Source organism: Dendrobates tinctorius, unplaced genomic scaffold, assembly GCF_039654945.1.
Source record: "Dendrobates tinctorius isolate UK_male_01 unplaced genomic scaffold, ASM3965494v1 ptg000029l, whole genome shotgun sequence".
Classification (NCBI taxonomy): Eukaryota; Metazoa; Chordata; class Amphibia; order Anura; family Dendrobatidae; genus Dendrobates; species Dendrobates tinctorius.
Genome location: NW_027361697.1, coordinates 3,430,608 through 3,502,696, shown reverse-complemented (window position 1 = coordinate 3,502,696; position 72,089 = coordinate 3,430,608). Strand labels below are relative to the sequence as shown.

At 45.2% G+C, this 72,089-nt stretch overlaps 1 protein-coding gene across 1 annotated transcript; it reads left to right on the top strand.

Annotated features, from left to right (window-relative positions):
- The first annotated feature begins 34,471 nt into the window (after window positions 1-34,471).
- Window positions 34,472-65,539, top strand: LOC141085757 (histo-blood group ABO system transferase 1-like). The gene is made up of 4 exons (XM_073571300.1): window positions 34,472-34,706; window positions 61,261-61,392; window positions 62,524-62,652; window positions 64,518-65,539. The coding sequence occupies exons 1-4, from the start codon at window positions 34,639-34,641 to the stop codon at window positions 65,200-65,202; spliced, it is 1,014 nt and encodes a 337-aa protein (XP_073427401.1). The 5' UTR covers window positions 34,472-34,638; the 3' UTR covers window positions 65,203-65,539.
- Window positions 65,540-72,089: the final 6,550 nt, after the last annotated feature.

Below are 72,089 nucleotides of genomic sequence, written 5' to 3'. Positions count from 1 at the left end.
GATGGTACAACACGATTCTGCGTTGATTACAGACGACTAAATGATGCCACCAAGAGTGATGCTTATCCCATGCCCAGGATTGATGATCTATTGGATCGTCTGGCCAGTGCCCAATTTTTGACCACATTAGACTTGAGCAAGGGGTACTGGCAAATACCCCTAACGGAGGACGCTCGGGAGCGCTCAGCCTTCATTACTCCATTTGGGCTTTATGAGTTCCTGGGAATGCCCTTTGGGATGAAAACTGCCCCCGCTACTTTCCAGAGACTGGTGGATCGACTGTTACAACAATGTCAGGACTTTGCCTGTGCTTACTTAGACGACATTGCCATTTTTAGCACAACCTGGGAGGAACATCTTAAACACTTGGGCATAGTGCTGGACTGTATCCTTACTGCAGGACTGACCATTCGCCCTGATAAGTGCCAAATAGGGATGGCTGAGGTGCAGTACCTCGGGCATAGAGTAGGGGGTGGGACACTAAGGCCTGAGCCTGCCAAGGTGGAAGCCATTAGCAACTGGTGTAGACCCCAGACTAAAAAGCAGGTACTTGCATTTTTAGGAACTGCTGGTTACTATCGCAAATTTGTTTCTAATTTCAGCACCTTGGCCAAGCCCCTAACCGACCTGACCCGCAAGAACATGCCTAGGAATGTGACGTGGACGACGGCATGCGAGGATGCCTTTTCAGCGTTAAAGACTGCCCTCATCACTGCTCCTGTCTTGGCTGCCCCGGATTATAAATGCAGGTTCCTAGTGCAGACAGATGCATCCACCTTTGGGATTGGGGCAGTACTTAGCCAAGTGAACGCCGCCGGAGAAGAACATCCTGTTGCTTTTGCCAGTCGGAAACTACTGGATGGGGACGTTGCCTATGCCACTATTGAAAAGGAGTGCCTTGCCATCGTATGGACTCTAAAAAAATTGCAGCCTTACTTGTATGGCAGAGACTTTACAATTGTTACAGACCACAACCCCCTCACATGGCTGAATCGCGTATCAGGGGACAATGGAAGATTGCTGTGGTGGAGCTTGTCCTTACCACCCTACAGCTTCTCCATCCAATACAAGCGGGGAAGCCAACACCAGAACGCCGATGGACTGTCTCGACAAGAAGAACCATAGTCTCCCCAGGCCGACCTACCCCTGCCACTGTACAAGGAGTTATAAACGATTGAGCAATGTGGACTAAAGCGAGCAGGCCAGAGGTCTGTGTAGACTTCATGGCGTGCTCACTTATTATGGGGGGGAGAGGTTGTGATGGTGTGATATGTTATGTGGATATCATTTTTTGTATATTCCTATTTTTTTAACAATTCCAGTTATTTTCATAGTGTTTTTCTTATTACATTGTAAGTCTACAGCCTCACTGTATCTGTCTGTTGATGACCCCCTGTAGTGCATTAATCCCTAAGGCCCTTTGTTCTCCTCTGGGAGACCTGGAAACCGCCCCAACTTGTTTGACTACCTGTTATGATTGAGTCACCGTAGGAGGCAAAAACAAATGCTAGCTAAGTCCAGAAAACCAGAGAAGTTGGCAACTATCAGATTGCAGACCCCTGAACCTATCAACACAACTAGCAGTAGCCGTGGGGGGTTCCTACGATGACCTAGACCCCTCGATCACAGCCGGAGAGATACATAGGCCAAAAGAAGGAAAGGGGAAATCTAACTGCCCCAGAGCAGACCCCAAAGCAATAGGCAGCCACCCACATATAATGACGGTGAAGCAAGATGAAAACACTTACACAGACAGAAAGACAGGCTGAGCAAAGACGGGGCCCAAAAACTACCTAGATAGGAACGGATAGGAAGGCTGCTGTCTGCAATCTGCCAAAACCCTATCAGAGACAAAAGCCAACAAGCTGATATAAAAAATGGCCCTGAAGCAACTAAGCTTCAAAAACTAAATCAGCACTCAGGTACTTTCAGAAGACAGAGCTCACGGAACACTGCACACTCCAGCAGGGAGTGGCAGAATCCAAAAAGCAAGAAATACAAAAACAAATCATAAATGCAAAAAGGAAAAACAGAAAACTTAGCTTTAGGAGAGCAGGAATCAGACTGGTGTCCAAGAGTCCACAGAGAAATCACCCGCAGGGCAGAAAGGGCGTAGGCTGCCTTAAATCCAGTCAGAGACTCCACTCAGCCAATCGTCTTCATTAGTCCCAGGTGCCTGATAATCAGGCTCACTACCTTCCTTCACTAGAATAGGGAGTTCACCAGGCCTCAGTGACGGAGGGGAAAATGAACTCACAACAGTACCCCCCCCTTGAGGAGGGGTCACCGAACCCTCAACAACGCTACCAGGGCGATCAGGGTGAGCCCGATGAAAGGCACGCACCAATCTTTTGGCATGAATATCAGAGGCAGAGACCCAGGAATTATCCTCCTGACCATAACCCTTCCACTTAACCAAATACTGGAGTCTCCGTCTAGCAAGACGGGAATCCAGAATTTTCTCTACCTCATATTCCAAGTTACCTTCAACCAATACAGGGTCCGGAGGTGCCACCTCAGGCACAACTGGCTCAACAAACCTCTTCAACAAGGACTTGTGGAACACATTATGGATCTTAAATGTGACAGGAAGAGCCAAACGAAAAGAGACCGGATTAATAATCTCCAAAATCTTGTAAGGTCCAATAAATCTAGGCTTAAACTTAGGAGAAGCCACCTTCATAGCAATATTCTTTGATGATAACCACACCATATCACCAATCTTAAACTGGGGACCAATGGTCCTATGTCGATTGGAAAACCGCTGGGCCTTTTCCTGGGAGAGAGATAACTTATCCACCACTTGGTCCCAGATCTGGTGCATTCTCTCCACCACAGTGTCAACACCTGGGCAGGCAGAGGGCTCCACCTGCCCTGAAGAAAATCAAGGATGAAACCCAAAGTTACAAAAAAAAAGGTGACATCAAAGTGGCAGAACTAGCTCTATTATTTAAAGCAAATTCGGCCAAGGGCAAAAATGAAACCCAATCATCCTGATCAGCGGAAATAAAACATCTCAAATACGACTCCAAGGTCTGGTTTGTTCTCTCTGTCTGCCCATTGGTCTGAGGGTGAAAAGCAGAGGAGAAGGACAACTGAATTCCCAACTTGGAACAGAACATCCTCCAAAATTTAGACACAAATTGAACTCCTCTGTCAGATACAATGTTCTCAGGAATCCCGTGCAAGCGAACCACCTGTTGCAAAAACAGGGGCACCAACTCAGAGGAAGATGGCAACTTAGGGAGTGGTACAAGATGAACCATCTTAGAGAACCTATCACAAATCACCCAAATAACAGTCATTCTTTGAGAGACCGGCATATCAGAGATGAAATCCATTGAAATATGGGTCCATGGCCTCCTGGGGACCGGCAAAGGCATCAACAACCCACTAGAGCGAGAACAAGATTTAGACCGGGAGCAAGTCCCACAGGACTGCACAAAATTCCTGACATCATGAGACAAGGTGGGCCACCAAAAAGAGCGACTCACCAGATCTCTAGTACCAAAAATACCCGGATGACCAGCCAATGCAGAGCAATGAACTTCAGACATCACTCTCTTCTTCCACTGGTCAGGAACATACAACTTTCCACTGGGGCAACGCTCAGGTTTGTCCTCCTGGAACTCTTGCAGAGCAAGTCTCAAATCGGGCGAGATGGCAGAAAGAACTACCCCTTCGCCTAAGATGGTAGCAGGCTTGGTCACTACAGGAGAATCAGCAAAGAAACTCCTAGAGAGGGCGTCTGCCTTGACATTCTTAGTTCCAGGAAGGAAAGAGACCACAAAATCAAAACGTGTAAAAAACAAGGCCCACCTAGCCTGTCTAGGGTTCAAGCGTTTAGCCGACTCTAGGTAAATCAAATTTTTGTGGTCAGTGAGGACCACAACTTGATGTTTGGCTCCCTCCAACCAATGTCTCCACTCCTCAAATGCCCATTTCATGGCCAACAGTTCCCGATTCCCCACATCATAGTTACGTTCAGATGAAGAGAACTTTCGGGAAAAGAAAGCACAGGGATTCATTTAAATGTTACCGGATCCTTTTGGGACAACACTGCTCCTGCACCAATCTCAGAAGCATCCACCTCTACCTGAAACGGGAGTGAGACATCAGGTTGCCGCAGAATCGGGGCGGAGGTAAATCTACGCTTCAGCTCCTGAAAGGAAGCAACCGCCTCCGGAGACCAATTCAACACATCCGCACCCTTCCTGGTCAGGTCAGTCAATGGTTTGGCAATACTAGAAAATTTTGCTATAAATTTCCGATAAAAATTAGCAAAACCCAAAAACTTCTGGAGGGCCTTCAAAGAAGTGGGCTGAACCCAATCATAAATGGCCTGTACCTTGGCCGGGTCCATTTCAATAGTTGATGGAGACAAAATAAATCCCAAAAAAGAAATCCTCTGTACTCCAAAAAGGCATTTTGATCCTTTGACATACAGAGAATTCTCTCTCAAGATCCGGAACACAGTCCGAATATGTTCCACATGAGCATCCCAATCCTTGGAGAAGATCAAAATATCGTCCAGATAGATAATCAAAAATTTATCGACAAAGTCTTGGAAAATATCGTTCATGAAGCACTGGAAGACAGAAGGGGCATTAGTGAGCCCAAAAGGCATCACCAGGTACTCAAAATGTCCCTCCGGAGTATTAAACGCTGTCTTCCATTCATCCCCCTGCTTAATGCGGCTAAGATTATACGCCCCCCTGAGGTCAAGCTTGGTAAACCAGCAAGCACCTCTGACTCTAGAGAATAGATCCGAAATCAGGGGTAACGAATACTGATATTTAATAGTAATTTTATTGAGGGCACGATAATCAATACACGGCCTTAAAGAACCATCCTTCTTGGCCACAAAAAAAAAGCCGGCACCTAAGGGTGAAGAGGATGGTCTAATATGACCCTTCTCCAACGCCTCCTTAATATAGGACCGCATAGCCTCGTGCTCGGGTACAGATAAATTGAAGAGCCGACCCTTAGGAAATTTACACCCCGGGCTTAGTTCAATAGCACAGTCATAACTCCTATGAGGAGGCAAGGACGCAGACTCATTCTCACTAAATACATCATAGTAGTCCGCCAAATAGTCAGGAACCTCATGCGACTGAGGAGAGGTGGAAAAAACCAGAGCCTCACTAAAGGTACACCGGCAACCCCAACTCACCACAGACACAGACTTCCAATCCAAAACTGGATTATGAATCTGCAACCAGGGAAACCCCAGAACAACGGCATCATGCAGACCATGCAACACCAAAAATCTGCAATTTTCTTGGTGGTCTGGGGCGACCCGCATGACCAACTGGGTCCAAAACTGAGGTTTATTTTTAGCCAGAGGGGTAGCATCAATCCCCCTCAAAGGGATAGGCGTCTGCAGAGGTGTCAACGGAAATCCACAACGTTTAGCAAAATCCAAGTCCATTAGGTTTAGCGCTGCTCCCGAATCCACAAAAGCCTTGGCGGAAAATGTGGACAGGGAACAGATCAGAGTAATCGCCAAAAGAAACTTAGGCTGAACCCCACCAACAGAAAACGTGTGTGCAAAGCGTTTCTCACGTTTAGGACAAACAGAAATAATATGTGAGGCATCTCCACAGAAAAAACACAGCTTATTGCGACTTCTGAATTCCTGACGTTGCGCCTTAGACAAAACTCTATCACATTGCATAGGTTCAGACGTCTGTTCAACCGGTGGCAACACCTCTCGTGTAATCCTGCGTTCACGTAAACGCCGATCAACCTGAATGGCTAAAGACATAGAATCGTCCAGACCAGAGGGAACAGGAAATCCCACCATAGTATCTTTTACGGCTTCTGACAAACCCTTCCAAAAGAGAGCAGCCAAGGCACTATCATTCCAGGTAGTAAGGACCGCCCACTTTCGGAACTTTTGACAGTACAACTCTGCAGATTCTCGACCCTGGTTCAATGCTAACAGGGTCTTTTCAGCCTGATCAATAGCATTAGGTTCGTCATACAGCAACCCTAAGGCTTGAAAAAATGCATTCACATTAGTCAGAATAGGGTCATCTGGTTTCAAAGAAAACGCCCAATCCTGGGGATCGCCGCGCAGCAAAGAGATGACAATTTTAACCTGCTGCGCGGGGCTCCCTGACGAGTTAGGCTTCAAAGCAAAAAATAATTTACAATTATTTTTGAAACTCAAAAATTTAGATCGATCCCCAAAAAATACATCAGGTGTGGGGATCTTTGGTTCAACAGCATGTGAACGAGCAAGATAGGCGGAAATTCCTCACACTTCAGCAGCGAGCTGCTCCACACGATCAGACACTTGCTTTATCTCCATTGAGAGAAAAAAAAAATTCCCCCTACGGCCTCAGAGATATAGAGGAAAGAATATACACACACCTTTGTTTTTTTTTTTTTTTTAAACACAATTCTTTCCTGCTATTGAGTACCCCAGGATCTGCGGTTGGGCGGGTGATTCTGTTATGATTGAGTCACCGTAGGAGGCAAAAACATAAATGCTAGCTAAGTCCAGAAAACCAGAGAAGTTGGCAACTATCAGATTGCAGACCCCTGAACCTATCAACACAACTAGCAGTAGCCGTGGGGGGTTCCTACGATGACCTAGACCCCTCGATCACAGCCGGAGAGAAACATAGGCCAAAAGAAGGAAAGGGGAAATCTAACTGCCCCAGAGCAGACCCCAAAGCAATAGGCAGCCCCCCACATATAATGACGGTGAAGCAAGATGAAAACACTTACACAGACAGAAAGACAGGCTGAGCAAAGACGGGGCCCAAAAACTACCTAGATAGGAACGGATAGGAAGGCTGCTGTCTACAATCTGCCAAAACCCTATCAGAGACAAAAGCCAACAAGCTGATATAAAAAATGGCCCTGAAGCAACTAAGCTTCAAAAACTAAATCAGCACTCAGGTACTTTCAGAAGACAGAGCTCACGGAACACTGCACACTCCAGCAGGGAGTGGCAGAATCCAAAAAGCAAGAAAAACAAAAACAAATCATAAATGCAAAAAGGAAAAGCAGAAAACTTAGCTTTAGGAGAGCAGGAATTAGACTGGTGTCCAAGAGTCCACAGAGAAATCACCCGCAGGGCAGAAAGGGCGTAGGCTGCCTTAAATCCAGTCAGAGACTCCACTCAGCCAATCGTCTTCATTAGTCCCAGGTGCCTGATAATCAGGCTCACTACCTTCCTTCACTAGAATAGGGAGTTCACCAGGCCTCAGTGACGGAGGGGAAAATGAACTCACAACACTACTCCTGGACAAGGAAGGGGGTGGGGGATGAACAGCAGCTGAACAAGTCAGTTCCGGTGTGGACAGGATCGTGTACAGACAGCACTTCAGAGAGAGAAGGACCCATTTTATCCTCTGGTGCTAGAGTTTTGGAATCTCGTTTCCCTGGACATTTTATCCTGATACTGGACTGCATTCTTATTCTGGACTATCTTATCCTTTGTGTGGTGGACTGTTCACTCTTCGCTTGCTCTGTTGATTGTGTGATACCATACCAGAGAAGGACCCCGTGACACGCGCATTACAGAAAATAACCCCTGAGGATGATGTTGAGGCCTTCCTGACGGTATTTGAAAGGGTGGCTGAGAGGGAAAAACTTCAACCAGAGCAGTAGGCAGAGGTAATGGCCCCATATCTGACGGGTGAGCCCCAGAAGGCATACTATGACTTGATCAGATGCCAAGGCGTATCCCAAACTAAAAGCGGAGATTCTCGCACATTTGGGGGTGACAATGACTATCAGGGCACAGCGAGTTCACCGCTGGGCCTATCACTGTGACAAACCGCCTCGCTCCCAAATGTTCGATTTGTTGCACCTGGTCCAGAAATGGCTGCAGCCAGAGTCTTCTATGCCTGCGCAGATGTTAGAGCGAGTGGTGATGGATCGATTTGTGCATTCCCTGCCGAGACCCCTACAGACTTGGGCTGCCCAGGGTGAATCCTAGAATGCAGATGAACTGGTCGGGCTGGTCGAGAGATACCAGGGGATGGAAGGCTCCTTGGGGAAGCAGCCCATTCCATATTGCGGGTCCCAGCAGGGGGCGGAGTCCCAAAAAGGTGTGAAGTGTCCAAGGTCAAAAGGGGCGGGGGAGGCGGTGCCCAAGGTCCCCACGGGTGATATTATTTGTTGGAGATGCCATGGGCCAGGACATATAGCTGCCTGTTGTCCCCAGACCACCGAGCAGATGGACTGCAGCATGGGACGCCGTAGTTCGTACTATGCATATCCAGCCTGCAGTGTGAACTCTCCACCTAACGAGGGGCCTCAAGCTTGTCCTGTGAAGGTGAACGGTCGAGCAGTAATGGCGCTGCTGGACTCCGGGAGCTTGGTGACCCTTGTAAAGGCCACTTTTCCTCTCAACCTACTCCCAGGTAAAAAGGTCGGCGTTCGGTGCATACATGGTGATGCAAAGGACTACCCTATGGCCAGGGTGAACATTGAAACGGCGCATGGCACCGAGTCCCATGAAGTTGTTGTCGTTCGGGACTTGTTGCATCCTATAATTATAGGCCGGGATTTCTGTCTGTTTTGGGAGCTGTGGGGTAAGGGTTCTGAGATCGCTAGCAAGACCAGGGAACCAATGAACCCTAATAAGGTATCACCACCACCAGAAGCAGATGGGTTTCCTTTTTGTGTCCTTGTGGGGGATGAGGAGGAAGGGTCCCCTGTATCTGACATTCCGGAGTTAGGGGTGGCCGGTGAGAATTTTGGGACTTCCCAACATAGGGACCCAACGCTGAGGGAAGCCTTCAACAATGTCACCGTCATTAATGGGGTTGCACAAGAGCCGGGGGCGGACACAAGGTTTCCCTATTTTATGATGAGTGGGGAGTTGTTATACCAGGTCACGAAAATAAGGGAGGAGTTGGTAGAGCAGTTAATAGTACCAGACCCGTATAGACGGAAAGTGTTGGACACATCTTGGGGGGACACCTGGGGGTGGAAAAAACGCAGGAACGGGTTGTGCAGAGGTTCTATTGGCCTGGTTGTCACCGCCGGGAAATAGTAAACTATTGCAGGTCCTGCCCTACATGTCAGTTAACTGCCCCCACCTCTCATTTCTGGAGCCCCCTTGTGCCATTAACCATTATTGAGGTACCATTTGAGAGAATTGCCATGGACTTGGTCGGTCCCTTAGTTAAATCAGCCTGGGGTAGTATATATTAGTCATCCTGGACTATGCCACACGCTATCCTGAGGCAATTCCCCTGAGAAATTCCTCCGCGAAGAGTATAGCGCGAAAGCTGGTCCATGTGTTTTCCCGGACGGGTTTGCCAAAGGAGATCCTGACTGACCAGGGAACACCTTGTATGAGCAAAGTGATGAGGAAGTTGTGCAAGGTTCTGCAAATCTCCCAGCTGAGGACTTCAGTGTATCATCTGCAGTCAGATAGCCTTGTTGAAAGATTTAACAAGACACTGAAGAGCATGCTAAGTAAAGCCATAGAGAAAGACGGTAGAGACTGGGATTGTCTCTTACCGTATCTACTGTTTTCTATCCGTGTCAACCATCAAGAAGCTATATGAAGCCCCAATACATGTGAGCAACAAACTGTTAATATTAAAAAATATCAACGTTTATTAGTTACCTTTAAAAATACTAATAGCAAAAATACAGTACAGGAACAACAAATGAATGACAGATAGGCTCCACAGTATTAATAACAATTGCTGCATGGCACGTGGCATGGTGATAGTCCACTAATTCATGTACCCAAAAAGGTTAAAATCCTGCTCATCAACTAAATACCCAGTGCACCTCTTTTGTGTAATCACACTTCTCAATGATGCCACATGGGGATTCGAAGGCAGGCAAACCAGCACCTCAGACCCTCTACACATACAATCTAATCCAACAATGATTCTCCACAGGAGATATACAACTGGAGAAGTTGGCAAGGGAAAATGCGCCCTATAAATGAAATACAAACAATTGGGAGTCACCATGGACACCTTACCTGGATCCCTGCAGCGTGAGACAATGAAGCTGGAGCCCTGTCACCCGACCCCGACGTGCACGTTTCGCCCTGCTTCCTGCCCCCCGAGGAATCACCAGCAGCAGGATAGGGCGTCGGCTGTCTTATATCCAGTCTGATACTCCAGAGATCCAATCGCTATCCTTCTCATCAGGTGGCAGATCACTACCACTTAAACCAACCTCACTACCTCCTGTCACCACCAGAGGGAGAACGGAAGGAGAACTCTCAACTGGAGGAGCAGAAAATGAGCTCATAACAGGTAGCGTTCTGTGGCCGTACACTGTGCGCTCTTTTAGCCGAGCTCTGTGAGCACAAACAGGCTCCGGCGTTAATGTTCAGCGGTAGTGCGGCTCTGTGAAGCAACAGAGTCCGCCCCCGTACACACCGGGTGACGATAACCCGCATGTGTTTTTATAGTATACCGCCATATAGCATCCGCCATTACTGAGCAGCAGGTTACGGTGGACCCCGGGCTGCGAACGCACCTTATTACCATCTTTATTATTTGGTGCGTTCCGCCAGCCCTAACATTATCCTTGCGCCAGGGTCTGGCTAGTAATGGTGGATGAACAGCGACTGCTGCAGTACATCCGGCAGCTGCAGAGCAGGTTGACGGCCCTCGAGCGTTCAGCCTCAGCTGCGGATGTTACTGCTGTCGCTGTTCAGGCAGCCACAGATGCTGTCTCTCGTGTGACCACAGCCATCCCTGCCCCGACTTTGTCCCGCCTCCCGCTGCCCAAGAAGTTCTCGGGTGATAGTGCTTCTTGTAGGGGTTTTGTAAGCCAGTGCTCTATACAGCTGGAGCTGCTGGCCGCACGATTCCCCTCTGAGCGGGCTAAAGTGGGATTTATTATTTCCCCCTTGTCGGGCATGGCTCTGGAGTGGGCCACACCGCTGTTGGAGCGTGGTGATCATGTGGTGCAGAGTGTCTCGCGGTTCTTGGACACTCTGAAGCAGGTCTTCCTGGGACCACGAGTCACCCATGACACTGCGCTCTGGCTGCTGGCATTGTCACAGGGCTCGTCCATGGTCACCCACTTTGCCATCCAGTTCCGGAAGCTGGCCACAGAGTTAGAGTGGCCAGATAAGGTCCTCATTCCGGCATTCTGGAGAGGTTTGGCTGGCCATGTGAAGGACGCTCTGGCCACCAGGGAGTTTCCCGCTACACTGGAGGAGCTTATCACTGTCTCCACCCGTATTGATCTTCGCTTCGCTGAGCGAAGGTTGGAGCGGGCCCAGTGTAGGCAGAGGTTTAAGTTGGCACCTAGTTTTGCTAAACCTCTGGAATCTTCCGATCGGGCGTCCGAGCGTCAGGGGGCTTCCCGTGAGGGATCCAGGCCCCGGTTCGCTCGAGCTCCTGTGAGCTGTCAAGTTTGCTGGCAGTCCGGTCACCTTGCCAACCGGTGCCCACAGCAGTTGGGAGAACGCTAGTGGTCGTAGGAGGCGGCGCACTAGAATCAGTGGCGTTTTCCTCCAAGTTATCCTTTAAGGGGACACTTGAGTTTGATTCTTCCACTCTGGTGGTGGAGGTTTGCGTGGATTACGGGGCAGAGGGCAATTTTATGTCGTCAGCCTTTGCTCAATGGCACTCTATACCCTGGTTATGATGTCTACTCCAGTCACCATCAGAGTGGTGAACGGCGCCACTCTACCCTCACAGATAACCCACCAGACTGCCCCCTTGTTACTCTCAGTGGCTCCATCTCATCAGGAGATAATATCCCTCCTTGTCATGCCCGAGGGTATTGACCAGGTACTTCTAGGGGTCCCCTGGTTGCGGTACCAGTCCCCCATATAGAGTGGTCCTCAGGGAGGATTATTGGGTGGAGTAAATCATGTGAGGGTAGATGTCTGAGGGAGTGCGTTCAGGTTGCCTCCACCGAGGTTCCCGCAGATCTCTCCTCGCTCCCCAAACACTATCGACAGTATGCAGATGTGTTCTCCAAAAAGGCGGCGGAGACCCTTCCACCGCATCGCCCCTATGACTGTCCTATTGACCTTTTGCCTGGTGCTGAGCCTCCCCGGGGTCGAGTCTATCCCCTATCTCTGCCGGAGACAGAGGCCATGTCTCAATACATCAGGGAGAATCTAGCAAGAGGATTCATTAGGAAGTCAGTGTCACCAGCGGGGGTGGGATTCTTCTTCGTCCAGAAGAAGAGCGGGGAACTACGTCCTTGAATTGATTACAGGGGTCTTAACGCCATCACCGTTAAGAATAAGTATCCTCTGCCCCTGATATCAGAGCTGTTTGATAGGCTACGGGGAGCGAGGGTGTTTTCTAAACTTGATCTGTGGTGGGCTTACAACCTGATTCGCATCTGTGATGGAGACGAATGGAAGACGGCATTTAACACCAGGGATGGGCACTATGAATACCTGGTGATGCCCTTCGGCCTCTGTAATGCCCCGGCCGTCTTCCAAGACTTTGTGAACGATATCTTCCGGGATATGCTTACCACCTCGGTTGTAGTCTATCTGGATGATATTCTCATCTACTCTCCAGATATTGACTCCCACCGGAGAGATGTTTGCAAAGTTTTCGATCGCCTGCGGGCAAACTCCCTCTATGCCAAGTTGGAGAAGTGTGTTTGAGCAGGAGTCCTTGCCTTTCCTGGGCTATATCATCTCCGCCCGGGGATTGGCCATGGATCCTGCCAAGCTACAGGCAGTGATGGATTGGCAGGAACCTCATTCTCTCAAAGCGGTGCAGCGCTTTATGGGGTTCATAAAGTACTATCGCCAATTCATCCCCCACTTCTCAATCCCAAGTTATGGTCGGAACCGGTCTCCAAGGCCTTCTCCTCCATTAAGTCCCATTTCGCTAGCGCTCCCATTCTACATCGCCCCAATGTAGATAAGCCCTTCATTCTTGAAGTGGATGCCTCTTCCATCGGTGCTGGAGCGGTCCTTTTTCAGAAGGACACGCAAGGTCGAAAGCACCCATGCTTCTTTTTCTCCAAGACCTTCAGAGGAATTATGCCATCAGGGACAGGGAGTTGCTAGCGATGAAGTTGGCCTTCTCAGAGTGGACACACCTCCTGGAGGGGGCTCGCCACCCTTTCCAGGTGTTCACCGACCAGAAAAACTTGGTGTATTTGCAAACAGCCCAGCGGCTAAATTCTCACCAGGCCAGATGGTCTTTGTTCTTTTCCCGGTTCCACTTTACCCTCCATTTTCTCTCCGGGGAGAAGAACGTCCGGGCCGATGCTCTCTCCCGCTCCATGGTGTCATCGGAGGAAGAGGAGGAGGAGGCTCGGCTGATCGTCCCATCCGAGAGCCTGAGGACTGTGGCTCCGGTTGCCCTTGAGTCAGTACCTCTGGGCAAGACATTTGTCCCTGCCCCTCTGCAACCGGAGGTCCTTTCTTGGGCTCATTCGTCCAGGGTGGGTGGACATTTTGGGACAAAACGGACCTCTGAGCTTCTGGCGAGGATGTACTGGTGACCGCATATGGCCCGTGACGTCAGGGACTATATTCAGGCGTGCGTCTCTTGCGCCCAGAATAGGTCCTCTCGGCAGCGGCCCACTGGGCTTCGTTATCCTCTGCCGGTAGTGGACAGGCCCTGGGAGATGGTCGGTATGGACTTTGTGGTGGGGCTACCCAAGTCCAGTGGCAGCACGGTCATTTGGGTTGTCACCGACCATTTCTCCAAGATGGTGCACCTGGTACCTTTCTCTCGGTTACCTTCTGCGCGGGGCCTGGCAGTGTTGTTCATTAAGCACGTTTTCCGCCTACATGGCATGCCGGACAAGATTGTCAGTGACCGGGGTCCTCATTTTGCGTCCCGGTTTTGGAGAGAGCTTTGTTCCCTGCTCTGCATAGAGCTGAATCTCTCCTCGGCCTATCATCCCGAGACGGACGGGTTGGTAGAGAGAGCCAACCAGACCCTGATCACATATCTTCGACATTTTGTCTCGGCCAGGCAGGATGACTGGGCATCCTTGCTGCCGTGGGCAGAGTTCGCTTTGAACAATGCTGTGGCCGACTCCACCTTCCAGACCCCATTCCTCCTAAATTACGGCCAGAATCCGCGCGTCCCTGTGCCCATGGCCGTGTCATCCACCGACTCCAGGGTGGCAGACTGGGCGGTGGAGGCACGTGCCATTTGGGATCGCACCCAGGATGCTGTCCGGGCTTCCAAGGAGAGAATGAGGACCTCCGCTGACGCACACCGGTGCCCTGCTCCGACTTTTGCCCCTGGCGACTTGGTGTTGCTCTCCGCCCGAAACATCAGGCTGCAGGTAGAGTCCGCTAAGTTCACACCGCGCTACATTGGCCCCTTCAAGGTCCTCAAGCAGATCAGCTCTGTGGTCTACCGTCTGGCCCTTCCACCACACTTGGCTATCTCTGATACATTCCACGTATCCCTCCTTAAGCCTGTTCACTTGTCCCGGTTCTCCGAGTCATCTGCCGGGACATCAGACTTGTCTTCGGACGAGTTTGAGGTCAATGCCATTGTGGGATGCAAGGTGATGTGGGGCAAAAAGTTTTATTTGGTGGATTGGAAGGGTCATGGTCCAGAGGCTCGGACCTGGGAGCCAGTGGAGAACTTCCACGCTCCGCTCCTCATTGCGGCGTTTGAGCGTAGCGAGGCTCAGAGGGGAGGGGGCCCTAGGAGGGGGGGTAATGTTAGGTGTCGGGTTCCTGCCACTGCACAGCAGGAATCCAGAACCTTGCACCCAGCGGTCTCCCATTCTTCTTCAGCCGCAGTGGAGCCTGCTCAGCAGATTCATCGGTCCCGGTGCTCTGCCCAGGCCAACTCCGTGGGTTTGCTTGCTGCTGCCACCTCTGGCACAGCTATGACAATGCAGGCTGCTCAGCAGCGAGATTTTCCAGGGACTAAGTCCTCATGTAGGGCCACTGAGCATGCCCGTGGAGTGATCTCCCATTGGAGATCGAGGATCACGTGCTCAGGTCCTGCTCGTGTTCGGATTGGCCCATCCGAGAAGCCAGGAGGGTCCCGGACGCCTGTGGCTATAAAAGGTTCTCATGGCCGCTCGCCCATGCGCTAGGATAGACTGTATTTACAGACTATAAGGTGTGAGAGATGTATGCACGTATGAATGTATCTGGTGACTGACTCATTATGAAACCCCTACCCTTGGTATGCATGTGTTGTGCAGCCTAGCCTGCTAGCTTCCAGGCTTAGGTGTAGGTTGCTCAGAGTTTGAGTCAGACATTGGTCCTCACCAGTGATCCAGCACGCCTCAGTGCACGTGCTCCACACTCCACTGCCAGCGTCTTTAGTGGCGCTCGTGGCAGCGACGCCGCACTCTCAGTGGGCCTAGAGGGACTCCAACCCCGTGTCCTTGGGTATCCCAAAAAAAATGGAAGAATACGGCGCATCACACGACAAGTAAATGCAAATAGATTTTATTAATGCCCATATGGCATAAAAACAAGAGAAGAGACAGACAGGTGTGAACACCACACCAGTGATGCATCAATCCATAAAAGGTAGCATAATAGAAAATTGGTACATGTATACAATGTAGCACATCAACAATAACGACACATAAGCGCATGTGCGCTAAAAAAGGCTACAAAGCAAGCAAAGAGGATAAAGTGCTATGTGCATATCTATGGTTAAGTAAACCTGTGCTGAATGAGGTATTGGAATGATCATGAGCCTAATAATGAAGCTGAGTAGACATAATATTGTAATATACCATGTGGAAATGTGTATATAGGCGCATACAGGAAATGCTGCCTATTATATCAGTGCCCATAATTCAACCAAACTGTATCACTCAGAAGGTATCCGAGGATTCCAAATAAAATTTATGATAATAACTCTAAGGTTAGCACATGAAAAATAACAGCCTGGATAAATAGCACAATATCCGCAAAACATGCAAACACCAGATAAATGTAAACAATTATCAGCAAAGTACTGGATGCATACCTGGGGGTGAAAGGGCAACCCCGACGCGCGTTTCGTGTCAGCTTCCTCGGGGGTTATAGGAAAGTGGAGGATAGATGGCCATTAAATAGTCTGTAACCGGCCCCCTCATAATGTAGGTGTGGCGGCGGCTCCGGCGCTCGTGCCGCGGACCGGAAGCCATGGAGTCAGCGTCTCACGTCACAGGAACCCGTCCAACAGCGACGCGTCAGCTGAGGGGCGGGACCCGCGGCGCTGGTGTGACGCGTGTCCATGACAACAGGCAAACGGCCGAGCATCCAGAGTCGCACCCCGCAAAGAGCGATTATGGCTAAAGAGCTAAATTATGATATATTACCGTTTTATATTATGCTCACTAATTCAGATAAAGCATATATAAGTACATCTAACATACATCCAAAATGGAGGATCCACGTTAGTGATTCGGACAATGCATGCATCTAATCCGTCACATTAAGGCTGTATCATGAAAGATTTATGAGTATAGACATATATATCATTTGATCAACAATAGTGATGGAACGATGTATGTAAAACCGGGTTACCAGATCAATACCATCACCATTGTATCCCCTCAGGATCAACTATCGCTCATTTCATATATATAGAGATCTACATCGTATATATATAGCATAATAGAAAAAATAAAAAAATAATAAAAAATAACATATTCAAAAATTCTTTTTGAAGAAAGGCATATCAATATAGAGTGTACAAGGGCAAATTCAACATCTATATATATTTTTTGAGAGGTGATAAAAGGGATAATAGCCATTTCTCACTAAATATAACCCGCAAATAGCGGGCATATCAATATAGAGTACAAGAGCAAATTCAACATCTATATATATTTTTTAAATATATTTTTTAAGAGGTGATAAAAGGGATAATAGCCATTTCTCACTAAATATAACCCGCTAATAGCAGTACCCATGAGGCAATGGGGAAAGATAAGACATATACAAATATATACAATTCAATACATAATTGAAGAAACAGTATACAATGTACGGTATGTGTTATAGATGAATCTTCTTCAATATAATGTTGTATGTGAGGCATAATAGGTCGCTTTATCCTGATACCCGGAGGCCGGAGACAACAAAGAAGACTAGGCCAAAGAGATCTGAATAAGAAGAAATAGAAAATTAAAATCAGACACCAAACATAACTATAAAAACGGAGCAAAACTTAAGACCTCATTGAGGCCTTTGGGTCGTACACAGTCCACCCTCATTATCCACTTGGCTTCTAACTGGGAGAGATTTTTCTTCCTATCACCCCCCCGTCCGTCCATGAAAACACGATCGATGCCCTTAATTCGCAGAAGTTTCGCATCACACGCATGTACGCCCTTGAATTGCCGAGGTATCGGTTTCAGAGTAGACATGTCCGCAACATCACCAGCCTTGATGATGTCCCGGACATGTTCACGTACTCGAATACGGAGCTGGCGCGAGGTTAAGCCAATATAGACCAGTCCACAGGGACAGGATGCATGATAAATCACACCCTTGGTGCCGCAGGTAATATATTGTGTAATTTGGAATTCTCTCGAACCATCGCCAGAGAGAAAAGATGAGCAACGCTCCAGGTTGGCACATGCTGCACAATCTCTACAAGGAAAAACCCCCCACTTTGGACCCCTTGTACCAAAGCTGTCAGGAATTGGTTTCCTGTAACAGCTATGTACAAGAAGGTCCATGAGGTTTTTGGCCCATCTGTAAGTGATAGATGGATAATCTTTCATATACTTAGCCAAGGTAGAATCATGGGTAAGTATGGGCCAAAATTTCTCCAAAGACTTTCTCATCTGCGCATGTTGCTCATTGAAGGTAGAAATAAATCTCACCTGTGTAGAGCCAGGTCTTTCCTTCTTAGAATATAAAAGATCTTTACATGTCATGCGTGATGCCTTCCGCAGGCCATGTTGGATCACACGTCCCGAGTACCCACGTTCCTCAAAGCGTAGCGCCAAATCTTGTGCATGTGTTGAGAAAGATGCTTCATCGGAACACACCCTTTTGGTGCGTAAAAATTGTCCCACCGGAATGCTATCCTTCAAAGCTCTGGGATGTGCTGAGGAAGCATGCAAAAGAGAGTTTACTGCTGTATCCTTCCTATATACCTCGGTATGCAACATCCCTTTCCCATCCTTGGAGATACGTACATCCAAAAAGTGCTCCACACTCCTCTGCCAGCGTCTTTAGCGGCGCTCGTGGCAGTGACGCCGCACGCTCAGTGGACCTAGAGGGACTCCAACCCCGTGTCCTTGGGGTAGCTGTTATGAATGGGTCACCGAGGAGGAACAACAAAAAGCTAAGTCCCAGAAAACCAGAGAGGTTGGTCACTATGCAGATTGCAGATCCCTGATCTTAACCACAAAGCTAACAGTAGCAGTGGAGCGTTCCTACGTTGTTCCTAGATGCCTCATCACTGCCGGAGGACTACATAAACCTAAAGCAAGAAAGGGAAAACTAACTGCTCCAGAGCAGACCCCAAAGGAAAAGACAGCCCCCACACATGTATTGACGATGAAGCAAGATGAAAACACATACACAGGCAGGAAAATAGGCTGAGCAAACAATGGGGCCTGACTAACTAGAAAGGACAGGAAAGGAAAGCCACTGTCTGCAATCTGCCAAAAAACCCTACCAAAAATAATGTCCAACACGTCTGATAGCAAAATTAACCCTGAAGTCACTAGACTTCTCCCACTATATCAGCACTCTGAAATATTCTGAAACAGAGCAAAAAGAGGCCAATCTAATAAGGGACAAAAAGGCAAATTGGCAAATACAGATAAATAGGAGTGGAAGTTCAGCATAGCCCCAGCAGGGACAAGCTGACCACACAAGAAACTGAATTGACCTACAAGCACAAGTGTAAACATTAGCAAAAAACAAACTTAACTTAAGAAGACTGGAAGAGAGCTGAAGTCCAAGACCTGAGAAGCAGACTGAATCACCAGCAGCAGGATAGGGCGTCGGCTGTCTTATATCCAGTCTGATACTCCAGAGATCCAATTGTTATCCTTCTCATCAGGTGGCAGATCACTACCACTTAAACCAACCTCACTACCTCCTGTCACCACCAGAGGGAGAACGGAAGGAGAACTCTCAACTGGAGGAGCAGAAAATGAGCTCATAACAGTACCCCCCCTTGAGGAGGGGTCACCGAACCCTCATCCATGCCACCAGGCCGATCAGGATGGGCCCGGTGAAAAGCACGAACCAATTTATTGGCATGAATATCAGAGGCAGAGACCGAAGAATTATCCTCCTGGCCATAACCCTTCCATTTGACCAAATACTGGAGTCTCTGTCGAACCAAACGAGAATCCAATATTTTCTCTACCTCATATTCCACATTGCCTTTAACCAATACAGGGTCAGGAGATGCCGCCACAGGAACTACTGGCTCAACAAACCTCTTCAACAGTGACTTGTGAAATATGTTATGGATTTTGAACGTAATTGGAAGAGCCAATCGAAAAGAAACAGGATTAAGAATCTCCAAAATCTTATAAGGTCCAATAAATCTGGGCTTAAATTTTGGAGAGGCAACCTTCATAGGAATATTCTTAGACGACAACCAAACCATATCACCCACTTTAAACCGGGGACCATTGGTCCTATGCCGGTTGGAAAAACGCTGGGCCTTTTCCTGAGAGAGTGACAACTTATCCAACACTTGGTCCCATATCTGCTGCATTCTCACAACCACAGAGTCCACACCTGGGCAGGACGAAGATTTCACTTGCCCTGAAGAGAATCGAGGATGAAACCCAAAATTACAGAAAATGGTGACATCAAAGTGGCAGAACTAGCTCTATTGTTCAGCGCAAATTCGGCCAAGGGCAAAAATGAGACCCAATCATCTTGATCAGCAGATATAAAACATCTTAAATAAGACTCCAGGGTCTGGTTTGTTCTCTCAGTCTGCCCTGTTGTGAGTTCATTTTCCCCTTCACTACTGAGACCCGAGGAACTCCCTCTTCTGGTGAAGAAAGGTAGTGAGCCTGATTGTCAAACATCTGGGGCTGATGATGATGACTGGCTGAGTGGAGTTAATGACTGGATATAAGGCTGCCGACGCCCTTCTGGCCTGCGGGTGATTTCTCTGTGGACTTCTAGGAAACCAGTCTGATTCCTGCTCATCTAAAGCTAAGATTTCTGCTTTGCCTTTTTGCATTAGTGTTTTGTTTTCCTTGCTTTTCTGGATTCTGCCATTCCCTGCTGGGGTGAGCTGAATCTCCTTTTGCCTGTTGCTCTGTCTTCAGAATATTCCTGAGTACTGACATAGCCTTTTTTGAAGCCTGGCATCTTCAGGGCCTTTTTTACTGTCAGGTTGTTGGCTCTTATTTTCATAGGGTTTTTCACGGATTGCAGACAGCAGCCTTCCTGTCCTTTCCTATCTAAGCTAGCTTGGGCCCCATCTTTGCTCAGTCTATCTTTCTGTCTGTGTTTTGTTCTTTCTTCTTGCTTCACCGTCATTATATGTGGGGGGCTGTCTTTTGCTTTGGGGTCTGCTCTGGGGCAGTTTAGATTTCCCTTTCTGTCTTTAGGCTATGTAGTCCTCCGGCTGTGATCGAGGGGCCTAGGGCATCGTAGGAGCCCCCCACGGCTACTGCTAGTTGTGTTGATAGGTTCAGGGGTCTGCAATCCGATAGCTGCCAACTTCTCTGGTTTTCTGGACTTAGCTAGCATTTCTATTTTTGCCTCTACGGTGACTCAATCATAACACTGCCCATTGGTCTGGGGATGAAACGCGGAGGAGAAGGATAACTGAATTCCCAGATTGGAACAAAAGGCTTTCCAGAATCTGGAAACAAACTGGACCCCTCTATCGGACACAATGTTCTCAGGAATCCCGTGTAACCGAACCACCTGTTGTAAAAACAAGGGTACCAACTCAGCGGAAGATGGCAACTTTGGGAGTGGTACAAGATGGACCATCTTCGAAAATCTATCACAAATCACCCAGATAACAGTCATTCTCTGAGAGACAGGATGATCAGAAATAAAATCCATTGAGATATGGGTCCATGGCCTCTTGGGCACCGGCAGGGGCATCAGCAACCCACTAGAACGAGAACAGAGTTTAGACCGAGAACAAGTCCCACAGGACTGTACAAAATTCCTGACATCACGAGATAAGGCAGGCCACCAAAACGACCGACTCACCAAATCTCTGGTACCAAAAATACCCGGATGACCAGCCAGTGCAGAGCAATGGACTTCAGACATCACTCTCTTTCTCCACTGGACAGGAACATACAATCTTCCCATAGGGCAACACTCAGGTTTATCCTCCTGAAATTCCTCCAGGGTGCGTCTCAAATCGGGCGAAATCGCAGAAAGAACTAGCCCTCACCTAGGATAGTAGTAGGCTCGGTCACATTAAGAGAATCAGCAAAGAAACTCCTAGAAAGGGCGTCTGCCTTAACATTCTTAGTGCCCGGAAGAAAAGAGACCACAAAATTAAAACGCGTGAAAAACAAGGCCCATCTAGCCTGTCTAGGATTCAAGCGTTTGACCGACTCCAGATAAATCAGATTCTTGTGATCGGTGAGGACCACAAATTGATGTCTAGCTCCCTCCAACCAATGTCTCCTCTCCTCAAATGCCCTTTTCATGGCCAACAATTCCCGATTCCCCACGTCATAGTTGCGTTCAGATGGGGAAAACTTTTGAGAAAAGAAGGCACAGGGATTCATCTTAGAAGTCACAGGGTCTTTTTGGGACAAAACAGCTCCTGCACCAATCTCAGAAGCGTCTACCTCCACTTGAAATGGAAGTGAGACATCAGGTTGCCGTAAAACTGGAGTTGAAGTAAATCTCTGCTTAAGCTCCTGAAATGCTGAGACAGCCTCAGGAGACCAATTCAGCACATCAGCTCCCTTCTTGGTCAGATCAGTCAGTGGTTTGACAATACTAGAAAAATTACCTATAAATTTACGATAGAAATTAGAAAAACCCCAAAACTTCTGGAGAGCCTTCAAAGAAGTAGGCTGAACCCAATAATAACTGGCCTGTACCTTGGCCGGGTCCATTTCAATAGTCAATGGAGACAAGATAAATCCCAAAAATGAAATCCTCTGTACACCAAAGAGGCACTTCGATCCCTTAACAAACAGGGAATTCTCCCTCAAAATCCGGAACACAGTCCGGATATGTTCCACATGGGAATCCCAATCACTAGAAAAGATCAAAATATCATCCAGATAGATGATCAAAAACTTATCCACAAAGTCTCGGAAAATATCATTCATAAAGGACTGGAAGACAGAAGGGGCACTAGAGGACCAAAAAGGCATCACCAGGTACTCAAAATGTCCCTCTGGAGTATTAAACGCCGTCTTCCATTCATCCCCGTGCTTGATGCGAATAAGATTATACGCTCCCCTGAGGTCAAGCTTAGTAAACCAGCAGGCACTCTTAACTCTGGAGAACAAATCAGACATCAGAAGTAACGGGTACTGATATTTAACAGTCATCTTGTTAAGGGAACAATAATCAATACACGGTCTTAATGAACCATCTTTCTTGGCCACAAAAAAACCCCCAGCACCTAAAGGTGACGAGGATGGTCTAATATGACCCTTCTCCAACGACTCCTTAATATAGGATCACATAGCATCATGTTCAGGTACAGATAAGTTGAAAAGCCGACCCATGGGAAATTTACACCCAGGCATCAAGTCAATTGCACAGTCATAACTCCTATGAGGAGGCAAAGACGCAGACTTACTCTCACTAAATACATCAGAGAAATCAGCCAGATAATCAGGAACATCATGAGACTGAGGAGAGGTGGAGAAAACAGGAGTGTCCCTAAGAACACACTGACAACCCCAACTCACCACAGAGACAGATTTCCAATCCAAAACTGGGTTATGAGTCTGCAACCGGGGGAACCCCAGAACAATAGTATCGTGCAAATTATGCAGCACCAAAAATTTACAATTTTCTTGGTGGTCTGGGGCAACTCGCATTATCACCTGGGTCCAAAACTGAGGTTTATTCTCCGCCAAAGGAGTGGCATCAATACCCCTCAAAGGAATAGGCGTCTGCAGAGGCATCATGGACAAACCACAATGTTTAGCAAAGTCCAAATCCATCAGATTCAGAGCTGCTCCTGAATCCACAAAAGCCTTAGTGGAAAATGTGGACAAGGAGCAGATCAGAGTAATTGCCAAAAGGAACTTAGGTTGTATACTGCCCACAGCAAATGTGTGTGCAAAACGTTTCTCTCCTTTAGGGCAGACAGAAATAGTATGAGAGGCATCTCCACAGAAAAAACACAGCTTATTACGCCTTCTAAACTCCCGACGTTGCGCCCTAGACAAAACCCCATCACATTGCATAGGTTCAGACATTTGTTCAAAAGGTCGCAGCGCCTCCCGTGTAGTTTTACGTTCACGTAAACGCCGATCAACTTGAATGGCTAATGACATAGAGCCATCCAGACCAGAAGGAACAGGAAATCCCACCATAACATCTTTTACGGTCTCTGACAAACCTTTCCGAAAGAGAGCCGCCAATGCACTATCATTCCATGTAGTACGGACCGCCCACTTTCGGAATTTTTGACAGTACAACTCTGCAGGATCCTGACCCTGGTCTAATGCCAACAGGGTTCTCTCAGCTTGATCAACAGAATTAGGTTCATCATACAACAACCCCAAGGCTTGAAAAAATGCATCCACATTAGTCAAAATAGGATTTTCAGGTGTCAGAGGAAAAGCCCAATCCTGGGGATCGCAGTGCAGCAAGGAGATGACAATTATAACCTGCTGCACAGAGCTCCCCGATGAATTAGGCTTCAAGGCAAGAAATAATTTACAATTCTTAAAATTCAGAAATTTAGACCGATCCCCAGAAAACACATCAGGAGTAGGAATCTTAGGTTCAGCAGCATGTGACTGAATGAGGTAGGTGGAAATTCCCTGCACTTCAGCAGCAAGTTGCTCCACACGATCAGACAATTGCTTAATCTGCATTAGAAAAAAAAAATCCTCCTACGGCCCCAGAAAAAAGAGGAAAAAATATTAAAAAAAAAAAAAATTCTGACACTTTTTTTTTCTTTTCCTTTTCCCTTAAACAATCTTTCCCTGCTTTTGAGTACCCTAGAATCTGCGGTATGGCTGGTGATTCTGTTATGAATGGGTCACCGAGGAGGAGCAACAAAAAGCTAAGTCCCAGAAAACCAGAGAGGTTAGTCACTATGCAGATTGCAGATCCCTGATCTTAACCACAAAACTAACAGTAGCACTGGAGCGTTGTTCCTAGACGCCTCGTCACCGCCGGAGGGCTACATAAACCTAAAGCAAGAAAGGGAAAACTAACTGCCCCAGAGCAGACCCCAAAGGAAAAGACAGCCCCCACACATGTATTGACGGTGAAGCAAGATGAAAACACATACACAGGCAGGAAAATAGGCTGAGCAAACGATGGGGCCCGACTAACTAGAAAGGACAGGAAAGGAAAGCCACTGTCTGCAATCTGCCAAAAAACCTTACCAAAAATAATTTCCAACACGTCTGATAGCAAAATTAACCCTGAAGTCACTAGACTTCTCCCACTATATCAGCACTCTGAAATATTCTGAAACAGAGCAAAAAGAGGCCAATCTAATACGGGACAAAAACGCAAATTGGCAAATACAGATAAATAGGAGTGGAGTTCAGCATAGCCCCAGCAGGGGCAAGCTGACCACACAAGAAACTGAATTGACCTACAAGCACAAGTGTAAACATTAGCAAAAAACAAACTTAACTTAAGAAGACTGGAAGAGAGCTGAAGTCCAAGACCTGAGAAGCAGACTGAATCACCAGCAGCAGGATAGGGCGTCGGCTGTCTTATATCCAGTCTGATACTCCAGAGATCCAATCGTTATCCTTCTCATCAGGTGGCAGATCACTACCACTTAAACCAACCTCACTATCTCCTGTCACCACCAGAGGGAGAACGGAAGGAGAACTCTCAACTGGAGGGGCAGAAAATGAGCTCATAACAGGTAGCGTTCTGTGGCCGTACACTGTGCGCTCTTTTAGCCGAGCTCTGTGAGCACAAACAGGCTCCGGCGTTTATGTTCAGCGGTAGTGCGGCTCTGTGAAGCAACAGAGTCCGCCCCCGTACACACCGGGTGATGATAACCCGCGTGTGTTTTTATAGTATACCGCCATATAGCACCCACCATTACTGAGCAGCAGGTTACCACCCCTGCACGGTGGACCCCGGGCTGCGAACGCACCTTATTACCATCTTTATTATTTGGTGCGTTCCGCCAGCCCTAACACGGTGTATCCAGATACGCATGTAATTCTGAAATTCACCTGCTGGAGGCGGTGTATCCGGCTGCACGCTATATTATTTAAATTCGCCCTGCTGGAGGCGGTGTGTCCAGTGACACGTAACCATCACATTATCACCAACTGTAACATTTTTCTCTGTTGAGCCATGGGCCAAGTGCAGACCAGTGAGCAGTTGCTGCTGGCCCTCACTGAGGGTAGTGAGGAGCTGAATGATGTGTTTCAGCAGCACCTGCAGCAGAATTATGGGTCTGAGGCCTACTCTCTGCCTCAACTAGAGGGTCCATATACGGGTTTGACGAGGATGTGCCGTGGAGTCCCTGCTGGGGAGCAGGACTTGCTTATACAGGCGGACATACCATGGCAGTTGGGTGGAGTTGGTGTCCCCATGGAGCTGCCTGTTGTTCCCCAAGGCAAAGGGGTACGTCCCTGTAGTGAGCAGACTAATGATTTAGTCCTTGGCACTGATGCAGAAACTTCTGTACTGTCAGAGAAGCCGTGCCCCCCTGGTCGCGTGGAAGAAAACGACCTGGGAGTGTATATTTCCTCCTCGCCCTCAGAAGGTACTATGTCAGCGGAGGTGATGATTGGCGAGGTACCTGAGGGCATACCGGTGCTTGTTAACAGTGGAGCAGAAGTCAGTCTGGTGGATGCTCAGGTTGTCCAGACTCATAGTCTGAGGTGTAAGTCGCTGGACAAACCCAAACCCAAGCGTCCAGGCCATTAACTCTGTCCCACTAAGCCAGGAGGGGTTAAACCAAGTCGTTGAAGACATTGAGCTGCATAGCAGACATCAGGATGTGTCCCAGCCATACTATGTCTTGGAGGGAAATCCAGCACCTATCGTTGTGGGCCCCCCTTGGTCTAAAAAACACAACCCGGTTTTAGATTGGCGGACTAGGGAAGTAGTCAGCTGGGAGCATTTGTGTGAGGGCTGCTGCCTAGGGGCTACTGTCTCTGCTGTCTCTCTACAAACGTCCCCTTCCTCTCCAGTGGTAGCAGCTGAGGTAGTAGGGGCAAGGCTCAACCCTCACCATTAGCCAACCCTGAGAGGCACAGACCTCTTAGTAGGAGGGGTTGGAGGGTGGTGTTTCCCTTGGTGAATTGCGGGGGTGTGAGTGTGGTGACACAGGGGGACGCCTCTGTTGTCAGTTCCAGAGAGAGTTCACCGTGTTGTGACAAACGAATGTGTGGCAATAAATGTTCAGGTCCGGACCTGTGTGTGAACGAGCATGTATGGGTGGCCACCAAAAACATCCAGTGGAAGTGTGTTGCGGGGGTCTGGAATTCTCAGGTGATCGGGCCGTATCTGGTGTCGGCTATCCAGGGCCCGGAGACTTACCAGCTGGAGTTACCCACATACTTGCCCATACACCTCTCGTTCCCCAGATCGGCGCTTTGGAGATGGGTGGTGCCTCCGGAACATACTTTGCCAATACCAGCGGTGCTCATTTGTCATAAACCTGAAGTGCAGGTAGTTGCTGGGGTGAACTCAGGACCTGGGCATCCCTGCTGTAGGTGGTTCCCTGATGAGGAGCGGTCTTGAGGGTCCGGAGGCCCCTCATTAAGGGAGGGTACTGTCATGATCCATGCTGGATTATGACAGATAAAAGCACTAGTAACCTTTTTTTTTCCTTAAGCTGTGTGCTTAAAGTTAGTTTTGCCCCCGGTGGTCATTAGGGTCATTGCATTGTGGTGGGTTCAGTTCTAGTTTTGCCCCCCGGTGACCGTTAGGGTCATTGCACTCTGGTTACTTTAGTTTAGTGCACGTGATTATGAAGCAGGTGTGATTGCTCTGGCTCTTACCTATAAAAGAGTGTCAGGTGGTTGCAATCACTGTTGGTGATATTGGTCATTTCCAACCAAGTCTGGTGAAGGAGGGAGCTATTGAGAGGAGTTGCTTGCAGCTCAGGCAGAGCTCTGGTGTAGTAGCTTCAGGTGGAAGCTGAATTCTGGTGGTGGACTCTGTTGCTGGGAGCAAGAGCAACAGAGCAAAGCTAAGTGGTGTTATCCCTGTTTGTACCTTTCCTTTTGTGTGTTTCATTGCAGTGGTGGGATTAGTTTCTGCACCGTCCATTTCACTAGAAAGGGTTAGGTGCAGGGCGAGCTAGGGTTTTTAGGTATCCTGATCGTCGCCAGGTGCGGAACCTGCATGGGGACTGTCAGGAGTGTAGAGACACTGACTTAGGGGAGTGCAGGAGGTATCCACGTCCCTGTTCCCTATCGCAGGGCCCTCCATTGTATCGGTTTCCCTGGTGTTTCCCTTTATTATTTAAATTCGCCCTGCTGGAGGCGGTGTATCCAGATACGCGTGTAATTCTGAAATTCGCCTGCTGGAGGTGGTGTATCTGGCTGCACGTTATAATATTTAAATTCGCCCTACTGGAGGCGGTGTATCCAGGGTCACGTGTGTCAGAGAAATTCGCCCTGCTGGAGGCGGTGTGTCCAGTCACACGTAACCATCACACAAAAGAAAAGAACATGGGCTTAAACAGTTGAAAGAATCTGAAAATCAAGATACTAGGCTATAAAAAGATATCTAAATATTTCTTGTTTTTAGTTTCCACTGCCTATAACGTCATCAAGAAATTTGAGACAAGTCGTACATTATAAAAAAAGAGACTAATGGGACACTTCCATTGAAAGTTTTAACAGATGGGCTAGTTTACAAGCAGAGCAGGTTTATTTGTTTGTGCTCACCTAAAGCTCCACGCATACAGTCATTACATGTATGACTACTGCATCATCCTTACTGGATTATTTTGTCCGCCCATGGGTACATCAAATAAAAAGAATAAGGTGTGGCATTCGTTCAGTGCTGGATTCCGGATAGTAACATTTCATTTGTACTTCAGATTGAACAACAATGAAAAATATAATTTAAAATTGTGCTAAAAAGAAACTCATTTGTAGTCCTAAGAAGGTACTTTTGACGTGCCCCTGGGGGACGTGGGGTACTCGGTACCGGGCCCGTTGACTTCAATGGGGGACAGTGTCACAGTGGCCGCGATCTGGTCCATGACCCCAGGCGGTCAGATGTAAAGGAATGTTGTTTGTTGTTGTAGACGTGTAGTAAAATGGGAATAAAGGTTTATAGTTGAATATGTGACGCCACCTGTGGTTTTCTGGTCAGAGGTGACCAGCGCTGCTATGTTGTTCTCCTGAGACTGTTGGTGTGACGCAGCTGAGGTGACAATGGCTCTCCACAGGTAGAGCAATAGTCCCAGGGCTGTTGAGAGCTGTTTTCAGGGGTGATGTTGACAAGAGGAGTGGAGGATGTAGCAATGCTGAGTGTTGGATGTAGAAAGGAGACAAGGACTCAGTTGAATGCAGTTCAAAAGGGCTTTACTCACTGTCTGGTGCACACAGACACCCACTTCGGTGCTGAGTCCTCCAGGTCAGGGGTCCAGTAAACTCCCGAGTAGATGAGTACACCCTTCCAAGACTCCCTGTCAGCATATTTCTTCCTAGGCCGTCTCACTGTGCTGGTTTCCACTCTCCTACCCAGCACCTTCACTGCCGCGGATCCTGTCAGAATTCGTCACTTAGGCGGCTTCTTGATCCTATATGGCTGCCTTTCTGGGAAGATAACTGTGGGATTCGCTGTGGCCCATACAGCAACCACAACTGTCAGCTTGCTAGTTAAATTCGTTGTTCACTTCGCTAGGCTAGGGGCTGAGACAATTCTGCGACCTAATTTCTTCCCCCACCTGATGGCTATCAGCGTGGGACTCTAGAAATCTCACTCCTTCCTTCAGGGAGCTTCCCTTCAAAGCCAATCTATCCAGCAGCCCCTCCTGACAGGAGCTGCTCCAAGCGCATCCTTCCACCTGCTCTCCCCCTGAGGGAACTCTCTCAACTCACTTCAAATCTCCCACTCTTTCTCTAAGCTCCGCCCACTCGCTGTCACTCATTGGCTGCTCTAAATCACTCCACTTTCTAAGCTCCTCCCCTTCGACCTACCTTCCCCGCTAACCCCCCAACACCCTTTCCTAGGCAGTCTGGGATGAGGCCATCCTTCCGAAGGGTACACCCAGATGCCCTGACTAACTAGTGTGTGTTGGGTGCAGTGTTAGGACTGTGGTAAAGTGCCCCCATCTTACCCGGTCGTGAGATACCACACCTCTGGATGAGGTGCAGTACCTCTGTGGCTACAGGACCAGCAGGGGCGCCACACTTTCATCAGATTGCAGGACAATCTTTCCAGGTTTGATCCCATTACATATAGGTCAGCAATCTGTAGATGCAGTGTCAGTTTCCTAAAATATCACAATTCCATATACCTTTCCTCCATTTACTATGGTCTATAGATTCAGCACGATCAGGAACCCGTTGTTCAGTATAATTCCAAAGTGATCCTGGTTCGTCCAACTCATAATGATGAGTGAAGGTCACTTCTCATCTTATCCACTGAGTGGTTACGTAGCATGTAAAAACCCTAAGAGGGTATTGTAAAAAAATACAAATTTTATTAAATATGATCATCGAGCAACAGTCATCTCAGTATGTGTCAAGCTAGGAGGAAAAGTAAAAAAGCATACGTCTACAGGTCCTTTGTTGTGAAACCTCATCGCATGAACTATTTACGATCCCTATTTATCTTGTCCATTGTGTCAGAAAGAACATCAATTTTCTTCCTTGGTGTAATGCTACTTTTGAGATCCTGAGTCGATACAGGTCCTACATGTTTCTTTTTAAAAAATATTGGTCTTTACCTTCACAAAACTCTTTCAAGCCATGAACTCAGCAAACTCAGAACATGTTTTTCCACTTGCTACATCTGATGATAAAGCAGTGAAAACATACATTAACTTAAAGGGATTGTCAGAACTTTTAACTTCTGATGTGATAAAGGGATTGTCAGAACTTTTAACTTCTGATGGGACACTGTTATCTCCATAACACAATGTGGCTGCAGGTTGGATGTCTGATCATCGCTCTATTCATTCTCTATTGGACTGCCACAAGGAGCCGAGCTTGTAGGAAATGAGTGGAGTGTCTATTGAGCATGCGCACTGCCACTCCAAACTTATGGGGATGAAAGTGCCGATTCTACTCTGTCAACCACTGCAGATCCCAGGGGTCAGACCCCCACTGATCATCAAGTTATCACAGATTCCGTGGATAGGTCTTAGCTTGTTTTCACCGGAGAGCCTCTTTAGCCACAGAGACTTTATATGAAACATAAATTACATGTGCAGAAATTAGAAAATAATTATGGTTTGAGAGGGATTGCTTTTATTCTCGAACCCAAAGATTGTGGAGTCAGGCTGGAACAGGAAAATCAGTCACTTTTGGAATCTATCCTTGTTGTATCTCTATACGAATAACTTTTTAAATTATTTGCAGGTTATTTGTTTCATTAAGGGATGGACAATAAATTACTGATCACTGGAGGTTTAATAGCTAGGAAGGCCACCATTCCAGTAAATAGACTAGTGGCCATGCTTGTGTGATACTGCTGCAATAGGACAGCTGAAAATAACTGATCACTATACTCCAAATCTCTGGCATTCCCATATACAATGATGGCACACTCCATTTTAATGGTGAATTTTAGAGCCCCGTTCGTGGCTTTGATGGTCAGCCCTCAGAGATCAGCAAGTTATCACCTATCTCTCGAATATGCAATAACTTGCCAAAATAGGAAAAATCATTTAAAGGAAATATGTCACGAGGGTATTGCTATGTAATCTGTGAGCAAAATAATATAGAGTCAGAGACCCTGATTCCAGAGATGTATTACTTACTAGGCTGCTTGATGTAGCTTTGATAAAATCAGTTTTCTTTGCTTTAGATCTACCAGTTCTCTGAATGCTGAACTCTGTGTAAACCCACCCACAGCACTGATTGGGAGCTTCCTGACAATGTACATTGTACAACCAGTGGTGGGGGCGGGATTACACAGAGCAGGACTACATGGCATGAGGTAACTTGTCCTTTAGTGATAATCTCCTGCTGATAAAACACCGATTTTATCGAAACTACGACAAACAGCCCAGTAAGTAACACATTGATAGAATCAGGGTCTTTGCCCCAATATCATGCTGATGTCAAATTTAAGAGGAAAAACCCTTCTTTATCTTTTTATCTGCAGATTTTCCTCATCTTATTTGGGTCTATGGAAAATGAACAAATAAACTGTATATTGACAACAGAAGAAACTGACATTTTGCAGATTTTAAAATCCCCCACAGGTAAGTTTCTGTAGCATAAAAAAAAAGTGGGCATGAGTTTTTTTTTATATAAATCCCATCCTCTCTACTGGAAGTGTAATATGCTGAGTTTTTTGCTTCTTTTGGGCTTAAAGCATTGCAGTCGTTTTAATTTTTATTTAATAAATCAATAGTTCTCTACTACTCCCCTCTTCCCTTGGTTGGGGAAGTGTACAGACTGAGGGTGGATTCAGGAGCTAAGACAAGGTACGTGGCCCCAGCGTCTTCACCATCAGAAGTAATTCGGGGAACAGGGCAAGCTAGGGAGCTCCTAGCATTAGGGACAGGGAAGGAGCCCCTGGTCCTGGGACACCCAAAAACAAAGTTGTGACACAACCAAGGAGTGAAAAACAAACAATATGTCAGGAGGAACTTGCTAACAGTGATCAGTGCCAGAGATGGCAGGGATCATGGCTCTACTTCCTTCACTCCCGTCCGTTGAACTCTGCTTTGCTCCATGTCGGGCTTTAAAAGCGGCCAGGCATGATCCAATGTGGCCTTTATGAGACTTACCAAGACCTGTGTCTTGGTGTTAAGATTTCTAAGTGCTTGGTAGTCCTGTGTGCCTGCAGCCTCCAGGACCTCTGCTACTGTTCCCAGTCTCCTGTCCACCTACTCCAGAGCCACTGCTACCCAATCCCAGTCTCTTATTCATCCACTGTCTCCAGTCCTTTTGCAATCTGTTTCCTATGTGCCTCACCTGCCTGCTGCACTGATACTCATATGCCCACCCAGACATTGGGCTTTGAGGATCCACCTCACCTGCTGAGCCTAACAGCAGGAATTGTGTAGCCTTAGATTCTTAGCCTTACTGAACACATATGCCATAGATGGACACCTGCATCTCAAGGAAGTATGTGTACTAGGGTAAGGAGATCATGTTGTACTTTTATTTTGTCACGCACATAGATCGTAGATTCACTGCGCCATGGTCTGGGCTACCCTTGGAGGGCATGGCTAAGTGGCCACCTGGTTTTCACTAGAGCTCGTGATGGTGAAGTTAGGCTTGAGCTGCAGGTGGCTGCCAGGTACCACTCCAAGGGCAGCCCTCGTACTGCGGCAGCTGACTCCAAGGGTCAGGATCGCAGACACAGACTCTGAGACAAGGCAAGACTGAATACCAATGCAGATTCAGACAGTGCGGATCCTAAGGCACTTGACAGGATTGACTGTTGTGATTGGGTCACCGAGGAGGAAAACAAGACCAAGCTAAGCCACAGAAAACCAGAGAGGTTGGTAACTAAGCGGATTGCAGACCCCTGATCCTTTCCACACAACTAGCAGTAGCCGTGGATCGTACCTACGATGATTCTAGATGCCTCGACACAGCCGGAGGACTAAATAAACCTAAAGCAAGAAAAGGGGAAATCTAAACTGCCCCAGAGCAGACCCCAAATGAATAGATAGCCCCCAAACATATATTGTTGGTGAGACAAGATGAAAACACAAACACAGGTAGGAGAATAGGCTGAGCAAACGATGGGGCCCACACTAGACAAAAGGGACAAAAAGCAAACTGGCACAAACAGTAACATAAGAATGGAAATTCAGCACAGCCCCAGCCAGGGCTGGCTGACCACACAAAACTGGATAGACAAAACCAAATCAAATGTGAACAATAGCAAAGAACACTTAGCTTGAGAATGCAAGGACTGAACTGGAAAATAAGACCTCAGGAGGCAGGAAAAATCACCAGCAGGGGTAGAGGGAGTCGGCTATCTTAAATCCAGTCAGAGAATCCAGATGTCCAATCGTCGTCCTCATTATCAGGTGGCAGGTCTCTGTAATTAGATCAGCTTCATTACCTCCTGCAACCACCAGAGGGAGCCCGCAAAGAGAACTCAAGACTCCTGTCAATACAACCAGCTCCACCACCCTCACCAGCAACCAGAGGCAGACCAGAAAATGAATTCACAACAATGGACACTGGTGCAGGTTCAAACAGTGCGTATCCTGGAACACTTGACAGAAAGGACACTGGTGAAGGTTCAGGCAGTGCTGATCCTGGAACACTTGACAAGACGGTACAGGTACCGCCAGAGCGGGTTCAGGTACCGCCAGAGTGGTTTCAGGTTCAGGTAGCGCCAAAGCAGCTTTAAGTTCAGGTAACTTGGATAGCAGGAACAGGTTTGAATTCAGACTAGGCGTGCTCAGCAGCAGGTTTAGGTTCTAACAAAATAGGTTCAGGAACAGACTTAAGAATAAGTTCAAGGACCTAACAACTAACAAGCAGGGACAAACTCAAATTAACACTAAAGAGGGTGTTGTACAGGCAGCTCCCAACAGGGGACGCATACCTTAAATACTAGATGCCTCCCAGCTATGTCTTGGGGCAGATTCAGATTGCACACACTAACCCTTTAAAAAGTGGGTCCAGGATCAGTAAACCGCATCAGGACAGAGAGAGGCCACATAGCGGTCTTGGTGGTGAGTACATTGGCGTCCCTGCCGGGAGGAGGCAGAGTGAACATGCAGGGACGCCGGCATTAGAGTTACACATTTCACAAATAGAAGAATGGTTGACACCTGACAGAGGCTATAAACATCCCAATCTGCATCATTTTATGGAGATTTCGGAAGGGAATTCTGGTGACTGGTTATTAGAGTAGTTTTTTGGATTACCTAGATGGTTTTCTGACAGTCCTAAAAATGTTTTGGAAGACATATCCTACTGAATGAACACAAAGAAGCAAAGTACAGGCAGTAGCACGTTCAAATATAAGAAGAGTGACTATGGTCCAGGTGGCTATGATCTGCACCTACGCCCTCACTGTATAGATAAGGGTAGTACTTTTAGTAACCCTTATAATGATGTGCTTTGTTATTTTTTTTTTACTCCTTATGCTGTCTTCCTTTTTATCCTCTACACAAGAGAAAAGAGAAAATTAAGTAGCATTTAGGTTGCTCAGGACAAGTATAAGTCGTGCATGTTCAAGATGTGACTGTGTGTTATGGTTGCAGCACTATAAGGAGGAGGAAGAGGAGGTTACGCCTTAGCCTCGCTGCTGCATGAGAAACTGACTCATTGTCCTCTGAGATCTAGAGAATAGCTCATGGTAAAGGAATGGATGACCATAATTGTCATTCCAAATGCTTATCTGTCTCAATGACACTTTAGTCTAACTTTCTGAGAGCAGTATTTTTTTTCTTTTGCATGTAGGAAAACGTAACTTTGACACTCACCCAGAATAAATACAAGAAGGCTAGTAAGAACATGCTGTCTCCCAGGTCTTTTATAATTGGAACCCTGTTTGTGTTCATTTTTTTTATAGTGGGATTTTGGTAAGTAATTTCTTCGTATTATTGTAGCATTTTCCTTATTTGTTAGCTTACATGTATTGTCTAAAAAAAAAAAAAGACAAATAACACTAAAATAGAATATTTATTTATGCTGATTTCATCCATTTTTGCCTAAGGAAAAAATTGGATGCTGTAAAAATGGATCTCTTGGCAGATTTTTTTTTAATTACTTGTGTCTGCATGAAAAAAATAACAATCATATTCATAAAGTTTTGCAGCTTTCTAATATACATTGTTTTATCATTTACTGCGATTTCTAAGATTTCTTATTGTTGCCAGTGAATGGAAACATCCTTGCTAACATCTAAGGGCAGGTGCGAACAACCGTGCTCACTCCATCCGAGAAAATTGGTCCGATTATGAGTTTGATTTGGCTCTGATCAGAGTTTGCTTATGCACTGATCAGAGTTTCATTAGGCTCTGATCAAAGTTTGATTTGACTCTGATCAGAATTTGATTAGACTATGATCAGAATTTGATCAGGCTCTGATCAGAGTTTGATAAGGCTCTGATCAGAGTTTGATTAGGCTCTGATCAGAGTTTGATTAGACTCTGATCAGAGTTTGATTAGGCTCTGATCAGAGTTTGATTAGGCTCTGATCAGAGTTTGATTAGACTCTGATCAGAGTTTGATTAGGTTCTGATCAGAGTTTGATTAAGTTCTGATCAGAGTTTGATCAGAATGAGATCCAAGTTTCTTGGAAAAAAAAAGTTTCTCCACCTTCACCATTCTGTCAGTCCGTAAAAATCAGACGGTACTTGAATGCCACCCAAGTGCGGTTCAATTATTTCCACGGACCCATAGATATTACTGGATGAATGCCATCCGATTCTAGGAGGCAAATCATGCATGCTGCAATTTTTATTTTTTTTTTTCCCCTCGGACTACGCGATCATGTGCACAGCTCCATAGAATAACATGGGTATGTCTACTATCTGTCAAAATCGTGAATAACACTAATCCGATTTAAACAGTCGCCTACACGATCCCTTAAGGTTAAAAGTACCTGTCTTATAATCTTAATTTAACAAAGCTGCATGAGCCTTGTAATGTTCAAATAGGTTTTCCAAGGGGCAAAATTGTGGCAAACATTTTATGATAGAAAACAATGGGCAAAGTAATATTTACTTAGAATTAAAGGAAGCAATAAATGTGTTTAACTCCTACACCATTGCCTATACAGTGTACAATATCCGTTTCTTCTGCGTGCAGGGCTCGCTACCTACAGGTTTATTACCTCTGACTACAATGAGCAATGTTCACTGACCGCAAACAAATATCCCGAGAATGACGAGGAGTTTAAAAACAAATGATATTGGAAAGTTGTAAGTTCTCCTTAAAGAGATTAAGCTTTATTTGTATAAGTGGGAAACCACTTTAAATATGTGCATAGCTTTTAAATTAGAGCATTGGAATGCTCATTTTGTAATGTTTCCATTCAGTTCAGTAAGGTTCTGTAACTACCATAGTTTTCCTACGTAACGTGAAAAGCAATGAAGAATATTTGATCACATGGATTGTTCATGCAGAAAAATATTTCTCTTGAAATGAATGGGGTTGTCCCACAATTTAATTTAAATGTATTAACTGAATACAAAATTTATGTTAAATTGCTGATTTATAGGTAGGGGGTGCTATTAATTTTGAGAGCAGAAACTCCCTTAAAGGTTTGAGAAGTTAAGCAAAGTTTTGGTCTAAATGCAATCCTTCAAAACATCGTAACGATCTTGGACCAATGTTATTTAATGAGGCTGTGCACTTGTTCGATTCTATTATTTGTTTTCCTTGAACCAAGTGGTTTGAAGAAAAGAATCACAGCATGCACGATTTGACTCCAAGCATCGGATAACACTCATCCTTTCATGTCTATGGGTTCGTGGAAAAAAAAAATCGGACCGCACTTGGACGACATTCAAGCACGGTCTGATTTTCACGGACTGACATTATGGAGAAGGTGGAGAAATATTTTTGTGTTCTCTCCACCTCCCAAAAAAAAGTCGGATTTCACTCGGATTAGAATGTGATTGGCATAATTGGACCGATTTTCCCGGATGGAGAAAAAATGGTGTCTGCACCTGCCCTGATTCCCGGTGCGTGAACATACAATGTTGGGCCATGTCTACATGCTGCAGATATTTACTGCTGTAGAAATAGTTTGGAATTTGCAGATTTTATCCAGTTCCCACGATAACTATTTGGTAATTTTTTTGTTGCTTCAGCATTTCTGCACCACTTAGTTAAATTAGGCTATTTGTGTATTTTCTGTCATGATCCAGGCTGGATCTGACAGTTTAAATGGAAAAGTGAACTTTTTTTTCCTTTGGCTTGGTGCCAAAGTGTGTTGTGATTGCCCCCGGTGGCCATTAGAATTATTACACGTGGTGTTTCATTCTAAGTTGCCCGGTGGTGGTGAGTTGTATCGCACCTTAGTTTTAGGGTTAAGGTGCACGCAATTACAAATCAGGTGTTAGGCTCTATAAAAGAGAGCCAGGTGGGTTCAATGACTGTGGGTGATATTGTGTGTCATTTTGCAAGTAAGCCTGGGGGAGGAAGGAGCTGAACATGAGTCCTGTGCAGCCAAGCCAGAGGGGACGAGTGGCAGCTAGGTGGTCTGCAAGAAGGGTTGGCATGGCGTGGTGGAGTCACAGTTTATGGTGTTGGCAGGAAGTGCTTGCATGGCTTGGTGAAGTGACGACTATGGAGAGAGTTGCACTCAGCATGTGGGACTTGGTTGCTGAGAGCTGGACTCAAGCATGCTGGACGTTTTGGCAGGAGCTGAACTCATCTTTGGGACTCTGTTACTGGGCAGCTGCAATTGGTGGTGTAATCTGCTCCAAGGCTGCACTATGGTGAAGGATCCAGTTATGGTGATGGATCTGGGTGGAGGAGAAGATGCACACAGGTGGTGGGCTCTGTTGCTAGGAGCGTACGCAACAGAGCAAAGCTAAGTGGTGTTTCCCCTGTTTTGTCATCTTTCCTCATGTGTGTTTTAGTGCAGTGGTGAGATTAGTTTCCGCACCGACCAATTCCCTAGTGAGGGTTTAGGTCAGTGCGAGCTAGGGTTTTTTAGGTTCCTGTTGCGCGCCCGGTGCGGAACCGGCATAGGGAACGTTAGGAGTGCAGGGACACTGGCTCAGGGGAGCTCAGGAGGTCTCCATTTCCCTATTCCCTATCGCAGGGCCCACCATTGTTAATGTTTCCCAGGTTTCCCTTATTGTTTAAATTCGTCTTACTGGAGGCGGGGTTTCCAGACTTGTATATACGTGTAATGTAAATTCGCCAGTTGGAGTCGGTGTATCCAGCTGCATGTGTTTATTATTGAAATTCGCCCCACTGGAGGCGGTGTATCCAGGGTCACATGGGTTCGCCTTGCGGTACTCGCTGCGTCCAGACACACGTGACCGTGACATTTTCATTGTGTTTTTATAATGTTTTTCCTGCTGTAGTTTTTGTCTTTTGCTGTCACATTTTACATAAAACCGCTTTGTTTTGGATACTTCCTGTGACTTAGCATTAATGAAAGCGTTATTGAAGAAATCGTGTTTCAGATTACATTGAGAAAATGGAAAACGGTCTTAGGAGTGCAGGAAAGAGACTCAGGCAAGAGATAGGTTTAAACCACAACGTGTTTCGACGGAAGATCCGTCTTCATCATCCACCTGATGAAGACGGATCCTCCGTCGAAATGCATTGTGGTTTAAACCCATCTCCTGTCTGAGTCTCTCTCCTGCGCTCCTAAGACCGTTTTCCATTTTCTCATTGCTCCTATCCTCCATTGGAGGTTTTTGGCTGGAGCTGCGGTGGAGACCTGACATCCTTGTCTGCCCCTGGGTTGCTTCCTAAGCGCTCCTTTATGACCGCTTATCACTGACTCTTATGTTTCGGATTACAGGCACTTTCAGTGCATTTCCGCTACAGAAACACATTAAAAAACACATATGAATTTTTTGCCTGTTGATTGTCATAATTTCATCCAAAGTCTATAGATAAAATCCACAAATAAAAGTAATAATTACAGCAACAACAAAATATAGACACGTTGCGGATTTTAAAAAATGTACGGCAGTTCAATGTATAATGCATAAAAAAAAGCTGTGTGCAAAAACAGTAGAAAAGAAAAAACAGCTCAATCATTTCCTATGTACATGCAATCGTCGCACCCATGCAAGGAGAGTAACATTTGAAAGGCAGTAGAAACAAACTTTTCCAACTTCGAACAAAGATAAAAGTATTATTTTTATTACATCTCAATCAAAATCCATAAGAAAATATGGTACAGGAAAAACAAAAAACAAAAAAAAGCCAACGCATTTCGAATGCAACATGCATTCTAAATCCCAGTGTAAAAATAATGTCTAGTTAAACGCACCCTGGACACTCATGAATAATGATTGAAATCCCCCGACATCTTTTCAGTCAGTTTTGCAGCAGCTTCGCCAGCGTTTTTATTATTTTTAATTTACGTATAAAACAGTGAGTGGCTTCCAAGCAGAAGCCACCTGAAGAATCATCAAGTCACTTCTTTTAGCCACTTTACGGCTTTCGATGCCTGAAATGGTTAAAAGAAAAAAGAGGCGGGAACATATGTATGGCAAGTCATGTTGACATTAGCGTGCATATGCAAATTCTATTATATATATATATATATATATTTTAGTGCTTTTTTCAATGTGAGTGTTTCCTTAGGGCTTGATCAAACTAGTGTATGATTCGGACATGTGTAATCCAATAAAAAAAGGGATTGCACTAGGACGGATATTTTTCAGTGAGGCAGTGCAGATCTGCGTTTTTTTTCTCAGGAAAAAAAAATTGCAGCATGCTGCTATTTGACGCCTAAGGGCTCACACTCAGCGCAATAAAATAGGTCAGATGTTGTTCCTGAAAAGCAGGACAAGTGTCATGCAAGTACAACGCGATTGTTCTCACCTAGCATCTGCATGACATCCTTATGACATGTGTTGTATGCAATCCGTATGCAATGCATTTTTAACATCAGATTTACATGCAGTAATTTTCTCTGTGGTTTCAAGCTCGTTTACTAACTAATAAAGCAATCTTATATACAGTTACAGATAGATATATGTCATCTAATGTATAAAGCTCAAGTGTGTGAATGTACAGTTGTGGCCAAAAGTATTGACACCCCTGCAATTCTGTCAGATAATACTCAGTTTCTTCCTGAAAATGATTGCAAACACAAATTCTTTGTTATTATTATCTTCATTTCATTTGTCTTAAATGAAAAAAACACAAAAGAGAATGAAGCAAAAAGCAAAACATTGATCATTTCACACAAAACTCCAAAAATGGGCCAGACAAAAGTATTGGCACAAAATTTGGCACAGTCACACGTCTGGACCCCGAAAGTGTCCTAGGCTATGTTGTGAGGCGAAGTTTTAACCCCGCGCGTTACAATTGACCAAACAATTTTGCCCCTATCTACATAATGGGGAAAAAGTGTGTATCAAGCCCCGCCCCTCATTATGATGTCATAATGGTTGCCATGGTGACGCTGATGTCATCATAGGTTGCAAGCCCCGCCGCTCATTATGATGTCATAATGGTTGACTATGGGATGGAGGATATGTATGATGGGTATATGGGCATTGGACTATGGGATGGAGGATATGTATGATGGGTATATGGGCACGGGACTATGAGATGAAGGATGTGTGATGGGTATATGGGCACTCGACTATGGGATGGAGGATGTGTGATGGGTATATGGGCACTCGACTATGGGATGGAGGATGTGTGATGGGTATATGGGCACTGGACTATGGGATGGAGGATATGTATGACGGGTATATGGACATCGGGACTATGGGATGGCGGATATGTATGATGGGTATATGGGCACTGGACTATGGGATGGAGGATATGTATGACGGGTATATGGACACGAGACTACGGGATGGAGGATATGTATGATGGGTATATGGGCATGGGACTATGAGATGAAGGATGTGTGTTGGGTATATGGGCACTTGACTATGGGATGGCAAATAGGTATGATGGGTATATGGGCATGGGACTATGGGATGGAGGATATGTATGATGGGTATATGGGCATGGGACTATGGGATGGAGGATATGTATGATGGGTATATGGGCACGGGACTATGGGATGGAGGATGTGTGATGGGTATATGAACATGGGACTATGGGATGGAGGATATGTATGATGGGTATATGGGCACGGGCCTATGGGATCGTGGATATGTATGATGGGTATATGGGCACGGGTCTATGGGATGGCGGATAATAATAATTTGCTATAACTAACCACAGTTAGTTACTATGCCTGGGCAGCGCCGGGCTCTTCAGCTAGTCTAATATATAAAGCTCAATGTGGGTGTGTGTGTATGTATGTGTGTGTGTATGTCCGGGATTGGCATCCGCACCGTCGCAGCTACAGCCACAAAATTTGGCACAGTCACATGTCTGGACCCCAAGAGCGTCATAGGCTATGTTGTGAGGCGAAATTTTAACCCCGTGCCTTCCAATTCACCAAACAATTTTGCCCCTATCTACATAATGGGGGAAAAAGTGTGTGTATCAAGCCCCACCCCTCATTATGATGTCATAATGGTTGCCATGGTGACACTGATGTCATCATAGATTGCAAGCCCCGCCCCTCATCATGATGTCATAATGGTTGCCATGGCGCCGCTAATGTCATAATAGGTTGCAATGGCGAAGATGCTGTCACAATGGTTGCCATGGTGATGATGATGTCTTAATAGGTTGCAATGGTGACGGTTATGTCATAACAGTTGCCATGGTGATGATGATGTCATAATGGGTATATGGGCACGGGACTATGGGATGGAGGATGTGTGATGGGTATATGGACACGGGACTATGGGATGGCGGATATATATGATGGGTATATGGGCACGAGACTATGGGATGGAGGATATGTATGATGGGTATATGGGCATGGGACTATGAGATGAAGGATGTGTGATGGGTATATGGGCACTCGACTATGGGATGGCGAATATGAATTATGGGTATATGGGCATGGGACTATGGGATGGAGGATGTGTGATGGGTATATGGGCACTCGACTATAGGATGGCGAATATGTATGATGGGTATATGGGCATGGGACTATGGGATGGAGAATATGTAGGATGGGTATATGGGCACGGGACTATGGGATGGAGGATGTGTGATGGGTATATGGGCACTCGACTATGGGATGGAGGATATGTATTATGGGTATATGGCACGGGCCTATGGGATGGTGGATATGTATGATGGGTATATGGGCATAGGACTATGGGATGGAGGATAATTATAATTTGTTATAACTAACCACAGTTAGTTACTATGCCCGGGCAGTGCCAGGCTCTTCAGCTAGTTGAGATATATAGTGCAGTTCAGCTTACTGTATGTGTATTTATCTCATAATTTAAAAAATGAAAGAAAAAAATAGGGTTTGTCTCCCTTATTTTTCTTAACCAGCTGAGGGAAAGCCAACAGGGGCTGATGTTAATAGTCTGGGAAAGGGGAAAAAAATGGAGTATTTCTCACTTTTCCGCCGATAATCTATTTGTTCCGCGATGAACCCAGTGTCTCCTGGATGCAGGGCTGAGCAGTCGCATCATGCTGCCGCTAAACAATGCATTCAGATGTAGTTTGAGTTGGGCTTGTCGCAGGACAAATGGATTATCAGCAGACAAGTGAGGAATACTGAGTTTTATAATTTTTAATTTTACATTAATAAATGAGACCTTTATTTGAAATGAAAACTCCCCGACCCTCTTTTACCCAATCTTTATATTTCAATTAAAGAACTTTACTTGGTCTGTGTCTTTATTACATTTGACTATTTTATTAGTAATGGGGGTGTCTTATAGAAGCCTCTCCATTACTAACTCCTGGACTTGATGTCAGTGGACATTACAAAGCTAACATCAACCCCAATACTTTTACCCCACTTGCCACCATACCAGGGCAAGTGGGAAGGGTGGAGGCTATGTGCCAGAATTGGCGCATCTGATGTTCTTAGTCTGGAAGGGGGCCAATATCCATGGTGCTAGGAACGGCGGAACGCACTAAATAAAAAATAAATAATAAAGTGCATTCGACGCTCGGGGTCCACCGCGCAGTAGGTGTGAACACTGCTGCTAAGTAGTGACAGATGAGCAAATTGGCGGAATTGCACACGCGGGTTGAACGTCACCCAAGTGCGGTAAGCAATCTCTGTTTGCTCACAGATGTCAGCAGAGGTAAACACAAAAGGCTGAGCCTGATAGTGTCACAGGTCTCAGGTAAATGCACACACGGTATCTGGTCACAGGAGCAGGACCCAAGACAGAGGAGCTGCGTCCGTCTAGACCTACCGTGCGTGCGGCGTCGCTACTGCGGACGCCAAAGAGGGCTGCAACTGCAGCGCGGCGTAGAACACTGCCGCTAGTTGACAAAGCAAGGAAGCAGGTGCAATGTCAGACGCTAGCACTGTGGATGATGTAATATCAGAGGAAGGGGATCTTAATGAGTCATTTGCAGGTTCATACATCCATCATCATTCACACAGTAGCAACTAGAGACTATACTAGCGCATGGCTGAACGGTCATGCGCGCTTTTTATAGCCGGGACCTTCCGGAAGCTTCCAGATCTCCGAGATGGACCAATGAGATCTGGGGCAGGACCTGGGCACATGACTCCCGATGTCCAATGGGAGATCATCTCGTGAGCATGCCCAGTAGGAGAACAGAGGAACTTAGTCTCTGGAGCGATCTGCTGCAAAGCAATCTGCTCTGCGGGAAATAGACAGCAGGAGACCGCAGAATGTGAGGCTCTGGATTCCTGCAGATCAGATGCAGAAACCTGACGCCTAACATTACCCCCCCTCCTAGGGCCCCTCCCCTCTGAGCCTTCCAATCCACCACCTTGTGCCCATCAGAGGCATAGGCCTCAGACTCGTCCGAGGGCAGGTCTGATGTCCCGACAGGTGACACGGAAAACCGGGACGCGTGGAAGGTATCAGAGGCGGCAAGATCACCATGTTTAAGAAGAGACATGTGGGAGACAACGGGAGCGGAAAAATCGCCAGGAGCAGAAGATGAAGTTGAACGCCGCAGTGTGTTGGTGGGTGTCTTCACTCTCTGTTTTAGGAAGCTATTCCGAGCCCAAGAGGCACATGCCCAAATATATTTTTTTAGTGTCCCGAGCCCTGTGCGGCCACCAATAAGACCCTGCGAGGAGTTTTGTGGTCTGCACGTTGCCACAGTGACCACCCACACTGGACGTGTGTGCCCACGCGAGAACCTTCGGCCGAAGGCAAGGGGGGACAAAGGTCTTGCCTGGTGGCACAGAGTTTGGCCATTGCGGGGCCCCGCTATCCTGGGGAACAGAGTGCTGACAGTGATAACCGCGAGTGGAACTTAGTGCCGGACGCGCCTCGAGACTGGCGCGAGACACCTCCAGGGGCTCTGGGAGTGAACACTCTTTGTTATGAGTGGCAGAACACACTAAATAAAAGATATAAATAAAGTGTGTTCGCCGCTCGGGGTCCACTGTGCGGTAGTTGTTAAAACCGCTGCTAGGTGGTGGCAGAGCAATCTGGCGGTAATGTGCACAGGGTTGGATATCACCCAGATGCACTAAAGCAATCCCTGTTAAACTCACAGAGTTGCTAATACAACAGATAGAAGTAACAACGCTGAGCCTGTTAAGAACACAGGGACTCAGCGACACACTAACGGATAAAGGTCACCAGAGTAGTTATAAGGGACAACACTACTTCCGCTTAGACCTACCATAAACACAGGTGTGAATGACGTTGCAACTGCGAACGCATACTAAAGCTGCGACAGCAGCGCGGTGTGAGACTTGCCGCAAGATAACACCGCAATAAAGCAGGCGCGATGTTTGACGCTAGCTGGTGCGCTTGTGGAGCAAAGGCGCGCTGGCGCTAATACTGGCTCTTAACTCATTCCCTCACACATTCGTAATATCATAGGAATGGGGTTTCAAATGAGTCATTCACCAGAACATGCATCCATCAACAAACACACAGTAGCAAGTATGACTATACTAGCGCATGGCGGAACAGCCATGCGCACTTTTTATAGCGAACGGGACCTTCCGGAAGTCTCCAGAATCCTGAGCTGAACCAATGGAATCAGGAGCAGGACCTGAGCACCTGACTCCTGAACTCCAATGGGAGATCGTCCTACGAGCATGCTCAGAAGATGGAATGAAGGACTTAGCCTCCGGAGAGAGTTGCTGTAAAGCAATCTCCTCTGCAATCTCTTCTGCAGTGGAAAGAGAGCAGGAGACTGCAGGATGTGAGGGTCTATATTCCTGCATAGTCAGGGCAGAAATCTGACTCCTAACACTCTGGCTCGGGTAATTCCGGAGGTTCGAAAAGGTCGGGAGCCGAGGTAACCTTCCGTCTGGGTTGAGCACGCTCCAACCCGCGCTCCGAAAAACGGAGATCAATGCGGGTGGCTATGGCAATCAGCTCTTCCAGACTTACAGGAACCTCTCTGGTAGACAGAGCATCCTTAACATGCTCCGCTAAACCTCTCCAAAACACAGGGATGAGGGCTTTATTAGACCACTCCAGCTCGGAAGCCAGTGTCCGAAAGCAAACGACATACTGGCTGACCAAGAGAGATCCCTGAGTTAATGCAAGTAGCTGGAGAGAGGTATCGTGCGTGACCCATGGTCCCAGGAAGACCTGCTTGATAGATGTTAAGAACTGAGCAGCGGTCCGAACCTCTGGGTCACCACTAGTGTTGAGCATTCCGATACCGCAAGTATCGGGTATCGGCCGATACTTGCTGTATCGGAATTCCGATACCGACTTCCGATATTTTTTCAATATCGGAATTCGGCATCGGAATCGGAAGTTCAAAGTTGATTGACGGCCTGACGTCATCATGATGCGCGGTGTGTGCGCATCATGATGCGCCGTCATTTCGGGCCTTCCGGGGGTCTCTGCCGGCCTGCCGGGGGGCTGTGTGGACTGCCCGGGGTCGGTACCGGCCTGCCGGGGGGCTGTGCCGGCCTGCCGGTGGTCTGTGCACCCTGTGGGGGTCTGTACCGGCCTGCCGGTGGTCTGTGCACCCTGTGGGGGTCTGTACCGGCCTGCCGGGGGGCTGTGCCGGCCTGCCGGGGGGCTGTGCTGATGTCCGGGGGTCTGTGCAAGCATCGTCCGATGGGACTACAAGTCCCATCTGGCGATGCCTGCTACCATGACAGTGATTGACACATTAGCCAATGATGGGACAGTAGTAGTCCCATCATCCGGCTAATGTGTTAAATGTTAAAAAAAAAAAAAAAAAAAAAATACTACATACATACTACATACATACTACATGCTACATACATACTACATATATACTACATGCATGCTACATACATACTACATGCTACATACATACTACATATATACTACATGCATGCTACATACATACTACATGCTACATACATACTACATATATACTACATGCATGCTACATACATACTACATGCTACATACATACTACATATATACTACATGCATGCTACATACATACTACATGCTACATACATACTACATATATACTACATACATGCTACATACATGCTACATACATACTACATGCTACATACATACCACATACATACTACATACATACTACATACATACTACATGCTACATACATACTACATATATACTACATGCATGCTACATACATACTACATGCATGCTACATGCATGCTACATACATACTACATGCTACATACATACCACATACATACTACATACATACTACATGCTACATACATACTACATATATACTACATGCATGCTACATACATACTACATGCTACATACATACCACATACATACTACATACATGCTACATGCTACATACATACTACATACATACTACATACATACTACATGCATGCTACATACATACTACATACATACTACATGCATGCTACATACATACTACATGCATGCTACATACATACTACATGCATGCTACATACATAGTACATGCTACATACATACCACATACATACTACATACATACTACATACATGCTACATGCTACATACATACTACATATATACTACATGCATGCTACATACATACTACATATATACTACATGCATGCTACATACATACTGCATGCTACATGCATGCTACATACATACTACATACTGTACTACATGCTACATACATACCACATATATACTACATACATACAATACATTCATACAATACATACATAGACATACAGTACATATAACATAGAGTAACATACTTACCAATACTTGTCACATTGTTCCCCGAAGCTATTGTCTTTTCCGGAATAAATATTAACATAACAAACCACAAAAATACTCACCCACGATCCGAAGCAGTCCACGAGTGTGTCCCACGACGATCTTGGGTAGAGAACGGCAGCATCAGATGATGCTGCCGTTCTCTACGGGCTGCAGGAATCCAATGACGGAAGGTAGGTATCCTTCCGCACTGTATTCCTCCGCCACTTAAAAAAAAAAAAGTCCCTAGTCTCACTTTATGCCATTGCTGTGTGGGAATTTCCTAGGGACTAGGGATTTTTTTTTTTTTTAAGTGGCGGAGGAATACAGTGCGGAAGGATACCTACCTTCCGTCATTGGATTCCTGCAGCCCGTAGAGAACGGCAGCATCATCTGATGCTGCAGTTCTCTACCCAAGATCGTCGTGGGACACACTCGTGGACTGCTTCGGATCGTGGGTGAGTATTTTTGTGGTTTGTTATGTTAATATTTATTCCGGAAAAGACAATGGCTTCGGGGAACAATGTGACAAGTATTGGTAAGTATGTTACTCTATGTTATATGTACTGTATGTCTATGTATGTATTGTATGAATGTATTGTATGTATGTAGTATATATGTGGTATGTATGTAGCATGTAGTACAGTATGTAGTATGTATGTAGCATGCATGTAGTATATATGTAGTATGTATGTAGCATGTAGCATGTATGTAGTATGTATGTGGTATGTATGTAGCATGTAGTATGTATGTAGCATGCATGTAGTATATATGTAGTATGTATGTAGCATGTAGTATGTATGTAGAATGTATGTGGTATGTATGTAGCATGCATGTAGTATGTATGTAGCATGCATGTAGCATGCATGTAGTATGTATGTAGCATGCATGTAGTATGTATGTAGTATGTAGTATGTATGTAGCATGTATGTAGTATGTATGTAGCATGCATGTAGTATGTATGTAGTATGTATGTAGTATGTATGTGGTATGTATGTAGCATGTAGTATGTATGTAGCATGCATGTAGCATGTATGTAGCATGCATGTAGCATGCATGTAGTATGTATGTAGTATGTATGTAGTATGTATGTAGCATGCAGTATGTATGTAGCATGCATGTAGCATGCATGTAGTATGTATGTAGTATGTATGTAGTATGTATGTAGCATGCAGTATGTATGTAGCATGTATGTAGTATGTATGTAGTATATATGTAGCATGTAGTATGTATGTAGCATGTAGTATGTATGTAGCATGCATGTAGTATATATGTAGTATGTATGTAGCATGTAGTATGTATGTAGCATGTAGTATGTATGTAGCATGTAGTATGTATGTAGCATGCATGTAGTATGTATGTAGTATTTTTTTTTTTTTTTTTAACATTTAACACATTAGCCGGATGATGGGACTACTACTGTCCCATCATTGGCTAATGTGTCAATCACTGTCATGGTAGCAGGCATCGCCCGATGGGACTTGTAGTCCCATCGGACGCTGCCTGCACAGACCCCCGAAGCCTGCACAGACCACCGGCAGGCCGGCACAGCCCCCCGGCAGGCCGGCACAGCCCCCCGGAGCCTGCACAGACCACCGGCAGGCCGGCACAGCCCCCCGGCAGGCCGGCACAGCCCCCCGGAGCCTGCACAGACCACTGGCAGGCCGGCACAGCCCCCCGGCAGGCCGGCACAGCCCACCGGAGCCTGCACAGACCACCGGCAGGCCGGCACAGCCCCCCGGCAGGCCGGCACAGACCACCGGAGCCTGCACAGACCCCCTGGCAGGCCGGCACAGCCCCCCGAAAGGCCCGTACAGACCCCAGAGAGGCTGTACAAGGCAAAAACAGGGTTTTTCTTATTCCGATACCGGAAGTCCCATAGACTTGAATGGGACTTCCGGTATCGGAATCGGCGATACCGATACTTTTTTTAAAGATCGGCCGATCCATTCCGATCCGATACTTTGAAGTATCGGACGGTATCGCTCAACTCTAGTCACCACGCTCCCATAGTGGCGTGGCCCACTCCAACGCCCTGCCCGACAGTAGGGAAACAATAAACCCCACCTTTAGCCCATTCCGTAGGGAATCACGTAGCCAGTAACTTCAGCTGGATAGAGCACTGGCACACGAAACCCCTTTATCGGGCAACAGGAGTCGGGAACCTGTCGGCGCAGGGGAGGACATGGACATTCGTGAAACCGCCTCTGCAATTGCCTGTACAGCAGCCTCAGTAGACTTCGCAGCAGAGATAGCACTCTCAAGAGTAGCCAACCGGCCCTCTAGCTGCCAAATGTACTGTAGGAGTTGCTGCTGATCTGCTATTACTAGCCAGACCCTGGCGCTAGTATAATGTTAGGAACGGCGGAACGCATTAAATAAAAATAAGTAATAAAGTGCGTTCGACGCTCGAGGTCCACCGTGCAGTAGGTGTGAACACTGCTGCTAAGTAGTGACAGACGAGCAATATGGCGGAAATGCGCACGCGGGTTGAACGTCACCCAAGTGCGGTAAGCAATCTCTGTTTGCTCACAGAGATGTCAGCAGAGGTAAACACAAAAGGCTGAGCCTGTTAGTGTCACAGGTCTCAGGTAAATGCACACACGGTATCTGGTCACAGGAGCAGGACCCAAGACAGAGGAGCTGCGTCCGTCTAGACCTACCGTGCATGCGGCGTCGCTACTGCGGATGCCAAAGAGGGCTGCAGCGCGGCGCAGAATACTGCCGCTAGTCGACAAAGCAAGGAAGCAGGTGCAATGTCAGACGCTAGCACTGTGGATGATGTTGTAGTGGCTTGAGGCTTGCCACGCGCTGGCGCTGACTCTAATCTAAGTCCTTGTACACAATCGTAATATCAGAGGAAGGGGATCTTAATGAGTCATTTGCGGGTTCATACATCCATCATCATTCACACAGTAGCAACTAGAGACTGTACTAGCGCATGGCCGAACGGTCATGCGCGCTTTTTATAGCCGGGACCTTCCGGAAGCTTCCAGATCTCCGAGATGGACCAATGAGATCTGGAGCAGGACCTGGGCACATGACTCCCGATGTCCAATGGGAGATCATCTCGTGAGCATGCCCAGTAGGAGAACAGAGGAACTTAGTCTCTGGAGAGATCTGCTGCAAAGCAATCTGCTCTGCGGGAAATAGACAGCAGGAGACCGCAGAATGTGAGGCTCTGGATTCCTGCAGATCAGATGCAGAAACCTGATGCCTAACATTACCCCCCCTCCTAGGGCCCCTCCCCTCTGAGCCTTCCAATCCACCACCTTGTGCCCATCAGAGGCATAGGCCTCAGACTCGTCCGAGGGCAGGTCTGATGTCCCGACAGGTGACACGGAAAACCGGGACACGTGGAAGGTATCAGGGGCGGCAAGATCACCATGTTTAAGAAGAGACATGTGGGAGACAACGGGAGCGGAAAAATCGCCAGGAGCAGAAGTTGAAGTTGAACGCCGCAGTGTGTTGGTGGGCGTCGTCACTCTCTGTTTTAGAAAGCTATTCCGAGCACAAGAGGCACATGCCCAAATATATTTTTTTAGTGTCCCGAGCCCTGTGCGGCCACCAATAAGACCCTGCGAGGAGTTTTGTGGTCTGCATGTTGCCACAGTGACCACCCACACTGGACGCGTGTGCCCACGCGAGAACCTTCGTCCGAAGGCAAGGGGGGACAAAGGTCTTGCCTGGCAGCACAGAGTTTGGCCATTGCGGGGCCCCGCTATCCTGGGGAACAGAGTGCTGACAGTGGTAACCGCGAGTGGAACTTAGTGCTGGTGCGAGACACCTCCAGGGGCTCTGGGAGTGAACACTCTTTGTTATGAGTGGCAGAACACACTAAATAAAAGATATAAATAAAGTGTGTTCGCCGCTCGGGGTCCACCGTGCGGTAGTTGTTAAAACCGCTGCTAGGTGGTGGCAGAGCAATCTGGCGGTAATGTCACAGAGTTGGATATCACCCAGATGCACTAAAGCAATCCCTGTTAAACTCACAGAGTTGCTAATACAACAGATAGAAGTAACAACGCTGAGCCTGTAAAGAACACAGGGACTCAGCGACACACTAACTGAAAAAGGTCACCGGAGTAGTTATAAGGGACAACACTACTCCCGCCTAGACCTACCGTAAACACAGGTGTGACCGACGTTGCAACTGCGAACGCGTACTAAAGCTGCGACAGCAGCACGGTGTGAGACTTGCCGCAAGATAACACCGCAATAAAGCAGGCGCGATGTTTAACGCTAGCTGGTGCGCTTGTGGAGCAAAGGCGCACTGGCGCTAATACTGGCACTTAACTCATTCCCTCACACATTCGTAATATCATGGGAATGGGGTTTCAAATGAGTCATTCACCAGAACATGCATCCATCAACAAACACACAGTAGCAAGTATGACTATACTAGCGCATGGCGGAACAGCCATGCGCACTTTTTATAGCGATCGGGACCTTCCGGAAGTCTCCATAATCCTGAGCTGAACCAATGGAATCAGGAACAGGACCTGAGCACCTGACTCCTGAACTCCAATGGGAGATAGTCCCACGAGCATGCTCAGAAGATGGAATGAAGGACTTAGCTTCCGGAGAGAGTTGCTGTAAAGCAATCTCCTCTGCAATCTCTTCTGCAGTGGAAAGAGAGCAGAAGACTGCAGGATGTGAGTGTCTAGATTCCTGCATAGTCAGGGCAGAAATCTGACTCCTAATATTACCCCCCCTCCCTGAACACTCCAATCCACCAGCCTATGCCCGACAGTGACAAAGGCCTCAGACTCGTCCAAAGGCGAGCCTGATGTCCTGGTAGGTGAAACCGAAAACTGGGACACCCGGATGGTATCAGCGGAGGCCAGGTCACCAGGTTTCAGGAGGGACACCCGGGAGATACTGGGAGCGGGAGTTGCAGGGTAACGCCGCCGTGTATTGACGGCCATCGCCACACTCCGTCTGGGAAGGCTATCCTGAGCACATAAAGTGCATGCCTGAATAAATTTCTTCACGTCCCGAGCCCTATGCGGCCACCAATACGATCCGGCCAGAGACTTCGTGATCTGCATATAGCCACGATGGCTGTCCGCATTGGACACGTGTGCCCACGTGAGAATCTTGGGCCGCAAGCGAGGAGGGACAAAAGTCTCGCCAACCGACTCACAATCAGACCATTGCGGGGCGCTGTCCTCCTGAGAAGCAGCGTGTAGATGGTGACAACCGCACATGGACTTTTGAGTCGGGCATGTCTCAAAGATGGTGCGAGACACCTCCATGGGCTCTGGGGGTAGAATCTCTGGCTCTGGAGGCTCAAAAAAAAAATTGGGAGCCGGAGTACTTCTCCGTTTGGAGTGAGCACGCTCCATACCGCGCTCCGAGAAACGGAGGTCGATACGGGTGGAGATGGAGATTAACTCCTCCTGACTGGTGGGAATCTCTCTAGTAGAGAGGGCATCCTTTACGTGCTCCGCTAAACCTCTCCAAAAAACAGGGATAAGAGCCTTATCGTACCACTCCAGTTCGGACGCCAGTGTCCGAAAACAGACGGCGTACTGGCTAACCGAGAAGGAACCCTGAGACAAGGCAAGCAGCTGCAGAGAGGTGTCATGTGTGACCCGTGGACCGAGGAAGACTTGCTTGATGGCTGCTAACAAGTGCGCAGCAGTCCAAATCTCAGGGTCACCACGCTCCCATAAAGGCATAGCCCATTCCAACGCCTTGCCCGACAGTAGGGAAACAATAAAGGCCACCTTGGCCCGTTCCGTAGGGAACTGCTCAGCCAGCAGCTCCAGCTGGATTGAGCACTGGCTGGTGAAGCCCCTACAGGAGGCGCCATCACCGGAAAATGTATCGGGCAACAGGAGACAGATAACTGTCTGCGCAAGGGAGGACATGGACAAACGACCAACTGCATCGGTAAGTGTCTTGACAGCAGCATCAGTGGACAGCGCAGCAGAGAGAGCCCGCTCAAGGGTGGTCAAGTGGCCCTCTAGCTGGCGGATGCACTGTAGAAGTTGCTGCTGTTCTGCCATCACTAGCCAGACCCTGACGCTAGTTTAATGTTATGAGTGGTGGAACACACTAAATAAAAAATATAAATAAAGTGTGTTCGCCGCTCGGGGTCCACCGTGCGGTAGTTGTTAAAACCGCTGCTAGGTGGTGGCAGAGCAATCTGGCGGTAATGTGCACAGGGTTGGATATCACCCAGATGCACTAAAGCAATCCCTGTTAAACTCACAGAGTTGCTAATACAACAGATAGAAGTAACAACGCTGAGCCTATTAAGAACACAGGGACTCAGCGACACACTAATGGAAAAAGGTCACCAGAGTAGTTATAAGGGACAACACTACTCCCGCCTAGACCTACCGTAAACACAGGTGTGAACGACGTTGCAACTGCGAACGCGTACTAAAGCTGCAACAGCAGCGCGGTGTGAGACTTGCCGCAAGATAACACCGCAATAAAGCAGGCGCGATGTTTGACGCTAGCTGGTGCGCTTGTGGAGCAAAGGCGCGCTGGCGCTAATACTGGCTCTTAACTCATTCCCTCACACATTCGTAATATCATAGGAATGGGGTTTCAAATGAGTCATTCACCAGAACATGCATCCATCAACAAACACACAGTAGCAAGTATGACTATACTAGCGCATGGCGCAACAGCCATGCGCTCTTTTTAAAGCAAACGGGACCTTCCGGAAGTCTCCAGAATCCTGAGCTGAACCAATGGAATCAGGAGCAGGACCTGAGCACCTGACTCCTGAACTCCAATGGGAGATCGTCCTACGAGCATGCTCAGAAGATGGAAGGAAGGACTTAGCCTCCGGAGAGAGTTGCTGTAAAGCAATCTCCTCTGCAATCTCTTCTGCAGTGGAAAGAGAGCAGGAGACTGCAGAATGTGAGGGTCTAGATTCCTGCATAGTCAGGGCAGAAATCTGACTCCTAACACTCTGGCTCGGGTAATTCCGGAGGTTCAAAAAGGTCGGGAGCCGAGGTAACCTTCCGTCTGGGTTGAGCACGCTCCAACCCGCGCTCCGAAAAACGGAGATCAATGCGGGTGGCTATGGCAATCAGCTCTTCCAGACTTACAGGAACCTCTATGGTAGACAGAGCATCCTTAACATGCTCCGCTAAACCTCTCCAAAACACAGGGATGAGGGCTTTATCAGACCACTCCAGCTCGGAAGCCAGTGTCCGAAAGCAAACGACATACTGGCTGACCAAGAGAGATCCCTGAGTTAATGCAAGTAGCTGGAGAGAGGTATCGTACGTGACCCATGGTCCCAGGAAGACCTGCTTGATAGATGTTAAGAACTGAGCAGCGGTCCGAACCTCTGGGTCACCACGCTCCCATAGTGGCGTGGCCCACTCCAACGCCCTACCCGACAGTAGGGAAACAATAAACACCACCTTTAGCCCATTCCGTAGGGAATCACGTAGCCAGTAACTTCAGCTGGATAGAGCACTGGCTCACGAAACCCCTTTATCGGGCAACAGGAGTCGGGAAACTGTCGGCGCAGGGGAGGACATGGACATTCGTGAAACCGCCTCTGCAATTGCCTGTACAGCAGCCAAAGTAGACTTCGCAGCAGAGATAGCACTCTCAAGAGTAGCCAACCGGCCCTCTAGCTGCCAAATGTACTGTAGGAGTTGCTGCTGATCTGCCATTACTAGCCAGACCCTGGTGCTAGTATAATGTTAGGAACGACGGAATGCATTAAATAAAAATAAATAATAAAGTGCGCTCGCCGCTCGGGGTCCACCGTGCAGTAGGTGTGAACACTGCTGCTAAGTAGTGACAGACGAGCAATATGGCGGAAATGCGCACGCGGGTTGAACGTCACCCAAGTGCGGTAAGCAATCTCTGTTTGCTCACAGAGATGTCAGCAGAGGTAAACACAAAAGGCTGAGCCTGTTAGTGTCACAGGTCTCAGGTAAATGCACACACGGTATCTGGTCACAGGAGCAGGACCCAAGACAGAGGAGCTGCGTCAGTCTAGACCTACCGTGCATGCGGCGTCGCTACTGCGGATGCCAAAGAGAGCTGCACCGCGGCGCAGAACACTGCCGCTAGTCGACAAAGCAAGGAAGCAGGTGCAATGTCAGACGCTAGCACTGTGGATGAACTGTAGTGGCTTGAGGCTTGCCACGCGCTGGCGCTGACTCTAATCTAAGTCCCTGTACACAATCGTAATATCAGAGGAAGGGGATCTTATTGAGTAATTTGCAGGTTCATACATCCATCATCATTCACACAGTAGCAACTAGAGACTATACTAGCGCATGGCCGAACGGTCATGCGCGCTTTTTATAGCCGGGACCTTCCGGAAGCTTCCAGATCTCCGAGATGGACCAATGAGATCTGGAGCAGGACCTGGGCACATGACTCCCAATCTCCAATGGGAGATCGCCTCGTGAGCATGCCCGTAGGAGAACAGAGGGACTTAGTCTCTGGAGCGATCTGCTGCAAAGCAATCTGCTTTGCGGGAGATAGACAGCAGGAGACCACAGAATGTGAGGCTCTGGATTCCTGCAGAGCAGATGCAGAAACCTGACGCCTAACACATGGTCCCTTCCTAGACTATTAATATCAGTCCACATCAGTCAGCCTAGCCTTTGCTGGTTATTAATTATAGGGGGGACCCCACATAAAAGTTTGGGGTTGTTACCCTTTGCTGCAGAGAAAAAAAATGCTGAAAAAACACCAAGTGTGAACATACCCTAAGGAAATCCTGAAAACATGACATGTTGTGGGCTTTGACTACTGCAATTCTCCTATTGGAACCTCTTTCTTTATTACGATACGATGATTTGCTGTGTATGGTGCTGGAGAAAAATAGCGCAATAGGGTCTTATCCGAGAAACAAATGATTGAAATGTTAGTACTCACCAGATTGAGCCACAAAACAGGCTTGTAGAGATATCCGCTGCAGCAGATCTACTGGTCCACTCATGACCAAGTGAAGATAAAAAAAATGACATTGTGGTGTTCCTGATGAAGAATTTGTGTACTTTGAAATGCGTTGAATAAATTCCCAATAAATGGCTACATGTTTTGGACCTTGAATCATTCAGCAGCGCAGATTAAATCCACAATCTACCCATTTTTTTTTTTTTTTTTTAGATACAATGATTTGGAAATCTTTTCTAGCCATAACCCTGTCCCAGTTGCATTGAAATATGTTGCTGCCATCAAGATTTGCTAAATTACTTAATTTTTTCAAACGACGTAGAAAAATGTCTAACATTCACCTTCTGATCTGTGTCTTATGATCTGTTGTGAATAAAATATGTCAGACTAATTGAATAACCAAAGGAATATAACCATAATGTTTTGTGTACATGTATTCCCTTAAAACACTTTAATGATAATTATAATTAAAAAACACCTAAAGATATTTTTTATGGTCCAGGATGACCAAATTTCCACCCTTATTTGAGGATTTTATTATGATATCCTTATTTTTTTCAAGTGCAGAAAGGGACTCCCTTTAACCCTGAGAAAGATTACACACATCTTTCTTATAATCATTCTTGATTTTACACAGATCAGTTTCCACCATTCTAATAAAGATATCAACACTGGTGGTATTCATAACAGGAGGCATACGAGTACTCCTGTTCTTTAAATCAGTAAAGGGTCTTTTCCACGTACTTGATTGTTCTCCCTCAAAAGAGATGTCAAAACTTGGACACTATCAAAATCCTCCTCCGATAAACCCAATCTTTTACATTCATCTCTATTGTGTTGTTGAAAGAAGAGTTTCCATTTAAGGTTACGCCCAAACAGATTTAAATCTTTAACCCACCTGAAGCAATCAAAACAAGAGGTAGGCACAAAATTCAGACCTTTTTGCAATAATAGATAGTCATTACCAGACAACTCACAAGATGATAAATTGATAATCTGCCCCTGATTTATACTTGTTTTCTCCTCAAATAGTAGCCCATTGTTGGGCCCCTGTCCAAAAAAGACTGCGGTAATAAAGAGGAAGATGTAGATGGTACAGTGGGGTAATTTCTCAAATCCCTCCCATTTCCTCTCTGTATTGATTTTTTGGCAAACGCCATTTGCCCTGATTTTGTCTCCCTCTTCCACGATAGTAATCTGAACGCTCAGTATCTGAGGTATCCAAGTCTGATGAAGATACCTCCACAACAGTTTTTGTTTGATACTCAAAAGCTTTGTTGTCTTTAAATTCAGCAAACTGTGCGTGTTTTCTATCTTTTAATTTCGTTTGAAACTTTTCTACTGAGGTTTGAAGGATATTCTCCCGTCTTGAAAAATCAGGGTCAGATTTCAATTTTTTAACTCTTTCAATAGAGCAATTAAGCTTTTTAATAGATTCCTCAAAGAGTTTTTTTTTTCCTCCACAAGAATCAATTGCATAAATCTAGTGGAGACCTCAACAGACTCTTTGGTCTAGGCTGCCAACAGAGAAGGATTAGCTGTGCGGGGTGAGGGTTGTAGGTTAATTCTTAACCCTTTTGGTACTATTTTGTTCTTGATATAATTTTCAAGACCCTTCACCTCCCACCAGGACCGTATATTCTCTTTATAATATTGATATACTTCATTAAAAAGAGTTTTCAGAGAAGGATTATCAATACTTTCTGGAGTAGCACTGGTGGAAAAAACTTGATTATCATCCTGCACCCATAAATCCTCATTAATAGGGTTTGAAAGAAAGCTAGCCATATTTCGAAAATTCAAAACATATCAGACTAATTGAATAACCAAAGGAATATAACCATAATGTTTTGTGTGCATGTATTCCCTTAAAACACTTTAATGATAATTATAATTAAAAAACACCTAAACCCCGTCAAAACATGGATCAAAGTCCACAAAAATAGAAATAGACCATTAAGCCCTACACCAGGACTACGATAACCTATCTGCACACCTTCCTTACCGTGGAGGTTGGCACCCTAAAAGATACGATTGTTTGGCGCCCCCACTTAACGTCGTCTAACCCTATCTTCCCTATCTCACCCTAGATGAAAAGGTGGGAAAACAATCTTTAAAAGAAAGGGGATGAAGGAAGAAAAATGAAGGAAAAGATTTTTATGCAGAAAAAACCTATTGGTAGGGAAATATCAATTCATATTCAATAGGAGTTTGCATATATAAGGCTATTAAGCCTAATAATATTGCACTCGTATATGCTTCCCAGAAAAAGACCACTTTATACCGATAAAAAATGTGATCAAAAAGTACTAAATGTGCATTGCCACAATTGTAGGTCCTCTGGCATGGTGTATAAAGCAACATGCACATGCCCTCTTGATTATGTTGGGAAGACCATTAGAGAGCTTAGGGTAAGAGTAGGTGAGCATTTGAATGATATTAGAAACAAAAGAGATACACCTATTGCCCAACACATGAATGAGGTTCATGGTGGATCCCTGAAGGAGATTACTTTTGGTATGATTGGGTTGATAAGACCAAAACCCAGAGGGGGGGATTTGGATAAAATTATACAAAGAAGAGAAACAGAGTGGATATACAGGCTCCAATCCCTTTCCCCTAGAGGCCTCAATGAATGTCTATCATACACTTGTTTTTTATAAGGGTCATCTCTATTTGTGGTGTCAGTAATCCTCCTGTTTTCCCTTTTAAACTGAATTGGGTGTTTTTGAAAAAGTTTAGCTAGCTTATTGCAAGTAGTGTGTTTTGTCACACTAGCTCTATTATGAGCCTTAGAATCATTCTATATTGTATTATAGTATATCCTGTTAGTTTTTGATTTTAGTTTGCATAGCTCCTTACTGCTTAAAGGTTTGATCTGTGAGATTGTATGATTCCTCTCTGCTCATCCGGTTGGTTATATGGGGGTTAAACACCTTACATCTACATTTGGCGCTCTTTTCATATGGGCATCATGTGTTAAAATATCTATACACTTGTGCCTTTTGAATAAAATACGAATCTGAACTGAGAAAAGTAAGTTAATGTGTATGCACAATGTAGGTGCATATTAACACATGACCATTAACCAGAGAAAGCAAAAAACACAAATATCCTGAACTAAAAAGTAAAAATAAACTGCAAATAATGCATAAAGGTAATAATAATAATAAGGGTATTTAGTAAACATAATTTTGATCAAACTAATGTACAAGCCATCCCGCCACGTCACGGCAACCCTTGTGGGACAGGCCCTACTCTAGTATTTAAAACCTTTTCACTTGCCAAGTGACGTGAATGTGAACAAGGATCGAGCGGCTGAACCACTAGTAAAAGCTGAGGCCAGACAGGATGGTTTTCCCATTCACACAAAAGTGAATAAAATATGGCAATAAGAGATTTCCAAATCATTGCATTCTTTTTTCCTTTATGTTTTATAAAGCATCCCAACATTTGTTTGGATTTGGGGTTGTATATTTGTTCCCATTATTGTTATCTCAAACTTTTGCAATGGTTTCTTTTAATTCTTGTATCCATTGCTACAAACTTTGACTTTTTGGCAAATTCTTTTATTGCGCTATGTATTTCTTTAATTCTAAATGTTGTTTGGCTATTTGTTAAGTCTATAAATTGCACAGAACCTTTTAGAACAGTATATTGTTCCATTCTTGTGTAAGTTTCATCTAGGAAGCTGTTGTGGGGATCCTTTTTATCTGTAACCCTCTGGGGGATCAGTTTTTTTTTTTTAACATTATTTTTGAAGCTTACCACAGCTCAGTTTTTTTAATCTGCAGCTTCTCCAAAATGTTCATTAAATTCTTCAAAGGTAAACCAACATGAACTAGAAAAATTGTAAAATTTGTGCTTGAAAAAAATAGTAAAAATTTTAATTCAGCATCTGCGAGTACAGACATTGTGGCAAAGACCAGATGAGAAGACAGAACGTAAAGTCAATTAGGGAACCGCACTGACAGAACAAATATCATTTTGCTATGACAAGTAAGGGAACAGGTACATGTATTCCTGTTAATTATATTCCCAGCCTCACGCTCATGTGGGACTTCTGGGTTTCATGGAAAGGTTCTGCGCAAACTCGCAGGAGATCAGTGTCACAACTTCTTGACGTCTGTCTACTGTACTACTGCTGATTGAACTATTCCTACTGTGCTGTCAATCTTTTTCACAAGTTAACTGTGATGTCCTAGTTTCATGAGGTGTCTCGGTGTCCGGTGCTCTCTTAACACATGTGATTACTTTTGGTTGATGTACTCTTATTATTTTCATCTGGATTATATTTGAGAGAGCCCTGAACACTTAGATATAACATCATGATGGTTACTTTTGGGACTATCCAAGTTCATGTGAGATTTTTTGAGCACAAAGGCATTATTATTCTGTCCCGTATGTGCCCACTGTGATAGCAGCCCACTTTAACTACATTTCAGGATATTTTGGTCACGTTTATTGTGTATGTACCCTCTTTGTACACAGTCTGCTCACTCAATTAGTGTCTCTTTTTGCATGTATTTACATTTTGTCTTTTTTATATGACTAATAAAATTTGATATTTTTGTAAATTAGCATAGACTCTATTTTCTCCGTTTTTTCTAGCATTTATTAGGGAGTCGCTGCTGTTATGCAATCTTGCTCTCTTTATGAAGCATGGTAATTACCCATTAGTAAGTTATTTATTATGTTTTGGAGATTTGTTATATTTCTTGACGTCTGTGTTGCATACCTGTCCCAGATATCCCGGACTCCATTTCCTTTCCCTGCGTCCTTTGCCTTCTGCTGTCCTACACGTCGGATTTTGCAGGTAGCCTGGAGTGGATCAAAGACATCATCTACCTAAACTTATTTAAGGCCCATTTAGATGCACACCGGTGTCTTGGGATTGAGACTTGCTCCATTATCTGTACTTGCAATGTTTGTGCTCTCATTTATTCCTGCTGCGTTCCACTTCATTCGTCCTTACGTCTTCCAGCTTGTTGCATCAACGCCCGGAGTCCGTGCGCCTATTCAGACTTGGGGCTTAGAGGGTTTCCTCACCTGGTCAGCCTAATAGTGTGCTATGACCTCCCACATGTGTACAGTTTGTCAAATGTGTATAAGCGAATTACGTCCATTTTAGAGAATGTGGATTTTTTCTAAAATTCAGGTAGAATTCAATTCCACTAAAGCAAATTTTCTGACATCTACTGTAAATATATTTATACTTTTTTAGGAGCAATAGCGGAAGGACAGCACACTAGATTTCTTCACCTATATCTACGTCACTGCATATTTACAGTCACAATCATTTTCTTTCGGTAATATTTGTTTTTCCATCTGATTTTTTTTCCTTCTGTCATTCACAGCATGCAGAACATAGAATTAGTATTTCCATCCAAACAAGAAGCGCTTATTGATTGGTCACAGAAGGTGGTGGAGAAGTCTATAGAACTGGAGCACTGTGAGAGGAAACTACTTCTAAAGAGTGGAAATATGAGGCAAGTCAAACTTTGATAAAATAAACTATGTTGTCAATAAATAAGCAATAAATTGCCAAAAAAGTAAAATGACAACTCCCTGCTACTGTTACTGCACAGTCTGGTACAATCTTCAGACACTGTTTATAGAGGCAGAAGAAGACCTTCCTTACTGGGCGATTTTACATTTTTGTTCTTTTTTCCTCCCCTTCGTCCAAGAGTCATAACGTTTTTTTATTTTTTTTCCATCAAGATAGACGTATGAGGGCTTGTTTTTCAGTTTTTAATGGCACCATTCATTTTACCATGACTAGGGATATCGTGAATTCTCCATGAAATATACCATATGCTTAACCAAGCAGTAATTCTCAGAGTTTGATCGGAGTGTCAGCATAGTGTGATCTGAATCTCTCAGATGAGAGAATCTTAGCACTGTGATGAGAAGATGGATAACTAAATTTCTCCATTCTGTGAGCCCGCAGAATTTGGATGTCATCCGAGTGCCGTCTGATCTTTTACACACAACCGGACACTTGAATTGGCGATTGGCTTCTGATTTTGTAGGGAAATGATAATATGCTATAATTTCTTTCACAGACAGATTCAGTCAGTGAAAATAATTTATAATTAGCATTTCCCTATCGAATAACATTGGTCTAAATCCTATCTGATAAAAAAATCACATACCATTAATCCAATGTATATGCTGGTGTGAGCGAGCACTTAAAGGAATTGGTCCTTTTTGAACTTTTTTAGCTCCTAGGTTCATTAATATATAGAATTAGAAACTGAGCTTTTGTTACTCTTCCTTGTCTTTGTTGATCATCTTCAGTGGTGATCTTACTGGTTGTCTGCAGTGCTGACCACATTAAATGTCACCGCTGCAGCCAATCAACAAAAATCGGAGTAGCAGTGCTGCTTGTGAGGATGGTATGTAAACTCCAGTTGCTTAATTTAGACATCAGCTAGCCTATGAGCTAAGAATTGTTGAAATGGTATAACTAACCCCTTTAAGGGCTATCGGTAAGAGGTCCATTCTCCAGTGCTAAAGCCTCTCTATGTAAGATAAGCCAATGTAGATATACATGTACTGTATATGGGGAGAGTGTGGTATGTGTTCTTATTTTGATGTCATTCTTTTGTTTTCTATAGGAAAATGGGTCTCAATGTTCTCACTCCATGGCTCGCCCCAATAATCTGGGATAACATATATAACATCAACATTTTAGATAAGCAACACAAAGGTACAAGAATTGGATTGTTTGTATTTGCTGTCAAAAAGTAAGTATACATTGGAAACTAATGGTTTGTTCATGGTGCATGATGTGGAGTAGAGTTGAGCGACTTTGGTCGGATCGGGTTTCGTGAAACCCGAATGAAACAAAATTTGAGTCGGATGAAACTGGTCCGACTAGGGCAAAAAAAGTCGGAGTTTCGTCCGAAACCCGACCCCAATGCAAGTCAATGGGGAATAAAAGTCGGCATTGAGTGGATGAATGTCATCCGCTCAATGCCGACTTTTATTTCCCATTGACTTGCTGGAGATCGTGATTTCTGCTGTACATAGCAGTGATGATGCCCTGCTATGTATACCACAAGCTTCAAGTCCCCTAAGGAGACTATTAAATTCAGTAGAAAGTAGGAAAAATATTTTTTTCCATTATATGAAAAAAATAAAAAAAGCAAAAGTTCAAATGAAGCCCCTCCTTTTTGCCCTATTTAAAATAAAACAATTGAAAAAAAAACAAAATAAGCATTTTCAGTTTCACTGCTTTTAGAAATGTCTGATCTATCAAAATATTAAATAAATTAATCCGATTGGTAAATGGTGTGATGATACAAGAAAAACGCCAGAGTTTTGTTTTTTTGTCCGCCGCAATAAAATGCAATAAGTGGCGATCAAAACATTGTATCTACCCCAAAATAGAATCAGTAAAAACATCAGCTCAAGGCACAAAGAAAAGCCCACATACAGTCACAGATCCAAAAAAATGAAAAAGTTATAGGTCTCGGAAAATGATGGCAAAAGCAAAAATTATTTTTTTCTTTTACAAATTTCTTAATTTTTTTACACCACCTAAAAAAAGCTATACAGTTTGGTATCTGTGTACTCGTACTGATCTTTGTGAATCATATTGCGAGATCAGTTTTACCATATAATTAACAACACGTTTTTTGCAATTTCAACACACTTGGATTTTTCCCCCCTTTTCCAGTACACTGTATGGTAAAATGAATGGTATCAATCAAAAGTACAACTCGTCCCGCAAACAACAAGCCCTCATATGGCTATATTAATGCAAGAAATAAAAAAGTTATGGCTCTTGTAATAAGGGAAGGAAAAACAGCAAATAAAAAAAACCCTGGAAAATCGTTAGTGATCAGGTTGAAGAGCTAATTTACACGGTTTCCCATAAAGACTTCCCAATAAGACACCAAACTGAGCTGGTTTCCTTAAATAGAGCCAATACCCCCAAAAGTGATTTATGGGCATCTCATTGAGCTAGTCAAAGGCTGCTCCTAAGGACGGGGTCACAATTGCAAGAAATTCGTATGAGTCTCACGTCTCAATACCTGGAACTGCCGCCGGCATTCGGACCGGAGCGCTTAGCTGCATAGAAATACATGCAGCCACACAAACCGGTCCTGAGTGCCGGCGGCAGTGCCGGGTATTGAGACGTGAGACTCATGCTAGTTTCTCGCAAGTGTGTCCCCGGCCTAACAGATAAGGGACAGGTTCCCTAAAACAGCTGTTTAAAGATGAGTATCTGAATTGTTCTATATCCGTATTCATTTTGCATGGCTGTTGAAATGCTCAGGCATTGACTTATGGAATCTCCCCACCTTTGGACAAATCAGACATCAAGGGGAAGTAAGAGCTGCGACTGGCCACTCACTTTCTCTTGATGTCTTTTGTCCAAAGGCGGGGAGAGCTAAGCCAGTGCTTATTGGACACACGGCTCATGTGACACAACAATTTCACTTAAGCCCTGGGAGAGGGAGTGACGACAACACTGGAACGGCGCTGGCACCGGAGGGGAGTATACTGTAGATGTTGTTGTTTTATGGGTGCAAACAAGCTGATTGAGACAGGGTTGTCCGAGTAGTGGATAACTCAATTAATAAACTAAATTTATTCTTTACAGGTATATCCAATTCCTTCTACCATTCTTGGAATCTGCGGAGCGTTATTTCATGGTTGGTCACAATGTTACATACTATGTATTCACAGACAATGTTAATGATGTAGTTAAGCCAAAAATGGCCAATGGTCGCATCTTGCAACTTCACAATGTGACTGCTGACAAACGCTGGCAGGATGTGTCCATGAGAAGAATGGAAACCCTCACGATTTTCACCAAGGAGTATATGCCCAATGAGATAGACTACCTGATATGCACCGATGTGGATATGGTATTCAATGATCATGTAGGGGTCGAAATACTTGGAGACCTGGTAGGGACGCTCCACCCATCATTTTTCCTTTCTGAACCAAACTCCTTTTCATATGAGCATAGACCAATTTCTGCGGCATATATACCACAAGGGGAAGGAGACTTCTATTACATGGCCGCTCTGTATGGTGGAAAAGTAGAAGAAATTTACAAACTTTGTATGGAATGTCAGAAAGGTATTATGGAGGACAAGAAAAAAGGTATTGAAGCTGTGTGGCAGGAGGAATCTCATCTGAACAGGTATCTGTTCTACAATAAACCTACTAAGATACTTTCACCCGAATACATCTGGGATACCGACCTACCAAATGGTGAGTTCATCAAGAAGAAGCGATTCTTAGCCGTGCACAAAAACCATAAAGAAGTGAGGAACTAAAATGCTGTTATCTAAAGATAAAACGAAATATGTAATGTGTTCATCCAGTAGTAGCAGCAGTTCTACCCTTATATTTACCAGCTAGGAGTTGATTTATTGCACGCTCCTATCAAGGACATAGAACTTTACATTTCATTTTTTAGGTGTTGAGTTGATCATACTGGAAGTGGAGACGACTATTGCAAAGAGCAAATAATGTTCCTGTTTTTCTCATTATGCATATGTCTCTTTGCTAAAGTGATTGGGAGAATTAGAAAAATGTTTCAATGTTATTTAACTCCTGTTTCAATAGATTTTTATTTATTTTTCCAAAAAGATAAAAATAAAATTATTTTTTAACAATAACAAGCTGTGCATGTGGCATATCACTTCTATCTTTTAAGTATATCTTCTCTCAATATTTTACTCTACTTAAGATATTAATCATTGCAATGGGAGAGATAGGCAGGGGAAAGGCAAGAAGGACAATACCAAATTTTATTAAGTGGGGGATTAGAAGGTTAAATGAATGGGTGTTACGGACTAGCGGAACACACCAAATAATAAGGATGGTGTTTAGGTGCGTTCGCAGCCCGGGGTCAACCGTGCAGAGGTGTTAACTGCTGCTCGGTATTGGCGGACGCGATATGGCGGTATAATAGTGGAACACACGGGGTTAACCTCACCCAATGTGTACAGCGGCGGACTCTGTTATTTCACAGAGCCGCACAACCGCAAAATAATAAATGCCGTAGCCTGTTATTGCTCACAGAGCTTGGCAGTGTGAGCGCTAGCGTATAGTCACAGAACTCAGCCCTTAGACCACAGGACTGAAGTCCCTCTAGACCGCTAGCGCTCGGCACCGCGACTGCGATGCCAGCAAAGGTTAAATAAATTAGATGTGCAAGTGTGCACAGTGCCGCTCAGGTTGACGCCACTAATCGCCCTGGGTTGGGCCAGGTAAGCGCACAGGTTGCGCAAGGCGTTGCACCGGCATGGCTGTCACTTGCCGCGGTTCGATAGTGCCCTGTAGTGGGTGACACCATCGGACGCTAGTGTGCAGACGGCTGGTATGCACTGTTGTTATGAATGAGTTACCGAAGGAGGAAAAAACAAAAATACAAGCTAAGTCCAGAAAACCGGAGAGGTTGGTAGCTATCGGATTGCAGACCCCTGATCCTATCCACAACATCTAACAGTAGCCGTGGGGGTTCCTACGATGCCCTAGACCCCTCGATCACAGCCGGAGAACTAAATAGGCCTAAAGAAAGAAAGGGAAAATCTAAACTGCCCCAGAGCAGACCCCAAAGCAATAGGCAGCCCCCAACATATAATGACGGTGAAGCAAGATGAAAACACTAACACAGATAGAAAGATAGGTTGAGCAAACGATGGGGCCCAAGCTAACTAAAAAGGACAGGATAGAAAAGCTGCTGTCTGCAATCTGCAAAAAACCCTACCAAAAAATGTCTGATAGGAAAAACATGCCCTGAAGTCGCTAGGACTTCAGAAAGACTATATCAGCACTCAGGTAAATTCTGAAGACAGAGCAAAGAAACAAACTGATCAGAGACAAAAATGGAACTCAGCACACCCCCGACCGGGGATGGCTGAACTCCAAAAAACAAGGAAAACAAAACAAAACTAATAAGTTCAATAGCAGAGCAAAAACTTATCTTTGGGAAGCAGGAATCAGACTGGTCTCCAAGAATCCAGCAGAGAAATCACCAGTGACTCAGACGGGCGTCGGCTGCCTTATATCCAGTCAGCAGTTCCTGTTACCCAGTCATCATCTACCAGATCAGGTGTTTGGTAATCAGCCTCACTACCTTCCTTCACCAGAAGAGGGAGTTCATCAGACATCGACGGTGAAGGGGAAAATGAACTCACAACACACTGTGGCCTATAGACTAGCCACTGGCAGGCGCTGACTCACTCTAAACCCTACCAACATACGTATCAAAAGGGAATGGGTTTCATAACGAGTCAGTCACCAGATACATGCATCCATCATCATACACTCCAAACTATTTGAGTCTATCCTAGCGCATGGCCGCATGGCCATGCTGCTCTTTTATAGCTGCGTCTGTTGTGAGTTCATTTTCCCCTTCACCATTGAGGTCTGATGAACTCCCTCTTCTGGTGAAGGAAGGTAGTGAGGCTGATTACAAAGCACCTGAGCAGAATGATGATGACTGGGTGACTGGGATTGCTGACTGGATATAAGGCAGCCGACGCCCTTCTGCCTTGCGGGTGATTACTCTGAGGGATTCTTGGAGACAAATCTGATTCCTGCTCCTCAAAAGCTAAGTTTTCTGTTCTACTTTTTGCATTTGTGTTTTGGTTTTGTTTTGCCTTGTTTTTCTGGATTTCTGCCTTTCCCTGCTGGGTGAGCTGAATTCCTTTTTGCTCTGTCTTCAGATAATACCTGAGTACTGATATAGTCTTTTTGAAGCCTAGCATCTTCAGGGCTTTTTTCCCTATCAGTCTGTTGGCTCCTGTTTTTGAGAGGGTTTTGGCGGATTGCAGACAGCAGCTTTTCTATTCTGTCCTATTTAGTTAGCTTGGGCCCCATCATTTGCTCAGCCTATCTTTCTATCTGTGTGAGTGTTTTTTCATCTTGCTTCACCGTCATATTTTGGGGGCTGCCTATTGCTTTGGGGTCTGCTCTGGGGCAGTTTAGATTTCCCTTTCTGTCTTTAGGCTATGTAGTTCTCCGGCTGTGATCGAGGGGTCTAGGGCACCGTAGGAACCCCCCACGGCTACTGCTAGTTGTTGTTGTTAGGTTCAGGGGTCTGCAATCCGATAGCTGCCAACTTCTCTTGTTTTCTGGACTTAGCTAGTATTTCTGTTTTGCCTCCTATGGTGACTCATTCATAACATGCGTCCTTCCAGGACCTTCCTGACCTTTCAGATGGTCCAATCCGAGCTGGAGAAGGACCTGAACATGTGACCTCCGTTCTCCAAAGAGAGATCGTGCCACGGGCATGCTCAGTGGAGCGAAAGGAGGACTTAGTCCCTGGAGTGGCTCGCTGCTGGCCAGCATGCGTTGTCAAACCTGAACCAGAGGTGGCAGCAGCAACCGATCCTACACTGCTTGTCTGGGCAGAGCGGCTGGACCGACGAGTCTGCTGAGCAGGCTCCACTGCGGCCGAAGAAGAATGGGAGACCGCTGGGTGCAAGGCTCTGGATTCCTGCTGTGCAGTGGCAGTAACCCGACGCCTAACAATGGGTATATCCAAATCTAGGATAAAAACATAAGTAAATCTGTTTAACTCCTTTCCGACATCGGGCGTAAATGTACGGCGATGTCGGACTTCCCCTGTTTGGTGCAGGCTCCGGCGCTAAGCCCGCCCCTTTCCGGGCACATGTCAGCTGATCTATACAGCTGAAATGTGCTTGCAACAGCTGCGGGTGGAATCGCGATCCACCCATGGCTGTTAACCCATTAAATGCCACTATCAAATGCTGCTGTCAGAAATTAACTCGCGCTTCCGGCAAATGTGCCAGAAATCCTGCCCATCGGTGACCCCGTCAGGTGACTGCGGGTCACCGATGGGTTGGAATGACAACTGGTGGTCGGCGCTCATAGCAAGTGAGCATTTCTGCTACACACAGGCGATCTGATCATTGTCTGTATGTAGCAGAGCCGATCGTGATATGGCAGCTTCTAATCTCCCATGGAGACTATTGAAGCATGGCAAAAGTAAAAAGAAAATGTTTTTAAAAATAAAAAAAATATAAAAGTTCAAATCACCCCTCCCTTTCGACCCATTCAAAATAAAACAATAAAATAACCTGAAACATACACATATTTGATTTCGTCGCATTCAGAATCGCCCAATCTATAAAAATATAAAAAAATTAACCCGATTTTTAAACGGCGTAGCGAGAAAAAAGTCAAAACGCCAGAATTACGTTTTTTTGGTCACCACAACATTGCATTACAATGCAATAACGGGTGATCAAAAGATCATATCTACACCAAAATTGTATCATTAAAAATGTCAGCTTGGCACACAAAAAATAAGCACTCACACAACCTGAGATGATGAAAATGGAGACACTATGGGTATTGGAAAATGGCACAATTTTTTTTTTTAAACTTTGGCATTTTTTTCATCACTTAAATTAAAGAGTCTATACATGTTTGATGTCTATGAACTCGCAATCACCTGTAGAATCATAATGGCAGTTTTAGTATTTAATTTAGTGAACATGGTAAAAAACAACTGTGGGGTTGCACTATTTTTGTAATTTTACCGCACTTGGAATTTTTTCCTGCTTTCCGGTGCTTGACATGTTAAAACCAACAGTGTAGTTCAAAAGTACAACTCGTCCCAAGTCTAATTGGGGTAAAGTACCATCTTGTGATTAGCTTATAATAAGATCTTTCTCCCAGGTTGTCATGTTAGTTGTCTTTTTAAGATCAATGTCGTTATTAAAAAGTTTACTACATTATTTCATTCTTGGGTTCCTCGAACAAAGGGATTATTGGTTTAGGTATTTGTAGTTGTTGATTATGTTTTTTCTTGTTTATGTATCTTTTAATGTCCAAGTATTTTACAAACTCTATTTCATCTAATTTATATTTTTCTTGTAGTATATAGAAAGGTAATAGTTCTTTAGTTCCTTCTTGATATGTCATCTAAGTGATTGACACATTTTTTCCCCATTCCTCTAATGTTACATATGGTAATGCCGATTCCAGAATCCTTACTGGAATATATTTTATTTTATCCTGGATTGGATGGTCTATTAGTCTTTTGTTTAGTAGTTTCCATCATCTATACTGAAGCTTGTAGGGTTGGAAATTGTGGCAACTGAAGAGATGAATTTAAGATATAAGCTAAATTAGAGATTTTAATGATTTGTTATTGTTTAATATTTTTTCAAGTAATACCCATCATGTGTTATCATTTCAGTTGATCCATTTTTTGACTTTGCTTGATTAAATTGGTTAGGTAGTAGTTCATTAAATTTGGTACACTTAAGCCTCGATTTTTTTTTTCCTGTTTTTGCAGCGAGGCGTTAGCAACCCTTGGTGTTTTACTGCTCAGAATGAATCCAGAAACTTGGGTTTGTAATATCTGTAGATAGTTTTGAGGAACCTCAAGGGGGATTGTTCTAAATGCATAAAGTATTTTAGGGAGATAAAACATCTTATATGTCAATATTTTTTCCCAACCAAGATATGTCTTGTTTGTCAAACTTTGTGATATCAATCTTTATGTTGTTCTGAATTAATGCCAGATTTGTATCTATTGAGTCTTTTGTTTTCCTAGTTATCTGAATTCCTAAATATGGCATAGTGTCTTTTCCCATACATACCTTTATTCTTTCTTAATACTCTTCTTTTGTTCCTCATCCAGGCATAAGTCCAAAATTTGTAATTTGTTCTGGCTGATTTTTTAAAACGAGACCTTGGAAAACTAATCTATTGTTTTGGTTATCTCTCTGAGTGATTCTAAAGGATTAGTTATGGTGAGAATTGCATCGTCTGAAAATAAACATATTTTATAGTTTCTGACTTTTGTTGGAATACCTTTAATTAGAAGATTTATTCTCATTTTTTCTGTGAATGGTTCCATTACTATTGCAAATAATAAGGGGGAGAGAGGGCAACCTTGTCTCGTTCCATTGCTGATGTTAAAGATTTCCGAAGCATAGCTATTTGTTATTAATGTAGGGTTTTTTATACAGTGCCAGTATTCCATTCATGATAGGACCAGTAAAGCCAAATTTTTCAAGGGTGAAAGTGAGAAATCCCCAATGAATCCTATCAAATGCCTTCTCTGCATCCAAAGTGAGAAGCAGAGAAGGCATTTGCTCAACCTCTACTAGGCTAATGAGGTTGATAATCCTTCTGGTAGCATCATAGGCCTGCCAACCATATACAAATCCTACATGGTCCTACTGTATAATTTTGGGTAATTTTTTTTAGTCTATTAGCAATAGATTTTGATTATATATTGATGTCCAAATTTAGTATGATTATGGGCCGGTAATTTTTTACTAATGTTTGTTCACCTTTGTTTTTTGGTATGACTATTATACTTGCTTCTACCATTTCTTTTGGAATGTTTCCTTCAATTAAAAAAGTGTTGAATACTCTAGTTATATGGGGGGTTAGTTTGTTTGTGTATGTAATATAATATTCGTTACTGAACCCATCTGGGCCTGGGGCCTTATTGGTTTTTAGTTTACTTACAGTTTCTTCTATTTCAGGTTCTGTAAATTTTTTTTAGATTATCTAATTGTCCACAATCTAATTTTGGTAACCGAAGGTTCTTAAAAAAGTTGTTTATTCTTTTTTCTGTGGGTTGAGTTGTTTGTCATTTTTTTAGATTTTAGATTATGCCTCATAGTATTTTGCAAATACTTTTGATATATCTTTTGGGTGTTCTTGTCTTTCTCCTCTCTCATTTTTAATTAGTGCAATTCTTGATTTGGCTTTTTGCTCTTTGATCCTCCTTGTCATGAGTTTTGCTGGTTTAGTATTAGAAAAATAGTGATTAATTTTCATATTCCTGATGTATTTATCATATTAGTCTGATAAATGGGTTTTAAGATCTATTCTTAACCCTATTTTTTTTTTTGTGAAGGTGTGGTAAGTTCTTGATGAGCTTTTGATGCATTTTTTGCTTTGTAAGATCCACAACTTTTTTCCCTTTTTTTCCTCTGACATCTTGATGAAAACTGAATTAATATCATATCCCTCTCATAACGGGCTTATGAGCGCTCCAGATTGAATGTAGTGATAAATTATTTGATGGATTTTCTTTAAAATAATTCTCCAATGCCTCTTCAATTTCTTTTTTTTGCACGCTATAAGAAATGAATATTCATTGGCAGTGTAGTGAATATTCATTTCTCTTTAGCAGCGGGCACAGTTACAGCCACAGCCG

Bases quoted from the DNA above. Each gene is read 5' to 3' on its own strand.
- LOC141085757 (XM_073571300.1), top strand. From the start codon at position 34,639: ATGCTGTCTCCCAGGTCTTTTATAATTGGAACCCTGTTTGTGTTCATT. The intron at 34,707-61,260 runs GTAAGTAATTTC...TGTCATTCACAG, and splicing joins TTTTTTATAGTGGGATTTTG to CATGCAGAACATAGAATTAG. The intron at 61,393-62,523 runs GCAAGTCAAACT...TGTTTTCTATAG, and splicing joins CTAAAGAGTGGAAATATGAG to GAAAATGGGTCTCAATGTTC.